This window comes from Lynx canadensis, chromosome C2 (assembly GCF_007474595.2).
Source record: "Lynx canadensis isolate LIC74 chromosome C2, mLynCan4.pri.v2, whole genome shotgun sequence".
NCBI lineage: Eukaryota > Metazoa > Chordata > Mammalia > Carnivora > Felidae > Lynx > Lynx canadensis.
Window position 1 is genome coordinate 40,271,205 of NC_044311.2, and position 72,089 is coordinate 40,343,293.

The following is a 72,089-nucleotide window of genomic DNA, read 5'->3' on the forward strand; positions in this document are numbered from 1 at the left end:
ATTATTATTACAGTTTTATGTCTGCTGTATTGGAAGTATGTTGATATAAGTAACTGGGAGAATTATCAAAAAAACCAAGCAGCACATTTTAGCAAAGAGATAAAAATATTTGTTAGGAATAAAATTGGACTGTAAAATAAACTAGACTTTGGTGTTATAGCCAAACAATGTTTAGCTCCTATGATGGGAGTGGAGACGCTTGCCAAGAAGGATGATAGGATAATGGAAGGAAGGATAAAAAGATTGTGGGTTTTTTTTAATTAAAAATATAATAATGTTTGTATATTTTTGAGAGACAGGGAAAGCTATAGCATGAGCAGGGGGGGCAGAGAAAGATGGAGATGCAGGAATCCAAAGTAGGTTCCGGGCTCTGAACTGTCAGCACAGATCCCAACACGGGGCTCAAACCCATGAACCGTGAGATCATGACCTGAGCCAACGTCAGATGCCCAATGACTGAGCCACCTAGACACCCCGAGAAGATTGTGTTTTTAACTTTAAAAAGTACTCTTATTTAAGATAATTCTTATATTGGCTATTAGAGGAAAAGTTCAATCACTGAAGAAGGCCAAAAATTTTTTTTTTTTTTAATTTTTGACCAGATTAAGAGAAGAACCATGAAAACAAAATGTAAATAAAATAAAATTGAAATAATTTCAACGAGGAAGAATTTTATGGCCAAATGGTATAGATACTGTACTTCAAAATGCTGAAAAATAATCTGGTGTTACAAAATTCCTTCCAACTAATGGAAACATGTTAACAGGTTTGACTTGATTTTTTAAGAAAATCCACTGGTGTACATGTTAAGTTAAAATGCTATGTATTATTTATTATTATCAATAATAGAGGTTCTTTGCATTACTTATACCTTATTTAATCTGTATATTCCTTTATCTTTGCTATTATAATCTCAGACCCTCAAAGCTCGTTTATTATTTACTACATGCAATGCAGAATTTCTGCAAATGTACCTGTGGGGAATTGGCTTTCAAAAAAAAAAAAAAAAGTATAGAATCTCTGCAGTGTCTAAATGCCATTCTTCCATTTTAAAGTACAAAATTCATGAAACACAGATAGTTACATTTTTAATAAATGTGAAACTTTAATGTCTTTCTTTTTAAGCAATTAAAATATGCTCTTGTGATTATTTTTCTCTCTGGGAATAAAATCAAGATTGTTTCAGCATGTGTTTGCAATCATGCTAACTGGGAAAACTGATGTTAATTATTTTATAAATATTGGTAACTTGTTATTTTTGTATAAATCTCTTAGATACAAATTCACCAAGTTAAGTATTGTATTAAGCATAGGGAACATGGAGAAAATGTAAGTTATTTGTGAAGAATTATTCATCCTGATTTTTTTGTTTTTGGTTTTATGAAAGGTATGAAAACTTGAGTTTCACCATCTGCTTCAGTTTCTGTTTCTTATGTTGTATTTTATGGTTTACAATAATTTAGAGGAGTATTTTTTAATAGTCAAAATATTATTTTCAGTAAGAAGAAAGCACATGTGCACACTGAAATTACTTCTGAATATGCTCTGATTGCTGGATTCTTCTATGAAGGCGTATGGGTTTGAATGGAAAGAAAGGCAGAATTAAAACATACTTGAAAATTCTTTGTGAAGTCCCTGGTTTAACCACTTTGTCACAAACATACCGCAACTAATGGGAGTCAGCTACAGTCCAGTATCGTGCTAGGACTTTGTTCAGTACAATATCTAATTTTAGCAGAGTGGAGTCTTGGCATGGGGAAAGACCTGTATTCATGCAAAATTATTCCATGACTTCTTACTCCCGGGTCTCACTTGACCACTGGAAACTTTCACAGTCTTATCTATAAAACAGAAGTAACAATCATGCTTGCTTTGTGGGTTTGTTGTAGAATTAACAAGAAAATAAACAAAAGGTACTTAGTAGAGCCATGCTTAGCCAGTCTTCTAGTACATCCTCGGTGATAAACGGGATCTTACAGCTGTGGTGTGGCAATAAGAACCTAAAATCCAAGTATGAACAGTTGTATTTTTAATGTGTGACCTCACATAAGTCAGTGTGTAATCTCATATTCTTTTTTTCTGAAATGGAGAATTGTATTGCTAATGTCACTAGGTCAATATGGTTGGGAATACTAGTGATTTGCATGGAGAGAAGGTCATGGAAAAGGATGTTTAAAAGTATGCCATGGGATTCAGGCCAGAAATGTAAAAGAGAAAAAAAACTGGAGAGAACAGCCTATATTTTGGGTCACCAGACTGGAGCCAAGGAGTAGATTTTTCTTTTTCTCCTATAACTCATCTAGACACCAATGACCTGAAGTCTCGAGTGAATGCATTACCATATCATCACTCTAAATGTGTAACATTTAAGAATTCTCTGAGCCTGTTCCCTGGACATTATAGTGCTTTCTGGTTAGGTAGGAAGCGACTTAGAACCCCAGAGCATCAGAGTGCCCTGTAGCACATAACAGGGTGTACCAAACATGGAAGGCTCATTAGATATCCAACATCCATGAGGTGGTATCAGCATTGCCAAGCTTCCCTGAGCATGCAAAACGTGTTTGCAAATCGCTCAGAAGTAGAACTTGGGACCCTGTGGAAAATTAGCAGAGGTCCTACATAGAAGTTAAGGACATTGAAACATGCGTGGATATAAATGGTAGTGTGGATTCATGTACATTCACTTATACCCTCCAAAATAGGGAGTTTGGGAGCTTTTAAATTAAACTGTTCTGTACTTGGTGTTTTAGTGCACATTTTCTCTAGAAACAGGAAAATAACGCTGCAGATAGGTGTTATAATTTTTTTTTTTTCCAATTGAGGAAAATTAAACCTCACAAGTATAAGTAATACACCCAGTGTCGCAGAGCTAATAAGTAATAGATCTACAACTCACATTCAGAGCCGCCCAACTCCAAAAGCTATTTACTTTTCATTACACTGCTCTGAGCTTATGAAAATACTTTGTAAAGTGGAAGTATGATGCAACAAGTAAAAATTATGTTATTTTATCCATCACATTTTAATCTTTCATGGAAATGATTGACTAATATTTTTAGCCCTAATCCCAACTCATGTTCATTAGACTTTCAAAAATTTACTCCTAAACACCAAGTACCTTGTCTCATTCTCAAATAAAGTACATTGTGAATAATTCATACAATGGTCATTAGGGTTTTATATAACATGAGACTTTATAGCTGTAACTAAGTATAGTACCATAGGTTTATACTCCAGGAGAGAGTCATTTTTTTATTGAAAACACTACATCACTTTAGGGAACTTGTTATCACAATTTAATGAAAGTAATCTATATAGTTACCAAACATTTGGACATATCTGTCTGGTGATCTGATTCTCAAACTAGAGGTTGGAAGGTTTAAAAGGTACTTTTTTGGAAGGGGTAAAATTAAGACAATTTCTTCATGAGAATATAAAAGGTTATTATTCTTTCTTTCCCCCTCTGAGAATGTGTACACTTGTTCCACTTTTAGAAGATTGGTATGTAGAACTGAAGTCACAGACTTACATATTTTATACAAAGTGAGAATTAAGTAAATATTCACTCATACTACTTACTTTTGAGAAGCAGTATCAAACAGTGGACATAATGCTTGCTCTGGAGCTACAACTGGCTTAAATTCTGAGTCTGAATGAGACTATGAAAATTAGTTTTTCTTTCTAGGTTTCGATTTTCTCCTCTACTGGCAGACAAATGAAATCAGAACTGTCCCATAAGATGCTAAATATTAGGTTCACTTAATGAAATATATGTTGAGCAGAGGTTAATGTTTGAGCTTTCAGTTGACATTCAGTAGCTGTTGGCCACCGCTGACCTTGTTTAGGGAAGCTCAATGAGTGGCAAATGCTTTAGCAAATATATTTACAGAAGCCACAATTTTTATGTACATCAATATGAATTTTTCCCCAAATCTTAGCTATCTTGGAAGCCATAAACAATCATGTGACTACTCATTTTTTGTATAGTCAAACCATAGTTGCGACTTGGACAGTTTTCTGTCTAGTTATGGTTGTTGTTCACTGATCTTCCTCCATAATCAGTGATCTCTGCTGGTTTTCCTTAATAGTCCTCAATCTTTCTATATTCCTCTTTTCTGATTTAAAGCCAGTGAAATTTCTTTAAGTTAGAATTGAAATAATGTCTGGTATCCCCATGTAGCCCCTTAATTCTCTCTTAACAACAAAAAGAGTAAAATGCAAGGAAACTTAAAAATACATCTGTTTCATATATGGCAGTTAAATAACCCATACTTTTAATATATGGAAATAACTAAAAAATCAAGTATAAAATGATGGATGCTTTCCCCCAAAGTGAGTAAACATCTTGAAAAGATAATCTTCAAGTAATAAAACCAACATGATATGAAAGTATATCAAGTATCATTACCAATAAAAAATCATAAAAATAATGGGATTGCATTTCTATTCCATTGGGTTCAATTAAAAGTAATAAATATATGTTGACTTGCGTCAAGAACAGCAGTGTGTATGATGGGTATTAGATTGTCTAACATACTACCTAGATTTAAAAATAGGTCCTATCACGGGGAAATGAGTTAGCTTTTTTTCCAACCTGTTAACCTCGTTTTTCTCACCTGTTAAATGTGTGAAATACTAGTATTTATTTCATTGGACTATTGTAGTAAACGAGTTAATATTTTGAACAAGTTTATAATGGTGATTGTCGTTCAAGTCTACAAAATGTTAATTTTCCCTTCTTCCTTCTCTTCTTACTCCTTATGGGAGAATAAATTGTCCAAACCTTATGAATAACAATTATAGAAGCCTTAAATAGGTTTATATCTTGAACTTCAATATCTAGGATGTCATCTTTAGTAACCCTGATAATGATAATGATCATACTGATGAAAGTAATGCTGTAGTAATAATTCCTATCATTGGTTGAGCACTTAGTAAATATCATACATAAACACTATCTAATTTTCCTTTTCAATAGCCCTACGGAGGCTCATCATCATTATTAAGTGAGGAAACTAAGACTTAGCTGATAAAAACCTTGCCTGAGTTTACAGAGCTAACATCTGAAAGAGACATTTCAGTCAAGTCTGTTGACCTCAAAGTGTGTGCTCTTCATTTTTAACTACTGCACACATTTGCGTGTGTTCAAGACTGTTCACTGCGATGTTCTTAACATAAGCAAACATGGAAAAAATTGAAATGTCCCAGAACATATTTAAATAAAAGCAATACTTAGAAGAATTACAGTTGGTAGGCAAGATATTCAGAATTAGGAAAACTAGGTTTCAAAGAGCATAGTATATAATAATGTTTTAAAGGGAAGAAATAAGAAAAACCAGGAGAAAATATTCATATTTATTAACACTATTTCTTCTTATTTATAATTTTCCTTTGTTGTTCTAAGCTTGTCAAAACTTCTGCCTTGGCCATTTATTATGTTTGTGCTTAGGGAGAAAAAGATCTATTAAAATTTTGAGAGATATACTTCTCAAATTAAATGAAATACATATTATAGATACGTCCCAAGTCTTCTACGGTGAAATTATTTCTTTTTCTCATATAATTTCAATAATTATAGATCATGTATTTTTTATGTCAGATTTTTTAAACTTTTTTTTCCTTTTACCCTAAGTTGTTCTTACATATTTTTTAAAATTTTTATTAAGCTTTTAATTTTTTTTATATATATGAAATTTATTGACAAATTGGTTTCCATACAACACCCAGTGCTCATCCCAAAAGGTGCCCTCCTCAATACCCATCACCCCCCCTCCCCCCCCTCCCACCCCCCATCAACCCTCAGTTTGTTCTCAGTTTTTAACAGTCTCTTATGCTTTGGCTCTCTCCCACTCTAACCTCTTTTTTTTTTTTTCCTTCCCCTCCCCCATGGGTTCCTGTTAAGTTTCTCAGGATCCACATAAGAGTGAAACCATATGGTATCTGTCTTTCTCTGTAATGCTAAGTGAAATAAGCCTTTAATTTTAATTCCAGTATAAACATACAACGTTATGTCAGTTTTAGGTGTAAAATATAGTAATTCAATAATTCTATGTATTATTCAGTGTTCATCATGATTAAAGATCCCTATCACCTATTTCACCCATCCCCACACCCACCTCCCCTCTGGTAACCATCAGTTTGTTCTCTTTGGTTAAGTGTCTGTGTCTTGGTTTCTCTCTATATATATTTTTTCTTTTGTTCGTCTGTTTTGTTTCTTAAATTCCACATATGAGTGAAATTATATGACATTTGTTGTTCTCTGACTGATTTCACTTAGCATTATAGTCTCTAGCTCCATATATGTTGTTGCAAACAGCAAGATTTCATTCTTTTTTTTGGGCTGAATATTATATATATATTATATATATGTACACACACACACTATATATATATATATGTACACACATACACACACACACACATACACACACACATATAATCTTCTATATCCATTCATCTATTGATGGACCCTTGGGATGCTTCCATAATTTGGCTATTGTAATTAATGCTGCAGTACACATAGGGGTGCATATATCCTTTCAAATTAGTGTTTTTATATTCTTTGGGTAAATACCCAATAGTGTGATTAATGGATCATAAAGCAGTTCTATTTTTAATGTTTTGAGGAAACTCTGTACTGTTTTCCACAGTGGTTGCACCAGTTTGCATTCCCAACAACAGTGCGTGAGGGTTCCTTTTTCTCCACATTGTCACCAACACTTTTCTTGTGTTTTTTATTTTAGTCATTCTGATAGTGATACCTTATTGTAGTTTTTGTTTTGTTATTTTTTTTATTTCTCTGGCAAGGAGTTATGTGGAGCATTCTTTCATGGGTCTTAGTCATCTGTATGTCTTTGGAGAAATGTCTGTTCTGTCTTATGCTCATTTTTTAATTGGATTATTTGTTTTTTAGGTGTCAAGTTGTATCATTTATATATTTTGGATACTAACAATTTGTCAGATATGTTATTTGCAAATATCTTCTCCCGTTCAGTAGTTTGTCCTTTAGTTTTGTTGATTGTTTCCTTCGCTGTGCAGAAGCTTTTATTTTGATGTCATCTCAGTAGTTTATTTTTGCTTTTATTTCCCTTCTTTCAGGAGACTTATCAAGAAAAATGTTGCTATGGAGGATGCCAGAGAAATTACTGTCTGTGCTCTCTTCTAGGATTTTGATGGTTTCCTGTCTCACATTTAGGTCCTTGATCCATTTTGAGTTTATTATTGTGTATGGTGTAAGAAAGTGTTCCAGTTTCATTCTTTTGCATGTGGCTTTCCAGTTTTCCCAGCACCATTTATTGAAGAGACTGTCTTTTTCTCAATGCATATTCTTGCCTGTTTTTTGAGAATTAATTGACCATATAACCTAGGTTTGTTTCTGGGCTTTCTATCCTGTTCCATTGATCCATGTGCCCATTTTTGTGCCAGTCCCATACTGTTTTGATTACTAGAGCTTTGTAGTATAACTTGAAAATCTGGATTTCTGATACCTCTGGCTGCTTTGTTTCTCTTTCTCAAGATTGCTTTGGCTATTTGGGGTTTTTCCATGTGAATTTTAGGATTATTTGTTTTAGTTCTGTGAAAATCCTACTAGTATTTTTATAAAGATTGTATTAAATCTGTAGATTAATTTAGATGGTATGGAGAGTTTAAAAATGTGTCTTCTTTCAATCTATGAACATGGGATATCTTTCTTTCATCAATGTTTTATAGTTTTCAGAGAACAGGTGTTTCACCTCCTTTTGTAAAAGTTTATTCCTAGGTATTTTAATGATTTTTAGTGCAATTGTAAATGGAATTGCTTTCTTATTTTCTCTTTCTGTTGCTTTTTTATTGCATAGAAATGAAATGGATTTCTGTACATTGATTTACAGTGATTTTTATAGTGACTTAGGTGCTTTTATTTCATATATTAAATAAAATATTTAGGATTATTAATTGAAATATTAATATCTAGCCTATTGTGAAATAATGTGGAACACTACATAATGCAAAACTGCTTAAGAAAATGGTGTGTTATTTTTGAAAAACTTAAAACAGATAATTATGTAGATTATTTTCTCAAAGGAGAAGAATATTTTTGTTGATAAATTTAAAATTTATACATATATCTATGTACTGCGTATATTGTGTGTGTGTCTATGTATTTATAGGTATGCTGGTAAAGTTGAATAAGATAATTTTATAAAATATAAGAGCTAAAAGTTGGCATTCTAGAATGGCAGAGTAATGAGATGTATGGATCTTCTCTCTACCAAAACTATAATTTAACTGCTGAAAACTATTTTAAAATAATTAAATCCTCTGCAGTCTGTCCTAGAAGCATACAACAAATGGAGAAGTACTATTTTAAGAAAAATCTACTAAATTTTGGTAGGAGTAATAAGAACGACCTGCTCTCTCACCCAGATCCATATTACAGGAGCTCTAGCCCAGATATTTTTCTCCTGGCAGGTGTAGCCAAGAAGAGAGGATTCCCTCTCCTTATAGCTCTCACTGAGACTGCAGTTTCACCCGAGAAGGGGTGGGCAGCTGGTGTTTCTTATTCCCCAGCCCTACATTGGAAAAGTTCCGTTTTAGGTAGGGCCAAGAGGACTGGGTCTCTCTTCTCATAGCCAGCCCCAAACATAGATTAGAAACTGTACTCCAGGTAAAAATCAGGGTGAAAATCAGGTCCCAATGAAGCCAAGAAGACTGGAGGCTGACACCTGCCAACACCAGAGCTCATTATGTCTAAGGGTATCATTGAAATAATGGAATTCTTGGTGGGAAACAATCCAGAGGAAACTGGTAGTTCCAGGGATGTAAGAAAAATCTAAGAGCAGTCACAAGTTTAACGGAGAGAACCAGGGAAAGTGACAGTCAGTTAAGAAAAGTCTTCTACGTCACAATCAACTCTCTGAAGTCTAAATGCTGTTTAAGTGTCCTACTAGGCTGTTAAGAGCAATATAAGAGCAATCAGAGTACATGGGACTGACTTTAGAGCATTCCCAAGCCACACGGACTCCTCATTTGAAGGCAGCTTCCTTACTGGTACAGGGGGCTTAAAAGCAACCTTTGACCAAACCTACAGGAAGGTAAGACAAGGGAAACAGAAGAATGAGAAAATAAGAAACAAGACGAACACAATATGGCAGATTTGAGCCTTACCATATCACTTACTTTAAATACATTGTTTTATTTTTTTTTTAATTTTTTTAATGTTTATTTATTTTTGAGACAGGGAGAGACAGAGCATGAACGGGGGAGGGTCAGAGAGAGAGGGAGACAGAATCTGAAACAGGCTCCAAACTCTGAGCAGTCAGCACAGAGCCCGACGCAGGGCTCGAACTCAGACCGCGAGATCGTGACCCGAGCTGAAGTCGGATGCTTAACCGACTGAGCCACCCAGGCGCCCCTAAATACACTATTTTAAAGATAAGAAATTGACATATTGATCAGGATGAAAAAATAAAAACAGGTTAAAAAAAACAACTATTGTCCATTTACAAGTAACTTTAAAAACAGTGACGAAGATAAGCTGAAAGCAAAGGAGTGAACAAATATTCCATGAAAATGTTAAAAACAAAACTACGACTGGCTATGTTTCGTCAGAAAAAAATAGACTTTAGATAAGAGAAATTTACTAAACACAGTGACGTTACAGAAAAATTAAATCATCCATCCCCCCAGATGTCCTAGAGATCTTAACTGTATATGTACTAAATAGAACTCCAAACACATGAAGCAAACACTGATAGACCTGAAAATACAAATAAACCATTTAGGGGTGCCTGTGTGGCTCAGTTGTTTAACTGTCCAACTTTGGCCCAGGTCATGTTCTCATGGTTCACGAGTTTGAGCCCCACTTTGGGCTCTGGGCTGACAGCTCAGAGCCTGGAGCCTGCTTCAGATTTTGTATCTCCCTCTCTCTCTCTCTACCCCTTTCCTACTCATTCATTCTCTCTCTCTCTCTCTCTCTCTCTCTCTCTCTCTCTTTCTCTCTCAAAAATAAATGCAACTGTTTATATTTGGGTACTTCACCAGCCCACTTTCAACCAATAGAAAATCATCAAGGAATAGAGGATATGACAAACACAAGCAAGCAACATTTTCTTTTTTTTTCTTGTTTTAAAGTTTCTGTATTTTACTTTTTGTATATATATATTTTTAAATTTTTTAGAGAGCGCCCAAGTGGGGGAGAGGAGAGGAGAGGAGAGGAGAGGAGAGGAGAGGAGAGGAGAGGAGAGGAGAGAGAGAGAGAGAGAGAGAGAGAGAGAGAGAGAATCCTAAGCAGGCTCTGTGCCCAGCTCAGAGCCAGAGGTCGGGCTCAGTCTCACAAATCATGAGATCATGACCTAAGCTGAAATCAAGTCAGATGCTCCATCAACTGAGCCACCCAATTGCCACAACCAAGTTTCCAATTAACCTATGTAAACTCTCCATGAAACAATAAGAATACATATTTTTTGAAGCACGCTTGGAACATTCTTCAAATGTCGAAAGTAAAAAATGGAGACGCGTTCAATGGTGGTCAGAGGTAAGGGGGTTGAGGAGTGGTGCAAGGGAGGTAGGTGTGGCTCTAAAAGGGTTACACAAGGATCCTTGTGATAATGGAACTGATCAGTATTTGTCAATGTTCTGGTTATGATATTGTACTATATAGTTTCGCAATATGTTACGATTGGGCAGTCTGGATAAAGGGTATATGAGGCCTCTTTTTATCTTCTTACAACTGCCTATGAATCTACAATAGTTTCAAAATGAAAAGTTTAAGTTAAACGTGTAAATTTGGCTACTAAATAAAAGAGAGACTTTTCATTCAAGAAGAGTCTTCAGGAACTGAAATTAGGTTACGGAAGCCTCTGTTGGGTTGAGGTTATGTAGCATGTACATTTGTATATGCATGCTTAGGACATGGTAAATATTTTTCTCTTATAGGGATTTAGATTCTCAATAAAATGTGATTGGTGTTGCAAGAATTGTGCGTAAAATTATTACAGGGACACATGTAAAGGGCATCAGAATTTTTTCCTGGAATGGAGGTGAGGCAGCAATCATTCACTGAGTTTGAAAAAGAAACATTTTAAGACAGTAATGAAAGGAAAAATTTTCCCCTAATTCTTAAAAAAATGTAGAAATCCTTGGAAGTCTAAAAATCATTTTGATTTTGAAAAGTAATGATTTGTTTTTGGAAATTTTGGTGCCGTGCTTTATTAAACATAGAATATTATTAATATGAGAGATAGCATATAGTGGAAATAGTGGGGTAGACCTCAATGACAGGTAGCATTGTTAGGTTTGTAGTTTTTTAATATGTGGTCTTGAACATGTAATTTAACTGCCCTAAATCTCAGTTTCACAGGGACAATGAAACATCACTAACACGGTTGTTGTAACCTGCATCTATTATTTAGTTACTGGCAAAAGAACTAGCTACTTAGCCTCATTCTCATTTTAAGCTAAAATATTTTATTTGGAACCATTGTTTTCATCATTTAAGTGGGACACTAACTGACATTCAAACATCAGTATCACATTCAACACGTTAAGTTGCAGTGGTTGTCAACGTGTCTGTGCACGAGAGTCACCTAGGGAGCATGTTAAATGCACTGAGCCAGTGACCCATCCGCAAAGGTTCTGATTAACTCTTGGATGGATAGAACTCTGACATTAGAATTTCATTGTTAACGCTTGTCACTTGATGTTAGTGATCATCCAGGGTTGAGAAATATTACATTAACTTCCCCAGCTACGTGTGGTTATGTTATGCCATTGACTCTGGCTTGTAAGTCCATGTGAAGGCAATACTAATGAACATAAAATATGCTTACAATCAGTCTTTATGAAGGACATAGTTTTGTGGGACAATATTTTTTTAGTGTAAGATGTTTATTAACTAGTTTAGAGAGTTCTTATTTCTTTTATGTTGTTTAATAAAGAAAATGAGGTCTCGATTGGGCAAATGTTTGAGGAAATTAAGTATATGACTGAGGATTTTACCTAAAACTACTCCTCTAGTCTAATCTTTACTGGCGTGTAGTGATGTTGTATCCTCAGTAGAAGTTATTATCAGATTCCCAAGGTTTAGTGACAGCATAGCAAGTTTCTAATGTATGTAGTGTCCAAAACAAAAAGTTTTCATTTTAGCCAACAAAATCTGCAGTATATGGTTTTAATTAGCAACTCAAACTCAGTGCCTCTGAGGCAGTGCTTGGCCAGCCTCAACTAAAAGATCTGACATCTCCCAGAGCAGTCTGCCAGAAATGTATATATGTCATTTAGCCATGCTTAGAAGTCACATATTTTCCCTTGGATAACTAAAGTGTCACAATGACAATCACATTTTTAAAAAGCCTACTCTATTACAATGTGGTCTAAATTTATAGAGGACAGATAGAAGAAGCACTCATTTTCTTGTTCTTCTAAAACTACATTTGAAGATACTCTGTGTTTGCTAATGTTCCTTTGATGAGAAACAGGATGATCAGTATCATAAATTTTGTTTGGGAGTAGAAAATGTTTTCCAAAATAATTAATTTCTGTTCTGTATCAGTCAAATAAGTTGATCTATTTTTCATTTCCACCATAGATACCAGGAAGCTCAAATTACATCACAGATATTAAAGTTAGGAAATCTCTGCTGCTTGCCTCTATATGTACTTCTCTGTCTCCCCTTTCTTCTTCCAACTTGTGCCTCCCTCCCTTTTCTTCCTTCTTCTCTCCTTCCTTTATTCTTAACTGATATTGTGCTCCTCTACCTATAATTTGACAAGTATTATTGGTCTCATGATTTGTTCAGATTTCTCATTATTATGTTGTAAAATGTTAGGTAAAAGGCATGATATTGCATAAGCAGCTGTGTATTGCTTGTATAAGCTAAATCATTACAGCTAAAGCTGATGGCCCTGTTGAACCAACATCCAACCCTTAACTTCCCTACTTCCTTTCCCCTATCACATTGTCTAGGAGTTATCAGATTGCTCGGCATTATTCCAGATTTATATTCCATCTACATTTATATATGCTCCAAAAGAAAATAGTGTCTGGTGGGTATTTTTAAACGTGAATGGCATACCATACATAACATTATGTGACTTTTTAAAAGTTCAGCAGTGCATAGGTCTTGCCATAAGCTATATAACTATAAATTATATATACATAATTATATACAAATATACACACATACCAGCTCATATGAAATTACTCATTTACCATAATCCCATGAACCTTGGAGTTAATTTTTTTTTTAATTTTCCAGTCCAATAAAAACAATTTATCTAATCTAGAAATACAGAGAAAGATCTTCATCATCTGTCGGAATGAGCTTCTTTTCATATTTCATTGACTATTTGTATTTTATGATTTGTGGGTTGCCTATACACATCCTTTCACTATGGATTGTTATTTTCATAACTTTTAGCAACTTTAAATCAAGATACTGGTCATTAGTCTGGGATATAAATATATTGAACATTCTTTTGATTTTCAAATATCCTTTGCCTGTCTATCATGTTACAGATATTTAAGTGGCTTAACATGATCAAGATTTCAAATTTTTTTGTTACATGCTTCGTTGTTTTGTTGGGGAATATTTTCTGTTCACCATGAACATAAACATATTATGTATATTTCTGATAATATTTTTGGCATGTAGAATTTTTCACATTTTCACTTTAGCACATCAATGTATCTGTTTTTATCCTGCATAGTAAATATAAGGAATCTAATTCTACTCTTTTTAAGTACTTCATTTTGTTTCTTTTTTAATTTTTTTAATGTTTATTTATTTTTAGAGAGACAGAGAGGGAGAATGAGTGGGAGAGGGGCAGAAAGAGAGGGAGACACAGAATACGAAGCTGGCTCCAGGCTCTGAGGTGTCAGCACAGAGTCTGATGTGGGGCTTGAACCCATGAACCACAAGACCATGACTTGAGCCGAAGTCAGACGCTAAACAGACTGAGACACCCAGGCACCCCCTGAATTTATTTTGTTTCTGAAATGCAAACTCTCTCCTTCATTGGAGATAAAACGTGAATATATATATATATATATATATATATATATATATATATATATACACACATATATATATACATATACACACACATACATATATGTACATATGTGTGTGTATATACACACACATATATATACATTCCTAATTATATTCATTTATTTTTATATCCTTATTACCACTCTTCAAGCACATACTAAATAAATATCAATTCATTATACAGTGCATTCCAAGGATAGTGTCCAATATCATTACCCTATAAATTTCTACCTAATGCAGTGTTATTTGGGAAGTGTGAAAAGTTTAATTCATGTTTGCATTATGTTCTGCCTGACTTGTAGATACATTTAAAATGAACTACTATAGTACAGCTTGAGTTTTTCCTTTTGCTTTGAGCTGACTCATCCTGTACATGTCCTAGAATTAATAGTTCTCTGGGAGTTGAAAGAAGCTGGGATAAAGAGCAGCTGATTTTGAAGATTTAGTTTCCTGTTTGATAACCTTATCAGTACACTACCAGATGTTACAGTAATCATTTTCTCCACTGAAGCAGCTGCGATTTTTATGTGGAATACCTAATTGGTCATCATGAGGGCTGTATTACTGTCAAATGCAGGAAAAGTCATTGAAATTGGATTAAAGTAAGAACTAGATTATTGCTACATGGAGCCCTAGGAAGCTTTGAGCACTTTTGACTGACTTGGAACCAACAAAGAAGAAAATAGCTAGATAAATCCAAATTTGTGTCTGTTCATACTTAGGGTTATAAGAACAGGAAAACCTAGTGAGTCTTCAAGTGTAAAAGTAAATAAATTACTATTAAAAGTCTTTTCCAAGCTTGTATAAAAATGATGGCTTAAATAAACCTAAAAGGGGGGCATCTGGGTGGCTCACTCAATTAAGCTTCAGACTCGGTTTTGGCTCAGGTCAGGATCTCAGGGTCATGGGATTGAGCCCCACATCAGGCTCTGGCTTGAGCATGGAGCCTGCTTGGTATTCTCTCCCTCCCTCCCTGCCCCTCCCTTGCTCCTGCTCGTTCTCTTTCTCTCTCCCTCTCTCAAAATAAACATTTAAAGTAAATGTATAAACCTAAAAAAATAATGAAACTTACAGAAAGATAACTAAAACTTACTAGCACAATAGCAAGGAAGTGAAAATAAATTAACCTATTTTAATATATTTAATGTTTATTTTTGAGAGACAGAGTGCACGAAGGGGAGGGGCTGAGAGAGAGGGAGAACAGAATCTGAAGCAGGTCCAGGCTCTGTGCTGACAGCTCAGCTCTGAGCTGTCATGGGGCTGACATGGGGCTTGAACTCACGAACCATGAGATCATGACCTGAGCCAAAGTCGGAAAGTTAAACCACTTGAGCCACCCAAGCACCCAAATTAAACTAGTTTTTAACACAAATTATCATCAAGCTCCAACTTGTCCAAAGTTCAGAAATACCAGAAGCAAAACCAGTGAATCACCTAAGTAGTGATTAAAAAGTTTATTGTGCACACACCAAAAAGACAGTTTGCAAACTTAGAGCGCTACCACCCAATATAGAATGGAGCTCAGGGGTTTATTACTGTAAAGCAGCTTATATAGTAAGAAAGCAGTAACAGTTTATTCTGCCCAGTGATTCACTATAGTATTAGAATTTTCTTAAATTTTAGGCATTGGTCAGTGGTTACCTCATATCAACCTTGAAGAACAGTTTAAGTTTTGCTTATGATTTCCATGACAGAAGCAAGAAATGGCCTAGATCAAGTTAGTCTTGCCAAATAAGGCAAAGTAAAGTTTGAATGACTACACTGGTTTTGTCTGCTCAGAAAATTTTCAAGGTTGGTCTCTGTTTTTTGTTTGTTTATTTGTTTTCATTTTTATTTTAACACCCATGCTAGACACTTTGAGGTCAATATTTTATGCTCAGAGGAATCAAAGTAAAAGAAGATTCTTGATTGTGTGAGGCAACATCTCCTCAAAACTTTCTCTCCAATTTTTCTGGAATGCCTTATAAGAATCGGGCGCAACATAAATAGATTTTTCTCTACTACAAAACAGTTTGTAAACATATTTTTGCCTATATAAAGATCTGGTGTCTCTAATACTAGGCTACATTTATGGTGTTCCAAAATGCATTCACTTTGTAAAAGTGAATAAATGGAACAGTGAACTAAGTTTTCAAAGTTCTTCTAAATTACTTATGCATAAAATTTATGCCTATGTGTTCTCTTTGTAAATAGGGGTCACATGTGTACATTCTGTGCCTGGTTTGGAGAAACAGACCCAATAAAGATGTCAGATTTTCTTTTAAAATAAAACATAATGCTTTTTCAGCATTGGACCCCAAACAACATTTCCTATATAAGTATCCTTCAATATTCCCGGTTACTACAAAAATCATCTATGGTTTAGGTTGAAAGATGGATAACAAAATAAAATTTAGATAGAAAACAAAAAAAAAAAAACAAACAACTTAATCTTTATCTACACATTCATGAAAAAGTGATCCCAGTTTTCTGCTTCAGTGATGAGCAGAATCATCTGATCAAGTCACTGTAAAGGTTCCCCTAAGAGCTCTTGGTAAGGGTATTTATTTGGTCATTATACTTTTCAGTTGATTACATTGCTTGTAAATATGTCATTTGTGTGACCTTAAGAATGAAGACTAATTTTTAAAAATACTTAAGAAATTTGCAACGGACTTTCATTTCAATTTTCCCCCAAATTTTGAAGAGATTATTCTTTTGTGAAAGGTCATTTCTACTCTAGTGACTTTTGGATAGATACTGGTGAAATGGATTAGCAGTGAGGGATTTCTGAAGGGTCAATAGCCAAAGCAGAACACTTCTCCCTCTCTACCTTCTTGTATTCTCTTCCAAATAATGAAATCCTTTTCACCAAGTGGGTTCAGAAACTTGGATGTGACAGTAATGATTCTCCCCACTCCTTCATCTTCCCACCCAATCAGGAAGAGCTATCTCTGTGTATCCTGTTACTTCCTCCTCCACAATGTCTAGTACTGTATGTTTTTTTTCCCATCTGACGTACAACTGTAGTATCCCAAAATACTGATGTCCCCAGTAGCTTCCAGCTCCGAATCTGGTCTTACAATTTTTTAAAGCACAGGTCGCTCCTAGCCCTTTTATATTTGCTTACAAGCACTGGTGATACAAAACGGTGTCTACCTAATAAAGCCACAAACACCATTTAAATGTCATTTAAATTATTCCAATATTTTCCTAGTCTAGCTTTCTGTACATAATTCGCTTTATCCTTCTGCATGCCCCTAGTGCATTCACATTAAGACCATATGTTTCCTAAATATGTCATTTCCTTTTGACCCCCTCATGGTTTTGTTTATTCTCTTCTTTCAACTTACAATTGCCTTGCATTCCAATTTCTACCTTTCAAAATTCCATTTCCTCTCCATTGACTTATTTTAAGTGACATGTCTACAGGACACCCCCAACACACATACAGATAAAACCAGTCTTTATTTTTGATTGCTCCCAAACCATTTTGTTAAGAATTTTGGTAGAGTCGAAAAGAAAAAGGATTATGAGATAAATACCTCTTTGTTTTTTTTTTTTATATGAAATTTATTGACAAATTGGTTTCCATACAACACCCAGTGCTCATCCCAAAAGGTGCCCTCCTCAATACCCATCACCCACCCTCCCCCCCCTCCCACCCCCCATCAACCCTCAGTTTGTTCTCAGTTTTTTAACAGTCTCTTATGCTTTGGCTCTCTCCCACTCTAACGTCCTTTTTTTTTTTTTTTTTTTTTTTTTTTTTTTCCTTCCCCTCCACCATGGGTTCCTGTTAAGTTTCTCAGGATCCACATAAGAGTGAAACCATATGGTATCTGTCTTTCTCTGTATGGCTTATTTCACTTAGCATCACACTCTCCAGTTCCATCCACGTTGCTACAAAGGCCATATTTCATTTTTTCTCATTGCCACATAGTATTCCATTGTGTATATAAACCACAATTTCTTTATCCATTCATCAGTTGATGGACATTTAGGCTCTTTCCATAATTTGGCTATTGTTGAGAGTGCTGCTATGAACATTGGGGGACAAGTGCCCCTATGCATCCGTACTCCTGTATCCCTTGGGTAAATTCCTAGCAGTGCTATTGCTGGGTCATAGGGTAGGTCTATTTTTAATTTTCTGAGGAACCTCCACACTGCTTTCCAGAGCGGCTGCACCAATTTGCATTCCCACCAACAGTGCAAGAGGGTTCCCGTTTCTCCACATCCTCTCCAGCATCTATAGTCTCCTGATTTGTTCATTTTGGCCACTCTGACTGGCGTGAGGTGATACCTGAGTGTGGTTTTGATTTGTATTTCCCTGATAAGGAGCGACGCTGAACATCTTTTCATGTGCCTGTTGGCCATCTGGATGTCTTCTTTAGAGAAGTGTCTATTCATGTTTTCTGCCCATTTCTTCACTGGGTTATTTGTTTTTCGAGTGTGGAGTTTGGTGAGCTCTTTATAGATTTTAGATACTAGCCCTTTGTCCGATATGTCATTTGCAAATATCTTTTCCCATTCCGTTGGTTGCCTTTTAGTTTTGTTGGTTGTTTCCTTTGCTGTGCAGAAGCTTTTTATCTTCATAAGGTCCCAGTAATTCACTTTTGCTTTTAATTCCCTTGCCTTTGGGGATGTGTCGAGTAAGAGATTGCTACGGCTGAGGTCAGAGAGGTCTTTTCCTGCTTTCTCCTCTAAGGTTTTGATGGTTTCCTGTCTCACATTTAGGTCCTTTATCCATTTTGAGTTTATTTTTGTAAATGGTGTGAGAAAGTGGTCTAGTTTCAACCTTCTGCATGTTGCTGTCCAGTTCTCCCAGCACCATTTGTTAAAGAGGCTGTCTTTTTTCCACTGGATGTTCTTTCCTGCTTTGTCAAAGATGAGTTGGCCATACGTTTGTGGGTCTAGTTCTGGGGTTTCTATTCTATTCCATTGGTCTGTGTGTCTGTTTTTGTGCCAATACCATGCTGTCTTGATGATGACAGCTTTGTAGTAGAGGCTAAAGTCTGGGATTGTGATGCCTCCTGCTTTGGTCTTCTTCTTCAAAATTCCTTTGGCTCTTCGGGGCCTTTTGTGGTTCCATATGAATTTTAGGATTGCTTGTTCTAGTTTTGAGAAGAATGCTGGTGCAATTTTGATTGGGATTGCATTGAATGTGTAGATAGCTTTGGGTAGTATTGACATTTTGACAATATTTATTTTTCCAATCCATGAGCAGGGAATGTCTTTCCATTTCTTTAAATCTTCTTCAATTACCTTCATAAGCTTTCTATAGTTTTCAGCATACAGATCCTTTACATCTTTGGTTAGATTATTCCTAGGTATTTTATGCTTCTTGGTGCAATTGTGAATGGGATCAGTTTCTTTATTTGTCTTTCTGTTGCTTCATTGTTAGTGTATAAGAATGCAACTGATTTCTGGACATTGATTTTGTATCCTGCAACTTTGCTGAATTCATGTATCAGTTCTAGCAGACTTTTGGTGGAGTCTATCGGATTTTCCATGTATAATATCATGTCATCTGCAAAAAGCGAAAGCTTGACTTCATCTTTGCCAATTTGGATGCCTTTGATTTCCTTTTGTTGTCTGATTGCTGATGCTAGAACTTCCAGCACTATGTTAAACAACAGCGGTGAGAGTGGGCATCCCTGTCGTGTTCCTGATCTCAGGGAAAAAGCTCTCAGTTTTTCCCCGTTGAGGATGATGTTAGCTGTGGGCTTTTCATAAATGGCTTTTATGATCTTTAAGTATGTTCCTTCTATCCCGACTTTCTCAAGGGTTTTTATTAAGAAAGGGTGCTGGATTTTGTCAAAGGCCTTTTCTGCATCGATTGACAGGATCATATGGTTCTTCTCTTTTTTTTTGTTAATGTGATGTATCACGTTGATTGATTTGCGAATGTTGAACCAGCCCTGCATCCCAGGAATGAATCCCACTTGATCATGGTGAATAATTCTTTTTATATGCTGTTGAATTCGATTTGCTAGTATCTTATTGAGAATTTTTGCATCCATATTCATCAGGGATATTGGCCTGTAGTTCTCTTTTTTACTGGGTCTCTGTCTGGTTTAGGAATCAAAGTAATACTGGCTTCATAGAATGAGTCTGGAAGTTTTCCTTCCCTTTCTATTTCTTGGAATAGCTTGAGAAGGATAGGTATTATCTCTGCTTTAAACGTCTGGTAGAACTCCCCTGGGAAGCCATCTGGTCCTGGACTCTTATTTGTTGGGAGATTTTTGATAACCGATTCAATTTCTTCGCTGGTTATGGGTCTGTTCAAGCTTTCTATTTCCTCCTGATTGAGTTTTGGAAGAGTGTGGGTGTTCAGGAATGTGTCCATTTCTTCCAGGTTGTCCAATTTGTTGGCATATAATTTTTCATAGTATTCCCTGATAATTGTTTGTATCTCTGAGGGATTGGTTGTAATCATTCCATTTTCATTCATGATTTTATCTATTTGGGTCATCTCCCTTTTCTTTTTGAGAAGCCTGGCTAGAGGTTTGTCAATTTTGTTTATTTTTTCAAAAAACCAACTCTTGGTTTCGTTGATCTGCTCTACAGTTTTTTTAGATTCTATATTGTTTATTTCTGCTCTGATCTTTATTATTTCTCTTCTTGTGCTGGGTTTAGGCTGCCTTTGCTGTTCTGCTTCTATTTCCTTTAGGTGTGCTGTTAGATTTTGTATTTGGGATTTTTCTTGTTTCTTGAGATAGGCCTGGATTGCAATGTATTTTCCTCTCAGGACTGCCTTCGCTGCGTCCCAAAGCGTTTGGATTGTTGTATTTTCATTTTCGTTTGTTTCCATATATTTTTTGATTTCTTCTCTAATTGCCTGGTTGACCCACTCATTCGTTAGTAGGGTGTTCTTTAACCTCCATGCTTTTGGAGGCTTTCCAGACTTTTTCCTGTGGTTGATTTCAAGCTTCATAGCATTGTGGTCTGAAAGTATGCATGGTATAATTTCAATTCTTGTAAACTTATGAAGGGCTGTTTTGTGACCCAGTATATGATCTATCTTGGAGAATGTTCCATGTGCACTCGAGAAGAAAGTATATTCTGTTGCTTTGGGATGCAGAGTTCTAAATAGATCTGTCAAGTCCATCTGATGCAATGTCTCATTCAGGGCCCTTGTTTCTTTATTGACTGTGTGTCTAGATGATTTATCCATTTCTGTAAGTGGGGTGTTAAAGTCCCCAGCAATTACCACATTCTTATCAATAAGGTTGCTTCTGTTTATGAGTAATTGTTTTATATATTTGGGGGCTCCGGTATTCGGCGCAGAGACATTTATAATTGTTAGCTCTTCCTGATGGATAGACCCTGTAACTATTATATAATGTCCTTCTTCATCTCTCGTTACAGCCTTTAATTTAAAGTCTAGTTTGTCTGATATAAGTATGGCTACTCCAGCTTTCTTTTGGCTTCCAGTAGCATGATAAATAGTTCTCCATCCCCTCACTCTGAATCTAAAGGTGTCCTCAGGTCTAAAATGAGTCTCTTGTAGACAGCAAATAGATGGGTCTTGTTTTTTTATCCATTCTGATACCCTATGTCTTTTGGTTGGCGCATTTAATCCATTTACATTCAGTGTTATTATAGAAAGATACGGGTTTAGAGTCATTGTGATGTCTGTATGTTTTATGCTTGTAGTGATGTCTCTGGTACTTTGTCTCACAGGGTCCCCCTTAGGATCTCTTGTAGGGCTGGTTTAGTGGTGACAAATTCCTTCAGTTTTTGTTTGTTTGGGAAGACCTTTATCTCTCCTTCTATTCTAAATGACAGACTTGCTGGATAAAGGATTCTCGGCTGCATATTTTTTCTGTCTAGCACCCTGAAAATCTCGTGCCAATTCTTTCTGGCCTGCCAAGTTTCAAAAGAGAGATCAGTCACGAGTCTTATAGGTCTCCCTTTATATGTGAGGGCACGTTTACCCCTTGCTGCTTTCAGAATTTTCTCTTTATCCTTGTATTTTGCCAGTTTCACTATGATATGTCGTGCAGAAGATCGATTCAAGTTACGTCTGAAGGGAGTTCTCTGTGCCTCTTGGATTTCAATGCCTTTTTCCTTCCCCAGTTCAGGGAAGTTCTCAGCTATTATTTCTTCAAGTACCCCTTCAGCACCTTTCCCTCTCTCTTCCTCCTCTGGGATACCAATTATGCGTATATTATTTCTTTTTAGTGTATCACTTAGTTCTCTAATTTTCCCCTCATACTCCTGGATTTTTATATCTCTCTTTTTCTCAGCTTCCTCTTTTTCCATAACTTTATCTTCTAGTTCACCTATTCTCTCCTCTACCTCTTCCATCCGAGCCGTGGTGGTTTGCATTTTGTTTTGCATTTCCTTTAAAGCGTTTTTCAGCTCCTCGTGACTGTTCCTTAGTCCCTTGATCTCTGTAGCAAGAGATTCTCTGCTGTCCTGTATGCTGTTTTCCAGCCCAGCGATTAATTTTATGACTATTATTCTAAATTCACTTTCTGTTATATTATTTAAATCCTTTTTGATCAGCTCACTAGCTGTTGTTATTTCCTGGAGATTCTTCTGAGGGGAATTCTTCCGCTTGGTCATTTTGGATAGTCCCTGGTGTGGTGAGGGCCTGCAGGGCACTTCCCCTGTGCTGTGGTGTATAACTGGAGTTGGTGGGCGGGGCCGCAGTCCGACCTGATGTCTGCCCCCAGCCCACCGCTGGGGCCACAGTCAGACTGGTGTGTGCCTTCTCTTCCCCTCTCCTAGGGGCGGGATTCACTGTGGGGTGGCGTGGCCCATCTGGGCTACTTGCACACTGCCAGGCTTGTGATGCTGGGGATCTGGCGTATTAGCTGGGGTGGGAAGGCAAGGTGCACGGCGGCAGGGGGGGCAGGCTTAGCTCGCTTCTCCTTAGGTGATCCACTTCAGGAGGGGCCCTGTGGCAGCCGGAGGGAGTCAGATCCGCTGCCGGAGGTTTGGCTCCGCAGAAGCACAGAGTTGGGTGTTTGCGCGGAGGGAGCAATTTCCCTGGCCGGAACCGGTTCCCTTTGGGATTTTGGCTGGGGGATGGGCAGGGGAATGGCGCTGGCGAGCGCCTTTGTTCCCCGCCAAACTGAGCTCTGTAGTCCGGGTGCTCCGCAGCTCACCCTCCCTTTGTCCTCCGGCCTTCCCGCTTTCTGAGCAGAGCTGTTAACTTATGACCTCCCAGACGCTAAGTCGCGCTTGCTGTCAGAACACAGTCCGTCAGGCCCCTCCGCTTTTGCAAGCCGGACTCAGGGGCTCTGCTTGGCCGGCGAGCCACCCCTCTGCCCCGGCTCCCTCCCGCCCGTCAGTGGAGCGCGCACAGCCTCGCCGCCCTTCCTACCCTCTTCCGTGGGCCTCTCGTCTGCACTTGGGTCCAGTGACTCCGTTTTGCTAATCCTCTGGCGGTTTTCTGGGTTATTTAGGCAGGTGTAGGTGGAATCTAAGTGATCAGCAGGATGCGCGGTGAGCCCAGCGTCCTCCTACGCAGCCATCTTCCCAGAATCTACCTCTTTGTTTTAAACCTTGAATTCTCTACTTGCAAACTGTAAGCATAGCTGCCGTAATCAAATACTTGCTGAAAGAGTGATTCAGTGGTAGATGATTAATAAAATTGAACTATTTAATTATGAAGATGTGAGTAAATGTGATGAAAGATTTGTACACTTAATTTATAAGAAATAATTACCATTTGTTGTGGTGAACACTGGGTGTTACATTAAGTGATGAATCACTAAATTCTCCTGAAACCAATATTACACTATATGTTAATTAATTAGAATTTAAATAAAATGTTGAAACAATAAAAAATATATACATTTCTTAAAAAAGAATAACTTTATGGGGCACTTGGGTGACTCAGTCGGTTAAGCCTCCGACTTCAGGTCATGATCTTGCAGTTCGTGAATTCGAGCCCCAGGTCCGGCTCTCTGCTGACAGCTCAGAGCCTGCTTCGGATTCTGTATCTCCCTCTTTCTCTCTGTCCCTCCCCCACTCATGCTCTCTCAAAAATAAATAAACATTAACTTTTTTTTTAAATAATTACAATTATAAAATATAAGCTCTAGCCTACCCAAAAGAAAAGCAAAGAGGCCATACACAAAAGAAAAACATGTTATGAATAAGAAAAGGTTTAACTTCAATACCAGTGAAAGAAACAGACTTTTGAATCAATGAGATACTGCATTTTATTTATTATGTCAACTCTTAGAACTGTAACATTCAAGCTTAGGTTGATAAGACTGACAGAAGTAAGCACTTTCTGATGCTGCCATTGGGTTGGGTAACTTGGTACAATCTCTTTGAAAGTTATTTGGGAAGATGGACGGCATCTCACAAGTGGAAATTTTCCTTGTGTCACTGGAAGAATCCAGTCTTTGTAATCTGCATAGGTGCTATCAAGTATTTGTACATAAAGTGTTCAATGTAGTTCTGAAACAAAATGGAAGTTTAACAATGGTTACAGGGATGCCTGGAGGCTCAGTTGGTTAAGCGTCTGACTCTTGATCTTGGCTCAGGTCACGATCTCAAGGTTCATGAGATGGAGCTCCGTGTTGGGCTCTGTGCTGAGTGGAGCCTGCTTGGGATTCTCTCTCCTTCTTTCTCTCCCTCTCTCCCACTAGCTCTCTCTCTCTCTCTCTCTCTCACTTTCTCTCTCTCTTTCAAAATAAATAAACATTAAAAAAAGAAAACAATGGGGGCACGTGGGTGGCTCAGTCGGGTGGGCATCCGACTTCAGCTCAGGTCATGATCTCACGGTCTGTGGGTTCAAGACCCGTGTTGGGCTCTGGGCAGACAGCTCAGAGCCTGGAGCCTGCTTCAGATTCTGTGTCTCCCTCTTTCTCTGCCCCTCCCCCCCTCAAGCTCTCTGTCTCTCTCAAAAAGAAATAAACATTAAAAAAAATTAAAAAAAAGAAAACAATGGTTATATCTTAGCCTTAGAACTAGAGATAATGTTTAATCTTTAAACTTTTTGTATTTTCCATAATCGATCATTTAAATTTTTTATTCTGAAAATAAATGTTAAAAGACAACTGAGAGTTTGCTTCATCCTTTATTTTTACTTAGATGAATAATAAAAAAAAATAGAAAAAAGTGTAGAAAAAAGAGGAAAATAGGCCAACCCATCACAGTTTGAGGTCCATTTAACATGGAAAATAAGGAAAAAGTTATTAATTCAACATAAAAGTCCTCATTTTTTTCATTAAAAAAAAAGTTTATTGTTCTGAGACAGAGCTCATGTGTGAGCAGGGGAGGGGCAGAAAGAGAGGAAGAAAGAAAATTTTAAACAGGCTCCTGTGTCCCCAGCACAGAGCCTGATGCAGGGTTTGAACCCACAACTGCGAGATCATGACCTGAGTCAAAGTTGAGTCAGATTTCCAACCAGCTGAGCCACCTAGGCACCCCAAAAATTCTTACTTTAAAGGACTCTTTCCTCAAGTACATATATTCAATTATTTTGTGTGAAAATTAAGTCTATATTTTTTGTTTAATGCATTTTTATGTGATACACATGAAATTTTTATTAGGTTTGAATATAAGTCTAAAATATTCTAATAATGTTTAGTCGGCTATAAAATTATATTTCCAGTATTTCCATTTTTATTAGACACTGGCATTTTGCAGATACATATGCTATATCAGAGACTCTGTGACTTAAATAAAAATAGCATAATATTGAAGAGTATTTTCCATTTTCTACCTGGCTATAAATCCAGAGAATATCTTTTGCTAACAGCTACTATTCTCTTATAATATAAACCTGGTTATAAATTTCCTTTCCAATGATGTAATTTCAGTTGAAAATTTAAATGAAAATTTAAATAGTTGCTAAACATTGAATTTAGGTCTTGCTGAGTAATAGGATTTGGAAAACATACAGCTCTATAAATGTAGTCTGTTTTATCAACATTGCTTTTCTCTTTTTCTATGAAATATATTTAGATACCACCATACTTCACAATGGAGTTAAAATAATATTTAAAGTTCAAAAGGAGTGTTGATTTTCATACTGACAGAAGAGATCGAGTTGAAATGTCAGGGATATTCATAAAGACATTTAATAACTCACATTGATTGAAATAAAAGTCCATTGGCTGTAATGGCCATCTGTAAAAATAGGCTAAGCCAGAATGCATGTTTGGCCATGTCTACAGTTAGTATTTTTGTTGGATGATTAATTTACGTGCGGATCTTATATTTTTTTCCAGAAAACACTAGAATCAAAGCTTGCATATTAATTAGTTTTCAGAAAGCTCTCGAATGACCCGCTAAACGCATCCCTGACAATTAACACATTCAAATACCACCATGCATTGTATGTTTTAGCAGAGCAGTAAAGCAAAGACATAATCGATTTAAAAAGAAAAAAAAGCAAAAAGGACAGGGTAGGATGAGGAGAGGAGCCGTTCTCAGCCCTTTAGATTGTGGGATCTTTTATGGGGGTCCCAAAGGAAATATCCTTATTGTGATCCTGATGGAAGCCCATCCTTTCAGAGAGCCTACAGGAAGCGAAGTAGCTGTTCAGTATTGTTGGCCTTCTTTCTGAGGTTCAGAGTGAGCAGTGACATGCTTTCCCGTAGAGACCATACAGTAAAACACTATAAAGATGAATGAAGAGTACTGGATTTTAACAATGTCTGAAATATAATAGAAGTCCATTAAATTCCTACTCATGGATAAATAAAAGTTCTTTTATCCAGTAAAATAAAGTTTGTCTTTGTTTCTTAAGTACTGGCAAACCAATTCAAACCGAGTTAGGCAATTTTTATCTTCCTTACAATATCACGTTTCTAGAAGAAACATATACCTTTGATATAATAGTAAAACAATACTTCTGGTCTTCAGTGACTATACTATGAATGTGCTTTAGAAGCTTCATTAACTTATTATAATATTTAAATATCTATTTGCAGAAATGCAGTGCAGGGATAATTGTGAAAACTTTCCTGAAACAGGTTATTTCAGTACAGTCTATTGTAATCTCCCCAATCAATAAACATGTATGGGCTGAAGTAAACCCTTGACACAGACATTTAAATATATGAGGCCTTGTCCTTCTATTCTTATTCACATTTCCTGAGTTCTTTTAGAGATTCTACAGAGTTCCGGATGTTGCATTATAAAATTCATTTTTCTTCCTTAAAAGACTTGTGACACAAAGAAAAGTTTCAAGTATTTTTATATATGCAGGTAAGCCTATAGTACACCCTGGGAAGTAAAACTCTACAAATTTGATAAACGCAATTTTCCCCCAATAATTACCTGACCTTGTACTATGATTTAAACGTGTCATTAATTCCACATTTTCTCACCATGTTGTTTTGAACTAGTTGTGAATCAATGTGACTATTACATATTAGAAGTGATATTTATTCTGGCCAGTCTGATAAGTTATAACGTTGCCTCTAATTTTTCTTATATATTTCTTTCACAGTTTCTTAATACTGATTTTAGGATTTAAAGGCTCTCATTAATCGTATTAACATAAGTGTTGTCTATTCCACCGAAATATTTCATTTTCATAATGCTCTGCAGTGCCCTTTACCTCCCAAATCCTAATATAGATATGTGACTCCTTTCATTTTTTGTCTCCAGACATACACAATTTTGTAAAATAATTCTTATCCCCTCCACAGATAAGATTATCATATGCAAACATCATAAACTATTTGATACTCCTTTTTTCCCCAGAATTGATGAGTAAAATACTCAGTTTGTATACTTGCTTAGTGTTACTATACTAGTAAAAGCACTGTGATTTTCTTTAAGTGACTATCATTTAAAAGTAAATGTTTTTAAATGAGTATTAATTTGTTATTACAACCACAGTCACCAATAGACTAAATTCCTGGGGCTTCCTTTTACAAAGAACAAAAAATCCAATTCTCATTAACAAAACTATTTAACTTGCATGAATAGTATTGCAGTAGCTTGACTTCTTTATTTGTAAAATCAACGCCATTTCTTTATTTTTCTTCCTTAATGTATTCATGGATTTTTTTTTCTCATTAACATTTACTTTGCTAGATTTCTTCTTCTCTTCACACTCTCTCTCCATATTAGAAAATGTATTGTTCTTGTCAAGAGAAGCCTGTACCTAATCCTGTCCACACGTTTCTCCATATGAATGCTTTTATGAAAAATTATTCAGTTGGTTATATTCGTAATTGTGAAAGTTATCATTTCAAACTTGAAATGAAAAATGAATATGCCAACTGGTATTCCTTTTGGTGACCCTTTTTTCAAAGAAAGAATATGAAAAATCTTCCATACCATGTCTTTTCATCTTCCAAATATGTCCTAAAGTGAACTTATCAAAGAAAATTAGAAATTAAATGGTCCTGATTTCTCAAGGCTCTTATTAGTCATATTTTCTCTCTATACAGGATTTGGAGTCAGATAAGCTTTCTCTGATTTGAAACTGAACTACCAGACCATGCTCAGGTGTTAAGCGTGCTGATATGCAAACTTTCACATAAATATTTGCACCATGAGCGGTTCTGAAAATCCAACAGAAAACTGACAAGGGTGCTCTTGCAGTATGGGAAGCAAAATTTTCTTTTTTTCTTTTTTTCTGTTCAAATTGAATCACCCTGAGCAGCTTAACTCTCTGTTGCATTTCTGCTTTTCTACTAGGCAGAACTGATAGAATACCTAGTTTTAGATCATCTAGTTCAAGTACCTTCATTTGGCACATAAAATATTCCATAAACTGCACCGTCCCCAAAATACTCAAAAACACTATGGGTCATGTTAATGAACAACACTCACCAAACCAAGATGGCAGCTCACCTTTAATAAAAGATTATTTTTTTTAATTTTTTATTTTTTTACATTTATTCATTTTTGAGAGAGAGAGAGACAGAGCACAAGTGGGGGAGGGAGGGAGGGAGGGAGGGAGGGAGAGAGAGAGAGAGAGAGAGAGAGAGACAGACAGACAGACACTGACTCCGAAGCAGGCTCCAGGCTCCGAGCTGTCAGCACAAAGCCCGACGCGGAGCTCGAATCCACAAACCGCGAGATCATGACAGGAGCCTAAGGCAGACGCTTAACCAACTGAGCCACCCAGGCGCCCCAAATTAATTTCAAACTCAGACGCATGGTACGTTTTGACCACACCATCCACATCACTCTCTGTTAGAATCCCAAGAGCATTCTCTACTGAACAATCATTAGTCGAATTTCTGAATCACATTCTACTGATTGATCTCCTACAAGATGTTATTAAAGTATAATGTCCAAACTGTCCTTGTCCAGCTGGCTGATGCCTACTCACACTTAGAGATTCAGCACAGAAGGGTGTTACCTTAGAAAAATTTTCCTTATCTTACAAAGATATAGTATTCTGTGCTGATAGACGGATGGATGGTTAGCTAGCTAGCTAGAGCACATGGTATGTGTATATATATACATATATATCTACATATATATACGTACACACACATATACACATAATACTCTAAACATGACATATATGTACATATATACATACTCTAGATATGGTATATATCATATGCATGTCATATATATCATATATGATAACATCACATAATATATATATTCTATCTTTAATATAAGAGCACTTTTAAATGAATAGAATCCTTGGTTTTCTCATTAAATAGGTAACTGATAGACAATGAAAAATGAATTGTTCTTCTTTGTACATACAGAAAGTAGCTTAGACCTTGATATGAATGCTTAATAGAAGAAAAATATATTTGATTTTCAATGTAATATCGTTTATATCGTACCATTTTTGTGTCTAAATCTCCCTAGCAAGTAGTTGCAAACTTTCAATGCATATAATAATCTACCTTCTAACCTCTGCCCTTAGCTTTTAGCCTTGCAGTCTAAACAGGCAATACAAATAGGATTTCCACTCTGGTGAAAAGACGTATGTCCAGCTTCTTCCTATATAGTCACTGCTACACACACACACACACACACACACACACACACACACACACACACATTTTCTTGTTTAATTGTGATAAGCTTTATTCTGCATACAGGTATCTAGAAAATAAATCTTCCTTCCTTCCTTTCCTCTAGAAAGTCCTGAGCTTGTGTTTGTCCCCTGTGCATGCAGGAATCCCAAATCTTTACATAGGGTGTTACACTCTCACTGTATGGAATCACTGATTTACATTCAGTTGGGAGAGGTGGCATTAAGGCAACCAATTCCTTGTTTGGGGTTGCCTTTTCAAGTGTGTAGGAACATTGCAAGGAGCAGCAGCTCTTTGTTTGGATGATTTGCTTCTTCTGACTTTTCTTCACCAACAGGCCTACTTGATATACAACAGGAAACCTCGGGCAGATTTTCCTAATGATGCCTTCAAGTGATTAACTTACATTTTACTGGGATAACTGTAGACTTCTTTGTTTTACCTGCTCTGCCCATAAGTTTAATCCAATCTTTCTCTGAAAGATAAAGCGACTTGTTCAAAGGCACTAATAGTTTTAGTGAAAGATGAGTTTGGGGAGTCAGGTGTTCCTATTTCCCGGTATATTGACTTTCTGAACTTAATGCCCTGGGCACTTTTGTTCATACTGAGAAATCTGAGGTGTTTTTCCCTAATATGCGTCAGAAAAGGGTGTTGGGGGATGCTAGTTCAGCAAGAGGAAGCAGTTATGATTTATGTTCACAATAATAAATAACTCCCCTCTGAATCATGAATTACATTCATAGCAGTTATCAAATTTTCATGCTTTTTTTTGACAGATGGGGAACAGATGGTTATTAGTTTCATGAAAATAAGAAGTGTTAGAATTAAGGATTAAAATATTTATTGGGCTTTATACCAAAATTCCAGTAGTGAAAATTTTATTGGTAGAGCTTGTGTGTTGCAAATACCGCAAAGCGCCTCGGTCTCTGCAGACACGTGGTGCCTCTGGCTGAGCAGTATAGATGTAATTTATTTCCTTTAAGATATTCTGGACTCGACTATAAACGCGAAGCTATTAAAGTCTCACAGACTCCTACCTGTGGGAAGAAATACTAAATTTGTTTCCCTGGCATGTACAGATTTGCAAAATCACCTTCATTGTATCATTCAACAACACAGATTTAACAATTATACTTAGTCACAGTGCTTGAAGACTTTTTACCAGAAACATAATCTAGCTGGTGAATGATATGTACAGAGACTGTGTTTTCTATTCCCACTGACGGTTTTTCTTTCTAAGCGGTAGTTAATTTTTGGCAATTTATCTCCCCCCGATAATCCAGACCATTTCTGTCTTTGAGAAATTCTTAACCAGCTAACTTTTTGGCAAATCTTCTTATCGTATATTCCAGATTATTTATATATTTGAAAGATGCTTCAGTTTTTGGCTCACTTTATCTGTGAAGTCTTTCAATTGGGTTACAATGGGAAGACTGCAAATACAAGGATCATTTGACACACAACTTTCTACATATTGGAACAAAACCATTCAAAAAGATGTGTTTTTTTTTTTTTTTTTCCTGTAGATCTCTACTCTCCATAGAATCAGATATCAAATATTTAAGGCTGATCTTGCCTGAGTCCAACCAAATGCAAGTTTTAAATGTCCAGTTTCCTCTAATTCATGAGAAAGTCTACTGCAGGGTTGTGTGCTGGGTCTGAAGTGAAGTCATATGCATGTGTTATCCCAGTGTTAATTCAACTCATTCCCTTGACCTCTGAAGGCTACAGTTTATTCATCGGTAAAATTAGAACCATTTTACTCTAAGTTTTCACTTGCTTTGCCAAAATATGATTGTAATGTATTATAAATGAGGTAAGATAATGATTCTCTTGCAAATGTGAGGTAAGTAACGAGAATCACTTGGCGTGTCACCGACATGTCATATATATCATAGTGGATTCAATACATGTAAAGTGATGTCAGAACTGTCTTAAGTTCTGTAGATCTTAGTTCATAATATGAGAAGTAATTAAAAATTGTAGGAGAAAATCTAATATTTCTTTATTCTTTTAGCTAAAATAGAGCAAGCCTTAGTAAATAGAAAATTTAAATATCTTTGATTTTTGTTTGAAGTGACATAATTTACATTAATTTTTAAAAATCAATCAGTGTACTGAAATATATGTGTATATGTATATAGCATTATTTTGGTTAAAAAGTACTTATTTACTAGTACTTTAACTAGTAATACTTTTAAATATAAAACCATTTTGTCTTCTATTTGAAAAAGCATTCTGATTCCCTGAAATTTTCTTACAAAAAATCTTGCCTAAATAAGACTGTTTTTCATTATTTCATTTGAATATTCTTAGAAGAATAACGTTGATGAGTTGATATTGACAATGACAGTGATGATGATTATAAAAATTAACATTTATTGAAAATACACTAGATACCAGGCAATGTCCAAAATGTTCATGTTCCCTTACTTAATCTACCAATCTCATAAGACTTATGCTAATATTAACCCAATTTTAAAATTACGATACTCAGATACTGACAGTTAAGTGTGTTGCCAAAGGTCAGCTTATAGAATATTGTGGAATTAGTCTGCCCCTTAGCTCCTTACTCTGGGGGCTTTCATCAAACTGTTTTTTTTTTTTTTTTTTAATTCAACCATTATCACATAAATGGCCAATACTCAGGTAAAAAATGATTCCCAACATCATTAGTTATTAGGGAAATAAAATTAAAACCATAATGAGATATGACTTCACATACCCTAGGATAACTATAATAAAATAGACAATAACAAAGAGTTGGTAAAAATGTTGGAAAATCAGAGCCCTCGTGCATTGCTGGCGGCAATGTGTAATAGTATAGCAGCTTTGGAAAAACTATTTGGTAGTTCCTCGAAATGTTTAATAGTTCCACGTTACTTAGTCATTCCTTCCCACAGGTATATAGCCAAGAGAAATGAGAATATGCATCCGCACACAAACTTGTATACAAATATTTATAGCAGCATTCTTCACCATAGCCAAAAAGTGAAAACAACTCAGATATTCATGAATCAATGCAAAACAAAATGTGTGGCTTATCCCGTCAATTTACTATTACTCAATAAGAAAAAGAAGTGAAGGATTGATACATGCTACACCATGGATGCAGTTTGAAAATCTGTATGCTAATCAAAAGTAGCCAGTCACAAAAGTCCATGCATTGCATGACTCCATTAAATATGAAATGTACAGAATCGGCACATTTATAGTAACAGAAAGTAGGTGAGCGGTTGCTTAATGCTTCAGGGAAGGAAGAATGGGGATTGATTGTTAGTGACGACAGTGTCCTTTTTGGTAGAGAATATAGATATTCCAAAATTAGATTATGGAGATGGATGCATCAACTGTGAATATACTAAAAAAGCGTTGAATTGTACATTTGGAAAGGGTAAATTTTGTGATATGCGCATTATATGTCAATAAACTTTTAAAAGTAAATAAATTATAAAACATAGAGCTTGAAAAAAAAAGAGAGAAAGTTCATGGGGAAAAGCATATTTTTAAATTTCTAACTGTGTATTTTTTCTCTTTTTCAAAATTAAGAAACTATAATATCAAACAAACGTATAAAAATTGGAATTTCGTCTGCCAAATACTTAATTCTTAGGAAAGATGGTGAATATTGAGACGATTACCAAAAATAGATGTATACTTTTACTTCCTAATCCCTCAGTAATAATGATCAATAATTTTATTTTTAGGTAAAAATACTCCTTTCCCTCTATTCAGTCCTTTTGTTTTTAAAAAGAAAATTAGTCCAAAAGCAATAGAGAAGTTGGTCACAGAATCCTTTAATTGGATTTTTATGTCTTATTATATATAACCCTTTATCTACTCTAAGCCATTTACAGAAGAAAATCTCTAATGTACTATTCTAAGTAATCAATATTTTAGCTATAGAATATTGAATGACAATATAAAAATCAGCAAAAAAAATTTCCTTGTAAAATATAACTGAATTTATTTTTATATCAAGCTATAAATTTAAGTGGTTGAGACAACTTAATGTCATAAAATTGAAAAGCAAAATCAAGTGTGTAAGTGAATATGATAGTCACAGCAAATATTTCCAAGGAGGAGACTATGCATTAAATTTTTAATGTACTTTTTGGGGGCACCTGGGTGGCTCAATCAGCTGAACGTCCAAATTCCAGGTCATAATCTCATGGTTTGTGCATTCAAGCCACGTGTCGGTCTCTGTGCTGTCGGCGCGAAGCCTGCTTTGGATCCTCTGTCTCCCTCTCCCTCTGCTCCTCACCAGATCACACTCTTTCTCTCGAAAATAAACAAACGTTTTTTAAAAATGAACTCTTTGATAGCCACAATCTTCTTACCTGTTACTCTAAACACAATCTGATATTTTTGAATTTTGTAAACTATTTTGTGATCAAAGAAAAATTCACATTATAAGATAATACATTTGCAGACAAAATTTTTGGAATCCTAAACTATTTTCAGTTTAAAATATAAATTAAGGTCAACTAAAATAAATTAATCTGAGATGTCAGAATGTATCCACATCTACCAAGTTTTATCTAGAATTAACTTGAGTCACTGCTAAAGATGAGGACAAGGAACATATAAATGAGTGACTCTTTGTTCTTGTTGCCACACCCTTTTAATTGCATGATAATGTACATATTAATGTAATCTTTTGCTGAGTAAATATAGAAATCATGTGATTTTCTAGCTTTTAAATCAGTTCCTTTGTATTTAGTCATTATTTTCAATTAATTCTGTAATGGTTCATATTCTTTCTTTCTTTCTCCATTAAATCTCTAAGGCATAGATTTTCCCAGCAGGAACTCACTGCTGGGTGTAGAGTGTATATTTGAAATGAGGCTTACATGAGTTTTAGTACTGTTCTGGTATCTTTAAGCCTTCAAATCAATTTTAAAACATAGGTCTTATTTTTTTTTTCCCTTGTACCATTTAAAAGGAAATCGCAGCATTAGAAAAAATTCATCCACTTTGCAATCTCTTATCTCATCACTTTCCCCCCCTTCTATTATAACCCCTCTTTAGTCTTGATTATACCTATTATACTTCCCATCTAGGGGAAAAATAGCAAGCTACTGAAAAGAGTGCTTCCGTTACAAAACGGAGAAGCATTACATTAAAAACAGTTTTGAGGGGGAAAAACAGGAAAAATAGAGAACAGCTGCATTTTCATTATTACTCTAATTTATTCTTCCATTATTCACTCTGAGCTTAAGTGTCAGGCATGGACTGTTGTTTCTATATGTATTTTATTCTGTGTTTGTCACTCTTGCTAATTTAGTCCAAGTTTAGAATTAAGTCAACCAGAAGACAAAGTCTGCCCTGAAGGGTTGATGTAATCGAGATGGCCCAATTTGTTTCTAACTACATGTTTCTTGGGTTTTTGTAATTGTATGAGACATCAGCAGTTTTTGACAGCAAATTATTAAATTCTAATTATATAGAATATTAAGTAAAGCTGAATTGGTGATTATATAATCATATATATAAAGAAAAAGAAAAGTTTGCAATGGGTTCGTGAAGGAAAAACATGTTGAAAATAATTCTAGACAATATGTTGAATTCAATTCATAGTCTAATAAACAGAAATACATAACTTATTAGGAATTTTTAGATGGCACGATGTGTTCTTAGAATTATGAAATACTTAATACTTTAAAAACTTTTGTGACTTTGACATCTGAAGAGGAATTCATAAAAGTAAGATAAATAAGATAGTAATTTTGTTTATCATAATTGTTAGCATGTTCATCTTTTTTTTTTTTTAAGTTTTATTTATTTTTGAGACAGAGAGACAGAGCATGAACGGGGGAGGGGCAGAGAGAGAGGGAGAAACAGAATCGGAAGCAGTCTCCAGGCTCTGAACCATCAGCCCAGAGCCCGATGCGGGGCTCAAATTCACGGACCCCGAGATCGTGACCTGAGCTGAAGTCGGACACTTAACCGACTGAGCCACCCAGGCGCCCCTAGCATGTTCATCTTTAAAAAAACATAAATTTTCTGTCTTTAGCAGTGTTGCCTATGTGGTATTATTTACATGTTCATCTCATTTCTTTCTTTCCCCCCCAAAAAAAGGGCTATGAATTATATAAAAAAGGGACAATGACTATTTTAGAATGTGAAGTGTATCATCTTCAGTTGTGTTCACATATGAACTGAAATAAGCAATTAACCAATTGAAACGGTTCTTTTTTAGTGTAACACTCTATCCATTTACCTCAAATCTTCCCACCTCAAAAGTTATCAATCTTCTACAGGTTTTTTTTTTTTTTAACGTTTATTTTTGAGACAGAGAGAGAGCATGAACAGGGGAGGGGCAGAGAAAGAGGGAGAAACAGAATCTGAAACGGGCTCCAGGCTCTGAGCTGTCAGCACAGAGCCCGACGTGGGGCTCGAACTCCTGGACCGTGAAATCATGACCTGAGCCGAAGTCGGACGCTTAACCGACCAAGCCACCCAGGCGCCCCTATCTTCTACAGTTTTCATATAAACTCTCCTCGATACCCTATAGCACCACATAAATGGGCCCTGTAGTGAAACCCATTTCCGTTAAGTCTTAATTTAAGAAAGCAGGACTTACGGAAAAGAAGTCATTGTTCAGATTTCTTCCTTTTGCTATATCATAATTCTCCCATGAAGCCAGTATGATGTTCACCACAGCTATTTGTAGTAGTTATTATGGAATTTCACCAAATATTTGTTCTCTGCTCTCGCGATTCATTGAACAGTAGCACCTCTTGCTTGACTCCCTTGTGGTTGAGTTGGGCCTTGAGGCAAGTCCATTAATTGCTTGCGTGAGGAGTATCTGGGGTGTTCTCTTTCTCTGTTCTTACAACCAGCAACATTAGTGATGACGTCTGCTCTGTCAACCTGGGTCTTAAGAGTGAAGACAAGAGTTGATAGACTACTTAAACAATCAGTGATAGATATATATGTAGAATGACTGAGACATAAATGTCTTGTTTGTTTCTTACAAGCTACTAAGATTTTGAGTTTGTAATTTCAGCAACTCTAAGTAATAGAAACTAATAAATAATTATTAGGGTCAGTTTTGGATTGTTATTTTAAATACTTTTCAGTTAAGGGGGCGCCTGGGTGGCTCAGTCGGTTAAGCATCCTGCATTGGCTCAGGTCATGATCTCGCGTTTCATGAGCTCAAGCCCCGCATTGGGCTCTGTGCTGACAGCTCAGAGCCTGGAACCTGCTTCGGATTCTGTGTCTCCCCCTCTCTCTGCCCCTCCCCTGCTTGTGCTCTCTCTCCATTTCTCACAAAATGAATAAATGTTAAAAAAAAAGTTTTTAATATTTTCCAGTTACGTAAGCTCAAAAGCACACTGGGAAAGATTTATCAAATGTATTAATTTTCAGCTAGCACACAGAATGAAATCTCAAACTTTTACAAACTCAGTAGGAGCTATGAAAGCCATTCTAATCACATTATGCATTTAATGTCTTAATGGCCTTTAAACATATCCAGGTATTTCACAGAATAATTTTAATTCCCTCACAGATCAGGAAACTTCTCATCATTGATGCCATTGCTCCCAGTGTAGATAATTTTCACTGGTATCAGAGAGTTTCCTTTAATATATCCCAAACTTCTTCCTGGCAGTTTCTACTCACTTTTCCTCACTTTATTTATTCTCGCTATGAAAATGCAATCCTACTTACTTATATAAAACACTACAAATGTCAAATATTTGAAGAGAACCAAATAACTTTAAATAACTCTCTTAAACTGTTGAATACATTCTATTTTTCTCTACTCGTTTTCAAATGTATGCTAACTAGAATTACTCTTGAGTTCTTTTTGAAGTCCTATGCTTCTTGAGACATTGTTTTAAATAAGACAACATAAATTTCATAAATCGTTTTGGCAAACACTTAAAAAATAAGGTATCTTAAATTGCTAACTTTAATTGTGCTTACCGTGGTCTAAATATCCTTAACATTTTTTAAATTCCTCTATTAAGTCTCACCTCCCCGACCTTCTCCTTAGGAATTTTATATTTGGTTCTAAGGTTCATATTCAAATTAAATATCATATTTTAGATTTGATCTGCAATTTACTATTCTTATTTGAGTTTTTTGGATCCCGAATTTATCAGAGATTATAGTAGCAATATGTGTTACCACTCCAATTATTATCTGTCCTTTATCTTCAGAATTTGCATTAATGCCATTTATACAAATGTGGAAAACAACAGACAGGACCTGTAACAAGTTCCCTCCGGAGTGGCACCAGTTGATTTATGGAAATTCATTAATTCTGAACATTATTAGTAGTCCACATACATATCCTGATTTCCACCCTATTTTGTGGCATTTGGTTCTCTAAATCTACAGAGGAGTTTTGTCACAAAGGAGTTCCAAGGAAATGGAAATAGATTTCGTGAATTTGTCTAGGCACTTCTAGGATAAAAAGCAAATGCTATGCTTGGGGCTTGTTTAAAGTAATCAGAAATAGTACTTGCTGTGTCTGGGACGTAGGAGATGTTAAGAATCATTTCTTGCTTGAGTACCCAACAGATAAAAATAAAAAAAAAAATCAGAGAAAATGGGATGCATAAAAGGAGATAGAGATATCTAAAGAATGGGTGGAAAGCACCCAAACAAGTAACAGAGAGACAACAAAAATTATCTGGCAGCTCAGAGGTGCCCATAAACATTGTTCAGACAGAGGCTGGATGAATGAAGTAAATGTTCTTTAACTCTCTCATAAAGCCTAGAAAGTCTTTTTCAGTGGACATTCAGTATTCCAGGTCAGGTAGAGGACAGCTCTCTGGCTGTGTAGGTCTCAGTACCACCTAAAGTATTTCTACTTAACGATAAAGGTAAAATCTTACCAGTTGGGCATCTTCTCTCAGTTCAAAATGAACAGCAGTGTTGTAACATTCATTATTGATCTGTACCTATTTTTAATATATTTTGCCTGAAAAGTTGTTTTCCCTTAAAATTTTGAACCATCTTACTAGTAACACTTACTGAATGATTAATGTAGATCCGGATCAGATTTCTGAAGAAGTACCAATTCATCCAATTTGGAATAAACATTTATAAGAAAAATCCACCATAATTCTGTTGCACAATTAGCACATTTGCTGTCCACACTAGCTACTCCACCGCAACAATATGGATTTGGTATTTTTTTTTATCCCATAGTCCTTGATGACCTTGTCTCTAAAATTGTTTTCTTTTTAAAAATTGCAACCTTTGTAACAAAATGGAATTGTTATATCAAAAAAAAATGATCAATGTAAGTCCTGAGGGATTTATATTCATGGATCTAGTTTGAATAAGGTAAAGAATTCATGCAAAACCATGAGCTATTCAAGCCACTTAAAGTAAATATTTTTTCAAGGACGCTTACTAGTTTCACTAGTTTTAATTCTTTGCATGTCACATGGTCATTGACTTGTACGTGATATCAGGATGGACACAGTAAGAGTAAATGAAAATTTCGAGGGAAAATTGCCTTTTTTGGAGCATATGCTTCCCTTATAAAGGGTGGTATCAGTTTATGAGAGTAAAAATGTTCATTTTGTTCTTAGAACGTTCTTATGGAGAAAACTGATAAAGTGGTAGTGTTTGCCATAAAAGCCTTTTCATCTGAGATGCTAAATGGAATATCAAAGAGAAAGCCTTGTGGAAAAATCATAGAGGAGCCATTTAGCATTTAACATCGGCACATTCTTTGCGATCCAAGGCTATGCAATTTTCTGCAAAAAGGAGGAAAGGAAATTTAATACATCTTATATACCTTACAATGCTGCTCTCTAAATGAATCTAATATGTATAACTGAATCTATTCAAAATTTAAAATTGACAGAGTAAGACTAATAGTAGCCAAAAATTCATTGTGTTCTTGTTTTGCCTGTTTTTTATTAATGCCTTGCAGCAAATTGTAAGTATTTAATTTTAAGTTCAACTCACCTTATTGGTAGAGGATGGGAGGGAGGGAATCAAAATGAGAATGTCAATGCCATTTTATGGCCAGTAAATTTAATATAAGCATGACTCTCATCATTATAGGAAAAAACAAAATAAAACAAAACATGAGCTAGCGACAATACTCACTTAAGAAAGACTTTTAATAGTAATAAGGAAATAAATGCTGAGTGAGGTCCACGTTCTAATAGGTGGAAAGTAAAAATGACTAAATCTTATTCAAATTCTTTTCTAAATTGTTTTTCTTTTTATGTGAACTTTCACATGTATCCCAAATAAGTTGCATGTCTGTGCAGGAAAAACACTCAGGTCAGTTCCACTCTTTACTCCTATGCTGCATCCACTTGTAGAGTTCCAATATCTCTGACACAGAACGACATGTCACTTAGCCAATTCTACAATCCATAGCCTATCACAGGGGAAGGAAAAACATGGTGCAAGGCAATCATTTCTATTCAGATCTAATGAAATTAAGAATTTCTATTTATTAGAATTCATGCATTTTTCTTTATTTATTTTGTGAGAGAGAGAGAGAGAAAAAGAGAGAGATTCCCAAGAACGTTCTGCACTGTCATCACAGAGCCCAATGCAGGGCTCAATCCCACAAACTGTGAGATCATGACCTGAGCTGAGATCAAAAATCGGACTCTTAACCCATTGAGCCCCTCAAGCGCCCAGAATTCCTGCATTTTTCAAAGCCAATGATTCCGTGCTGAAGAAAACATGCTGAAAGTCCCTGTTACTAGTAGAACCAAAAGAAGAGAAGCCACTGTTTAAAATTAGAATCAGTATTAACAGTAAAACTTCTTAGAGGGAGGATGATAAAATACATTGAGAGAGGTTTCACCTCTTTAGATATCAACCCTTAAATTATAAATTTTTACCTCCCTGACAATACCTGCCTTCAAATGATTTTTTTCCATATAGGGGACATGTAATTTAATTCACTTTGTCCCATAAAGAACCTATATTTCTATCTGACTCTGGAATGCCCTTAGAATTCTGAGAAAATAATTTTTGTGAAGTCCAGATTTCTGGAGCTCCAGCTGATTCCTAACCATCCTATTGGGAGGTGGAGGGAACTGAAGGAGTGAAGGTGATTAGGAAGAAATAGAAAAGAAAGTTCCAAACCTAGTCTTTCTATTTCAAGGTGTACACTTCTAGGAGTCAAGCCATAGGAGAAGGTCTTGAATTCTAGAGAAGTTTCTGCAGCTGGCAGCAGAATTAGCTGGCAAATATTTTGTTGTCTCTTGAGGATTTTTATTTCTGGGATCTCAGGACAAAAATCATTGTGTGGGGATTCCTGGGGGGCTCTGTCGGTTAAGCCTCTGACTCCGGATGTTGGCTCAGGTCATGATCTCAGGGTTCGTGGGATTGAATCCTGCATCTGGCTCTGTGCTGGCAGTGTGTAGCCTGCTTGGGATCCTTCCTCTCTTTCTCTTTCTCTGCCCCTCACCTACTCACTCTCTCTCTCTCTCTCTCTCTCTCTCTTCCTCAAAATAAATAAAAACTTTTTAAAATTTTTAAAAATCATTATCTGGGTAAAATTTCTCTATTTCATCTCAATTACTTGGGCTGGTAGAACAAGCAATAAATCCATTTAACTGAAGGGTCATCTTCATCTATCCAGAAACCTCCTATGTATTGATTAGAGCCATGAGGTTTGCGTGATTTTAGTTCTCAAATTTCCCCTATGAAATCTCCTAGGGTAGCAATTTGCATTTAATAGGGGTTCCTTACCCTTGAAGGGTCAACTGCTGACAGTCGGTGGGGGGGGGGGGTTGGATAGGGAGGAATTCTCTGGCAACTGTAATTCTGATGGGTCATTTGTAAGTTAATCAACAGAGCATTAAGCGTCCTATCTTTGCCATGAAAAGTGTAACTCTAATGAGTCGCCTTCCACGGGATGTATGGCTTACTTTGTTTTCTGAAATACGTGATGGATAGGCACCACCTCTATTTCTTTATTTGTACTCATTGTTAATAGAGACTGACAGGGAGTGAACCTGGGTTAGGATTATTAATCACAAAGTTTCTGAAAGGCTACAGTGCAGTTGTCATCATGGCCATGACCTCTTTTTCATAATGCCCTAACTAATCACGTAATGACACTGTATATGAAACACGTTAAGTATATCAAGTAGATATCAGCAGAGACAGGAGGTTCCAGGTCATTTTTAAAAAGATTAATGCTTGAGTCAAGGTTATACTGTGTTTGGCTGGGAATCTGGAGTATAGTGGGTTGGGCTAAGAGTTGAAGTCTTCCCTAAGCTCTAAATTGGGAGAAGGGATGAAATGAATATCTTCTAGAAAGGACAGCTGGAGTTTACTTCAAAGATGTTTCCAAGAGATACACTTACCAACTTAGAAACAAAAGTTCATATTTGGTCTTCTTTGTCTGGCTCAATAGAGGATCCTATGATAGGGGCACAAAACATACAGACTAGAAAGAGTAAGACTGATTTTAGGAATGCTGTAGAGCTGTCTGAATACCCATGGAAGAATAGGGTATAGAACTGCTTCAGTGTGCTACTTCAAATGTTGAGATTGCACAGTGGTATCCAACACTGCCTGGAAAGTTAATATCATTTGGAAAGATATTAGGCATAAGTAATATTGTGGGCTTAAGTATGTAATTACCTCAGTGATCCACATCCTGAGTATATCCCAGATAAGCTTTGCAGAAGATAACTGCTGTTGGAAGTATCAAGTTTCTCATTCCAAATCTTGCTCTATTTTAAGTACTTAAGGGTAGAGGAGAAAAATGTGTATAGGAGAATGGTCCCTAACAAGAATCCCTACCTGGAGAAAATCTGACTATATATGATCTAAATTATCTAAAATGTATATTAATCTTAAAGTTATTTTGAATACTGAACCTCTAGCAGTAATGAATCTAACAGAAGCTATTTCTATTGTCATGAAAATAATATTTATTATAATGGTAGAAACTATAGTAAATTACAAAGAATTAGGAAATGGCCAATAACTTTGATGCCTGAGGATCAGGCTGTGTATACATTAGCATTTTTCCTTGCAGTAGTTTCCCTGTGTGTAGATTTGAAGAAAAGGATTGTGCTGATTATGTAATAGAATAAGAAGATGGGGCGCCTGGGTGGCTCAATCAGTTGAGCTTCTGACTTCAGCTCAGGTCATCATCTCACAGTTTGTGGGTTCGAGCCCTGCATCGGGCCCTGGGCTGACAGCTCAGAGCCTGGAGCCTGCTTCAGATTCTGTGTCTCCCTCTCTCTCTCTGCCCTTCTCCGCTTGCACTGTCTCTCTGTTTCTCAAAAATTAATAAACATGAAAAAAAATGTAAGAGAATAAAAAGAAATGGAATGATCTCCGTAAATGGCAATAGGGTAGTTTGCAAGAACACACTCTTTTTTAAAAAAAAAATTTAATGTTTATTTATTTTTTTTTTTTTTTTTGAAAGAGACAGAGTGTGAGTGAGTGAGGAGCAGAGAGAGTGAGACACAGAATCCGAAGCAGGCTCCAGGTTCTGAGCTGTCAGCACAGAGCCCAGTGTGGGGCTCGAACCCACAAATGGTGAGATCATGACCTGAGCTGAAGTCGAACACTTAACCGATTGAGCCAGCTAGGTGCCCCCACAAGAACACACTCTTGACATCAAAAACCAAAAGAAGTTGAAGAACATTACATATTATAATATCATCACGATACCATTTACAAATGTTACAAAACACCTATAAGAGGGGCACTTGGGTGGCTCATTTGGTTAAGTGTCAGACTTTGGCTCAGGTCATGATCCTGCTGTCCATTGGTTTGAGCTCCTGATCAGACACTGTTCTGACAGCTAAAAGCCTGGAGCCTGCTTCAGCTTCTGTGTGTGACTCTCTCCCTCTTTCCCTCCCCTGCTCACACTCTGTCTCTGTCTCTCTCTCTCTTTCTCTCAAAAATAAATAAACACTGGGGCGCCTGGGTGGCTCAGTTGGTTGAGCGTCCAACTTTGGCTCAGGTCATGATCTCACGGTCCGTGAGTTCGAGCCCCGCGTCGGGCTCTGTGCTGACAGCTCAGAGCCTGGGGCCTGCTTTGGATTCTTTGTTTCCCTCTCTCTCTGACCCTCCCCCATTCATGCTCTGTCTCTCTCTGTCTCAAAAATAAATAAACATTAAAAAAATTAAAAATAAATAAATAAACATTAAAACACCTATACGATTAATGTATAACATATTTACATATGCATATTTATGGATGTATACACACATATAAAAGAATATAATACTCGATTATTTATAATCTTATTCATAAAATAGTGTGTATAAATTTTGCACAGGTTCGTTATCTGTCTCTATCTTTTAAAAGGCTAACGAACATTTCTGTGCGTTCTGATTTTTGTATCTAGAACTTTCATGTCTCTGAACTTTATTGCCAACCAAGGAAAGCATGTTTTGGGACAAATGAGCTGCAGCGGAGGTCTAGTGACGCCCCTACACAAGAGTCACAAGAGTCACAGCGCAAAAACTTAATATGATTTTCATTCTCTTTTGCCTCCTGTTACAAACATGTTATTAAATCCTAAGATCTTAGTATTAATAACTCCCCAGAAAAACAACCATAATAAATATTTTTACTTCTTGAATTCCTCCTAGAGAAGAAGGTAGGAGTAAAAGAGGATGGTTTGAGGTGTAAGGCTCTATTCTCAAGTGAAATTCCGTGAAATTGATGCCTGTTAAGAGATTTCCTTTCTCTTATCATTTTACTTCATTTGAACATAATTTCCCTGTTATGCTTGCCTGTTCTTATTTTCTGCTCTCAGCTCTTCCTTCCTTCTCTGTTTTACTCTCTTTTTTAGATGTCCAAGAGTTCGGGAGGAAAAACGTTTAAGAATGGTCTGTGTCAGTGGGATGAAAAATTGGAGAAGGATGCCCTTTTACTTTACAGTTTGAGAATAGCTGCAAATGTTAGATAAAGTTTTAATAAAAAGAAAATGAAAGGCTCAATCTAAGACCAATAACTTTGCTAGAAATAAATCACAGAGATGACAAGTTGGACTTTAAAATTAAAGGAAATTGTCAGAAAATTCTTTTTTTTTTTACCTGTGTGATTAGTAGGACCATTGTAAAAATTCACTGATTCTTTCAAAAAAATGAAAGCTATTTAAAAGGTATAGGGCCTTATCTTCTAACACAAAGAACTACTCAGGTCTTTCCACAATAAAATGATGACATTTCACCCATTTTCTCTGTTCTTTCATTTTTTTCAAAGTGGCTAGAAGAACAAAAATTAAAATTAAAGGAAAAAGATTTCTATAGGCGTGTCAGGTGAAATTTCATCGAAGGAGGCAGCTAGCTATGTTCTTTCCATTAGAAGGAGTTTGTTAAATGTCAGCATTACCTTTGAATCCTGAAACAGAAGTACGTGTTTTGTTTTGTTTTTTTTTTTTTTACTTACATAAGTTGTCCTGATCAGTATAAAGTCATTCCAGCAGAATATAATGATTCTTATTTACTCAATTTAGTTGATAAACTGAAATATTTTTAGGCAGGTTACATGCCTATTTTTTCTCTTTTAGAAAATATTCCTCAAATTCACTAGTGAATTAAAAACAGAGCAGCAGTTGAGAGGTATTTATTTATTGTGTGCCTATGCTCTGACTACTGGGTTCCATGACACAGAGTTCTTTGCAAGGGGAGCTAAAAGCAAAATTTGACTAGCCTTTACAAATAGACACTGTATGCATTCTTTGATGAGCTATATTTGTGTTGTTATCTAGTTACAAAACTGTAGGACTGGGTATGGACTTAGCAGCAAGTCTAAGACATCTAAAGGAGTGTTCATGGGGAAGAAAACCCTTCAATGTCTATTATAATTAACCCAGCACATGAAATGTTTTATTATTGCAATTTTGCATAAAGCAAACAACTGAGAAGAATAAATTTTACTAAAAGGTAAGGAATTTAAATTTAGGGACTCTCAAGGCGTTAATTTTCTGATTGCATTCCCAATCTAGCTCAACAAGTTCATACTAGACATCTATTAAAGATGTACCTTTTTGAGAACATACTTCTTTATATCTGAACAATGATAATGAAAAATAAAGGTTAGGGACCTGTTTCAATCCTTGCAGCCTTTAGGGTGCAATGTTCAAAATCGTTTTAATTACCTTCTATTAATATGATGTGAGTATAATATGTATAGAGCAGTTATTTTGCTACTGGCATTTAATGAAAAAGAGCAAGAAAACTGTAGGAATATCACATACAGATATGGTATATGTACACATGTCCTTTTATCACTCTACATTCACTTCAAATAATTGTACTCACAAAAGTACTTCTTGACATACAGAAAACTCTTTCTCTAAATCCATCCTGTTCTGACTTAATCAATCATTCATGGCAAGGATACTGCCATACTTGGTGAAAATCCATAAGTCTCTCACTCCCCTCTCACAGGACAGCCTAACGAAGCTGGATAACACACGCCTCTCAGGAATAGAATGTAGGCGGAATCTTGTAAATCTAAAGTAATGTCAGATGGTAACTCCCTTTCTGATTCACGGGGGCTCTGTTCTTCGTGTATCTCCAAATACAAAGAGAAATATTCAGTGATGATGGTAACCTAAAGAAAATCGGTGATGTCTTTTCAGATTTATCTTTAGTGATTTTCTTTATTTCCCAGTCTGGTCTCCTCATATCTAGCTAAAAATGAACCATAGCAGTGCTATTCATGGTCTACTCAAGATCCCTTCTTCTTCTTCTTCTTCTTCTTCTTCTTCCTTCTTCCTTCTTCCTTCTTCCTTCTTCTTCCTTCTTCTTCCTTCTTCTTCCTTCTTCCTTCTTCTTCCTTCTTCTTCCTTCTTCTTCCTTCTTCTTCTTTTTTTAATTCAAAAAACTTCCTGTTTTATTTCTCCCTCATATTAGCTGGCAGTTCCTTCGCAATTTCCTGCTTGACGCATTTACTTGAGTGGCACCTTAATAGGCAGCACAGTGTTCTTAGGAGTCTACACAAGGTCCCTTCCTGTTTCAATGTTCTGGAAAATGTAAACTCATTTAGCTAAAACGTGCAGATGACTAGTTGTCTTCCTAGACTAATTCATCTCACAAGCTCCAAAGTTGTAACAGAATATTCCTCTAGACATAGCTGCTTAGAAATTACTTAGGCACTTCCAAATTTTCCCAAGTGAAATAATTTTGTGTGCGAAACTCACTTCTCACCAGAGGCTTACATTTCTTTATCATATAAAAAGCCTGTGTTCTTTATTTTCCAGACACATAGCTAGGTTATATTTCCCATTGGATGTAGCTGTGCAATTTCCAGTTGGATATGTCTGTGCAGTTACTAAATAAATGGTATTAAAGGTGATGGGAGCTATGATCTGTACCACCCACATAAACCACTCTCCGTGAGTAATCTTTTATTCCCTCTGTTTGCTTTCTAATAGTTGATTGGAGAGGACCCATAAGCACCTAGGTAGTCGAACTTGAAATTTAAATGACCTCACAGAATGCCCCTCAACCAAGAATACTCACATTGAGCTATGGTATAAACTAGAAATATTATATATTAGTATTTATTGTGTTTAGTCACTGAGAAGTCAACATCTATTACATTAACTAGTGTTTCTTAAATTACATCAAGGCTCTTATTTTCCCTGGAAATAAATTCAATATGTCCAAGTATATACTATATATATACATATTTTTTTACTACCTGGCCCCTGATTGCTTTTCCATGTCAATTTTTGCCTCCTGAAAACCTATTCCATAAACAGAATATATTACCCCTCTTCATCTTGCATATTTCCATAGTCCCTTTAGCAGGGACTCAAGATGTCATTTCCTTGAATGTTCAGACCTCTTGCAAATCTAGGGCAAATGGCCTTTGGGGAATATTATAGTATGGGGTACATACCTCCGTCTTAGTCTCATAGTTTGCTTTAATCTTCCACTAGTCTGTAAATTTCCTAAGAGCAGGGACTCTATTTCCCATTATTATATGTCTAATACTTAGCAGAGTACCTGGGATAAAACTGATGTATAGAGTGTGTTTATTAAAAAAATAATAAAGTTAGAATGTATAATTATAAGCCTAAAAATATAATTAATTAAATAATTAAGTGTAACTCAAAATATGGTGAGCAGACACTATGATCTGCTACACTTGGAATATAACGTGAAAAATCCTAAACCTGAGTTCCTATCTTGGCTCTAATACTTTTCAGGAATGTTACAATATTCTAAGCCATGGTTTCCTCCTAGTAATGCAGAGCTGGTATTACCAAACTCATTCCCTACCTGAAGATTGAATATTAAAATGCAACTATGTGTGGTAGATTATTAATTTAAGTTAGATATCCGCCACTGCTAATATGTAATCAGTTACTAAATCTTACGTGATTTGACACAGACAAACTCTAGAAGCATTATATATATTGGTATAAGCACTAGGATAGCAGATAGGGTTCTCATTTTTTCTGTTATCAAGCATGCTAAAACAACATTAGATGTATAGCAGTAAGTAAGATCCTTAGACTTTTGAGGTCCCAATTTTACTATTATTAACAATATTTAGTAACCCAAATATTAAGTACTTACTGGATATACTTTATATCTGTAAACTAGTCACTGTATTAGGTGTTGGGGGCAAAGTAGGTATGTAAGATAGACAAATTCCTGACATTAAAGGTCTTAGACACTGGTAGGGAATAGAGAAAAGGAAATACAATATATTGTCATAAGTACAATGGAGAGCAAGCACAGGGAATCACATGAAAGGGGCCTCTTCACCTATACTTGAAAGATAATTTTCAAGAAGAAAGGGCACATCAGGTGAACCATTGAGAATCAGTAACCTGATATTATGCAATAACCAATTTCATGGTCCTGAATAATACTGGGATGAGATCAGGAAGACCATAGCAGTTACAAGGTGCATCATGAGGAGACATCCCCAGAAAACAGACATGATACAGAGCATAAAAATAGACACATCTGGGAAGCTAGTGTGGAGACAAGCCTACAGAAGTAGGCAGGAGCCCAGTGACAAGGGATTGTGAGCCATTTTATGAATCATATGAAAATATTTGATGCTTTGAACAGAAGATGGCACATTCGGATGTGTGTTTTTGAAAAACCATTCTGCAAAGAATGGATTGAATTCAGGTAACCTTAGGCAGAAAGACCAGTTAGGAAGCACTTGTAATAATAATTAACAAGAGATATAGTGGTGGCCTAAGTTTAGGTAATAATTTTGGTAACAGAGAGACACTTTTAATGTCTAATTCTTAAAATGTTACCACATGGCTTTCATACTAATAAAGAAGGAACACGTGACAGATTTTTATTCATTTAATTTATGGGGAAAGCATGAAGATGATAAAGCAAGCACACACACAAAAAGAAACTACATTTTGAGGAATTGGCTATTTTTCCTTTTTTAAGAGGAATGCAAAAATAAGATTCAAGTAAGATGCAAAGCCAGTTAATGTCTGGTAGGGTGATAAAACCACAGTTTTTGCCATCATTTTTTTCCCCCAGACAGGTGTCTTCAAATTGCACAGTTCATTGTGTCTGGGCTTCAAATGCAGGTGCTTTCTCCTAGATAATTAAATGCCTTGGTTAAGTTTGTCAAAAAATGCCCATTGAAAGTTCATGCTACTCTTATGTACATTTTTAAGTTTTGGATACATTATCTACAGTTACACAAATATTTTAGATACTCTAAGATTAGTGTATAGAAATTGGTAATTGCATGTTAGGGTAATGGAGATAGAGATTAAAAATGTTATGTAGTCTTCAACGTTGAACAACTGATTGGATGGGTGAGTCATTCACACATAGAACACAGACGGTGGAATAAGTATTTTGGGGAAGGAGGGTGTACTAGTTTGGGAAAGAAGAGAGAAATAAGAATGCATAAGTTTAAAAAAAAGGCTTCAGTTTAATGCCCAAACAGAAGATAGTTTATAGTCAATACAGAAATGAAAACAGGGGTACCTGAGTGGCTCAGCCAGTTGAGCATCCAACTCTTGATTTGGGCTCAAGTCAATGATGTGTAGGATCAAGCCCTGTGTCAGGCTCTGTGATGAAAATGGAGCCTGCTTAGACTTCTCTCTCTGTCTCTCCCTCTGCCCCTCTCCAACACTTGTGTGCACTTTCTCACTCTAAAATTTTAAAAAAAAAGAAAGAAATGAACACGAATTGGGGGTGTGGAAGATGTGGGTGCAGATAAAACTTTCCGAGCACTTGATAGCGACATGGAAGAGATGGGAGAGAGAAAGCGGTGGTTTGAAGAAGGTAGGGCTAGTGCACATGTGTGTGAGCCTATTAAGATGAGAGAGATCTGGGGCGCCTGGGTGGCTCAGTGGATTAAGCGTCCGACTTCCACTCGGGTCGTGATCTTGTAGTTCATGAGTTTGAGCCCCACATTGGGCTCTGTGCTGACAGCTCAGCCTGGAGCCTAAGATTCTGTGCCTCTCTCTCTCTCTCTCTGCCCTTCCTCTACTTGTGTGTTCTCTCTCTCTCTCAAAATGAATAAACATTAAAAAAAAAAGATGAGAGAGATCAAAATCATTTAACATATCAATGGAAAGAAGACATGAGAGGCAGGATAGAAGGTAGATACAGCGAAGAGAGGGTACCATCTACCAGCAGACAGAAGATACATCTGAATCGCAAGTAGAGAGATTAGCCTTAAGTAACAAAAGGACACACCACATGAAGGGGCAGAGGAGATAAAGAGAAAACGTATACGTGAACGCTTGCAGGTTTTATTGTGCATGGCATTCTCACTCTGAGAAATTAAAAGTGATGCCATTTGCTGAGAATGAAGACATTGGTGGTGACAAGTAGAGAATAGGTACAGTGAGTGAACATATGACTTCGGCGTAGCACTCATAGACCACTTCATGTTAAAAAAGAAAAAAAAAGTACAAGTGTACTCATCTATTTTTGTAATTCTCCAAAAATTATTCCACTGAAATTCTAGTAATAATTCATTTCTTGCCTTTTTCTTTTTTTTTACCTTTATGTGCATTCCTTCCGTCACACAACATGATTAGGTGTTTTTGTAAGAGAACTCTGTCCACTGGTCACATCAGTTTGGAGATGAGCAATATGATGGCAGCATTTTATGAGAACACATAATATTCTGATAATAAGATCCTAAAACTGTGCTGGTTTCTATACTTCTAATGGCCTGGTCGTTTCCCTTAATTCTGTGATTTATCTTATATTTAAAATTTACTTATTGTTTAATGTGGTTTTGACTGTTTAATTTAGAATAGACAGTTTCTTTGCTCATAGTCAAATAATTATAAGGAAGATAAGAATATATTCCTTAAAGGTGGTTGTTACAAGTGACAGATAATAAAATGTGAAATGGGAGGGGGTCGAATATAGTAATGGTAATGAGGATCCACCTGATCTCTACCCCTGATTCATAATTTGACACACCTTGTTATTATTGAAACAGCTCAAAATCGTTTTGTTTCTTAGATATCAAGGCTATAGATTTAACAGAGCCATGACTTTAGGATGCTTACCAGAAAGTCAGAATGTTGGTATGTGTAGGCCATTTTTTTGCGTGTGAGTTACAATAAAATCTTGTACTATTTGCTTGTCAAGAAAGCTTAACTAAATTAGAAAGAGAATAATATATAGCTTTGTTAAAGGAAAGTCTTTCAATCTGTGCCCAGCAATACAAAACAGAAGAGATCAGATAATCATGATCTTGAATTAAAAATTCTACATCCAATCCTCCATGTTCAAGTTAGTAGGCAAACAAAGAAGAAACCACAAGAGGAAAAAAAAAAAAAGAAACTTGAAATCAAAGAGGAGCCAAAAGAAAGAAGCAGCAGATCCTAGTGTGCCTCCCAATGTTTACAATATGTGACATATTTACAATATGTGACATATTTACAATATGGTGAAAATAAATATCCTCTTTGTAATACACTATCTGCTTGGACACAACTTTGGGGGAAGATGTATATCACCTTTAGATTTATAATATTCTTGGTTGATGTTTACAATAGTCTTGATCTTCCAAGTGCCAAGAGAGACACAAATTTAATAGAACATGTGGATTGACCTCTAAGTACATATAATCTATTAGAATACAAGTTTGGAAGGAAATAACAGGTCAAAAATTGTAGAGGGCACCTAATAATACAAGGTAGAATGGCGTAAGTGTGCCATTAAAACAATGCAAAGCATTCTGATATCCGTACCTGGTTCTTATATAGAGAGAGGAAAGATTACATGAAAGGGCTGACATTTTTTAGAGATTGGAAGTTTGGCTACAATTTCCTGCATTGAAATAGGAGTAGAATTTTAAGTATTTGAGAAGTATCACATTGTCCCAGCCAGTGAGAACAGAAGATTGATAAATATATATTCAATATCCTACTTCAGATAGGAATACTACAGTTTTCAAAGTATTTTTTCAGTGTTACAAAGTATTTGAAAGTCTCTGTATTCTGTAAAGCAAGATAATGTGGAATGCAGTATTGATTTTTTAGCTTATCTAAAAATAAAGGTTTTGTCATTTAAGTTTGTAAGGATATCAGAATTAGCATATATAGTATTCCTTTTTTTTTTAACTATATGATTTGTAGTGGTAAAACTGAAGTTTTTCTTTATTTTCTATTATCCATCGTTTTATCTATTATCATTATTTTCATGATAATCATCCCCATACATAGCAACAGCAACACACATTTTTTTAAGTTTAATAATTTATTTTGGGAGAGACCGAGAGAGAGCGTACAGGAGGGGCAGAGAGATTGAGAGAGAGAGAGAGAGAGAGAGAGAGAGAGAGAGAGAATCCCAAGCAGGCTCCATACTGTCAGAATGGAGCCCAACACAGGGATTCATGCAATGAACCATGAGTTCATGACCTGAGCCTAAGTCAAGAGTCAGACCCTTAACCAACAGAGTCACCAACTCTGTGCCCGGCCACACACATTTTTAAAGCACTTGTATGTTTTCATTATCCTGCTTTCCCTCAAAGCTGCACACGAGTCTGAACTAGTTCGTGCTCTCAGTGGCTTTTACGTTATGATCTAAGTTAAAGAGACATAAAGATGATCTTTAGAGGTTTACCAGGTACACATCTTTTTTCCCCTTAATGCTTAACAATGTATCTGAAATATACAACAAAAGACCAAAAATACATGTTGAATTATGGGAAGAATTACATCCAGACAATAGGATATCACTCAGTGCTAGAAAGAAATGAGCTATTAAGCTATGAAACAAATGGAGGATTTGAAAATGCATTTATTAAAAGAAAGAAGCCAATCTACAAAGAATGCATTCTGCATATTCCAAGTATGTGACAAAAGCAAAACTGGAAACAGGAAAAAGACCACTGGCTACCAGTGGGTGGGAGGAGGAGATGGGTGAATACGTAGAGGACGCAATAGTTTAAAAGATACCTCATATGATATTATAATGATGGATTATACATTCTGATACATTCGTCACAACCCACAGATGTATAACGTCGGGTGATTACGATGTTTCATTGTACATCCATCATTTGTAACAAATATACCCCCCTGGAGGGAGATGTTGATAACGGGGTTGGTTATGCATGTATGGGGGCAGAAGGTATATGAACCTTCTGTACCTTCCTTCCATTTTGTGAGAAACCTAGAAATGATCTAAAATTGTTTTTTTTAAGTCACAAATATTAAGGAAATATTTAGTAAATAAAGGTCAACGGTATTTTTGAATTAGTGAATCAATAGATGAGCGAATGACTAGAGGATGTTCAAGCTTCAAGCTATGTTATCAAACACCTTGACAGTCTGTTCATGGAGTGTATTTGATAGAAGTTCTGTACATGGAAGCAAATAAGAAAGCAAATCAATTGCTATAAAAAGGAAATTTAACCTGAAAGCAATGTAGACAATGGAGTAGAGAGAGGGAGCTTGGAAGCAGACAGTCCAAGTTACAAGATTTTTGCAATTATCCATTAATTATTGTGTTTTCTACTGCCACATAAAGTAGTTTGGCATGATAATTTAGTTATCTTTGCTGACAGCAGGTTCATTCTGTAAGATGAAGATTCCATGAGTTGTCATTTAAAATACTTGAGAGGCGCCTAGGTGGCTCAGTCAGTTAAGTGTCTGATTTTATCTGAGGTTGTGATCTCATGGTGTGTGGGTTCAAGCCCCGTGTTGGGCTCTGTGCTGACAGCTCAGAGCCTGGAGCCTGCTTCGGATTCTGTCTCTCCCTCTCTCTGCTCTCCCCTCACTCATGTGCTCTCTCTCTCTCTCTCTCTCTCTCTCTCTCTCTCTCTCTCTCCACCCCTCTCTCAAATAAATAAACATTAAAAATTTTATAAATAAAATTAAATACTTGAGAAAAAATAATATAATCTATGCCTTATCCCCGTAATATAAAGGGTATTATTGTACATAGGTAAAATTCTAGAATACTAGTAGATTCTAGTATTAAGTAAGCAGGGATATTAATTTCAAAGTTCATATTTGCATAGCGTTTGTTCAATTATCTTTTTTTGAACTTTAGGATATTAAAGTAAAACGTTGTTTAAACACAGTTTTGTCCTGGCTTCAGTGAACACAAAGAAAATAGCAGAGTAATTTGACAAATAGATTGGAGTTATAAAGCAATCTAAAACCATTTTTAAGAATTGGATGAGCCAAGTGTAATTGATTCTTGTATGTGAGCAGCGTATTGAAGAGACATCCACGAGCAATCAAACACTCTGTTCTTTTCTAAATTAACCTTAATGAGAAAGGAAAAATCATAATTTGCTTAGTGAAAAACGCTAGAATAGAAATTAGTTCACATGAGAGTAAAGTGCTTTCTGTCTTTGATTTGTTCCGAGGAAACTTATTCAAGACACTTAATAGCTCTTCTCTAATTGAATATGCATGGTGTGTGTGTGTGTGTGTGTGTGTGTGTGTGTGTGTGTGTGTGTAAGAGAGAGGGGGGGTAGTCTGAGAGAGATTTTTACACATATTCTTGTAAAATTATCATTATGGAGAGTTTATGTATGTCATACTTGATTTTCTTAGTGATTCTTAGCCAACCATTTGAGTTACTTCTGTTGAAAAACATCTTTACGTAGCATTAAGATAAACCTTTTCTTTATTGCAGAAATATGCCTTCCCTACTTTTCTCACTCTGCATATCCTACCCTTTCCTCACAAACATACTTAGAGATCATGTGTACCTACAGATTACATTGTTAAATTTAAGAAAGTTAAAATTATTATAATTACAAAGTACCATTTACTGAGCAAGCACGTACAGAGTACTAATTCAACATTGCAGGGAAATTTATTAAAAGAGAAGAAGAGTCAGGTCTGGAGGGTTTTTTTTGCTGTGATTTCATATAATTTTTGACAAGAGTAGAATACTCTCCTGTCAACAGGAAATGGGCTTTATCCAGTGGCGTTTAGACCAGCTTGTACCAGTTGCAAGAGTTGATAGGACCCATAATCCCTGCCCCGCAGGAAGCGTTTTCAGTCATCTGAAATCAGCTGCAGCAGAAGTATTTTCATTAGTCAGTAAACAGTGTACATCAGCACTTCGTCCCACCCCCATCTTGTTTTTACATCTTTGCCAGTGCATCACAGATTTTCTTTTCATTTTAATAACAATAACCCAACCACCCCTCTTATCCAAGCTCCGCTAAGATTCATGAATGAGTTTAAGTTTGCACATTGTGGTTGTCAAAGGGGTTTGTTTCTCTGTGAGCACAGTAAGCTGTGTTGGTAATCTCCAAACTTTTTGAACATGCCCTCTCCCTAATATATATATATATATATATATATATATATATATATATATATATATATATTTGCTTAATTATAATTTGGTGAATATATATGCACTACTCTATTGATAAATTATTTATAGCAGTCAAAAGAGTAAAAATAAGGATGCATCATGATGTGTCAAAATAAAACAAGGTACATTTTGAATTAATAATTTTATTTTTATGTGCTAACTTTATAAAAACCTCTAGGCCTTTACTATAGTTATTGCAGCAAAGTGAACAAACCTTTTAGAATTTCCAAAACAACAAAACAAACAAAAAAAAAGGAAGACAAATTTTATTCAAGTCCGAAGGAGGACAGCTGCCCAGATACACAGTCTTCACAAAGAAGAAGAAAGCCCTGGAGAAGGAATGTTTAACCAGGGTTATACATGATTTTTGTTCCATCAAGAGTTACAAATCATCATGAAGAAGGCCATTTCAGGAAACTACAGATTTTATTCTATGTTTTGAGTAAGTACAAACCTAGCAGGCTTTGGAAGTATGAGAACAGAACTTAGGGAGACTTTTACTCTTAGTTTGAAATATTTCTTTTAGGTTATTTGCTAACAAAACAGATAGATGTACAATGTGTGCTCCGGGCAGAAACAGAGCCCACACTTTTTGAAGTTTGATGATGTCACTCTCACCCTAGTCAAAGTACAGCTTCCCTGGGAGCCCACAAACATTAAAAGTCGAAAAGTTCCTTTATCACGGTGCTATAGATAATTTAATATTTTACACAGCATTGCACTTGTATACACTCTATTATTTCTGAATATTCATGTTTAGCATTTTGAAAAAGTAACCTGAAACTTTTTTTTTAAGTTCAGTTTATTTTGATACTTGGTTGTATTAGCTGTGATATCTGAAAATGAGGCACCCAAAGGTACATAACATACCAAAATATATACCAATAGAATAATAGTAATGGCTAAACTTCACAGTATTACTTTTTCAATCTGTGTGTATAAGTATGTGAAAGCATTTCTTAAAATTGAGAGGTTAAAATCCTATCTTCTAAAAACTTACATGTTCTTATTAACTACTATGAAAATATGTGTTTTGTATGAATAAATGGCTCAAAGTTTATTGAAGATACTGATTTTGAAATATTTTAAATGAATTGGAATATGTTTGAACATTTTTAAATGTTTTATTTTTGAGAGAGTGCGAGCGGGGAGGGATAGAGAGAGGGGGACAGAAGATTGGAATGGGCTCCATGCTGACAGCAGCAAGCCCGACGTGGGGCTCCAACTCAGGAACCGTGAGATCATAACATGAGACAAAGTCGGATGCTCAACTCACTGAGCCACCCAGGTGCCCCTAGAATATGTTTCAATTTTTTAAGCATACAGATTAAACATATTATTTTAAGTCATACAAATTACTTTAGGTAAAAAAATCATGAAGTTGTGGAAAATATTCACATATTCGTATTTCAAAACTGTTTCTTACAGAAATTTCTTTCAGAAAATATTGTTTTCTCACTCATTTTAAAATCATGACCTTGACATTTTTGGGATGGATCATGTTTATCTTTTCAGAAATATCTATCAAGGAGTATACTACTAACAGACATTTATCATCAAAAAGGAATCAACACATTTGGAATTCTTAATATTTGTAGGTAAAAAAAAAAGGTGCCATTCATTTTTAAGCTCATACAGCTATTCTCCATATACTTATAAAATATGTATAAGTCTATACATTCCAAAACTCTCATATTTTGAAATTGATGATCTGGATGTTGTCATGTATAATTTGTGCACCTCTGATTTCTACCTATGTAAAGAGACAATAGCCTTTCTCTGAAAAATACTGTGAATGCAATCTATGCATGATATGATCTTTGTACCTTGATATTAGAACACTTAGCTTGTTCTCAAAATGTTTTTAAGGTATCACTTACTTTAAAAGACATACATTTTCCAGTGCACCTTTCCTTGAGCAGCTTAAAAAAGCACTTCTTGATATATGAGTTGGTGAAACAAAATCTAGGAAACAAAATGAGGCACATTAAAAATATTGGACTGTCATGTAAGTCTACAGTAAACCTCCCACAGTGCATAATTTTCCTACAGTTTGTTTCTTTAAGTCATCAATAATATATTCTCGTACCTATCAACAGTGTATACTGACAAAAGAAAGTGTTTCTATTTGTTTCCATTTTGTTTTCTGTGTACTATTCTAGATAATTTTCGTAGAATGTTTCAGCAATGGTATATGCTCTTTGTCTCCCATTATTAAGAAACATGAAAAAAATCATTATTTCTCTGAGATACTGACATTGGGTTTTTGTCTTCTCTTATAATGCGGTCGTCCAATAAGAAACACTGGCCCTGCCATTTATTTTAATAGGTAACATGTTCTGAAATATTTATCATTCTTTCTTACTGGTTGTTTTTTGTAGAAAGATTGTCAAGTCAGTTTTCCATTTTCTAAATCTTGCTTCAGGTAAGACTACAGAACATAATCTGTAAAATAACTGGATACAAGACGACTGTCTTCTAATGAAACTTACAGAAAAGTGAGGGAAGACAGCCCTTACAACTCCTTGCCTTGTGGAAACCCAACACTTCCTTAAGGCTATTCCACATACCAACAGGTCACCTAAGGGAGACTAGTTCTCTTCTATACATTAATGTTACTAACATCTAAGTTCTACCTTATTTTTTTTTTCAGTTAAAAACAGAATAATAGAAGGCCTATTTACCCCCTAGACCACAATGGTTTGTTTGGTGCCTTGAAAAAAAAAAACTCTTTTATGTAAGAAAATGAATTTACTGGTAGTTCAATGGCTTTCAAATGTCAGTGTACCTAAGAAATACTCTGGGGTGCTTTATTTGTTTTTTATCTTTAAAAAAATTGGTGTTTATTTATTTTTTGAGAAAGAGAGAGATAGAGAGTGTGAGCAGGGGAGGGGCAGAGGGAGAGGGAGACACAGACTCTGAAACAAACTCCAGGCTCTTAGCTGTCAGCACAGAGCCCGACGTGGGGCTCGAACTCACGAACCATGAGATATGACCTGAGCTGAAGTCAGATGCTTAACCAACTGAGCAACCCAGGTGCCCCTACTTTTTAAAAATTTTTCAGTGTATTTATTTATCTTGAGAGAGACAAAGACAGTGTGAGTGGGGGAGGGCCAGAGAGAGAGGGAAAGAGAATCCCAAGCAGGTTCTGTGCTGTCAGCATGGAGCCTGAGGGAGCGATCAATCCCACGAGCCATGACATCATGACCTGAGCCGAATTCAAGAGTCAGACGCTCAGCTCTACCAACTAAGCCATCCAAATATGCTTTAGAATGCAGATTTGCAAGCCCTACTCTAGACCTACTGAATCAGAATCATTGGGAGGTGTTGTTTAAACTGGATAGCTAAATTTAGAAAACTCCCCAGGTGATTTTTTACAAATGCACTATAAATTACATACTGATAGCTATTGATTTAGAGTATGGAAAGTTAAATCAGTGGAGTATAGCATATAAGGATGAGGACACATGACTCACCTGAAATGCTTAGGGCCAAACAGAGATAGGTTGTTTTCCCATTATATATTTGCATCATGCTATTCTGAAGGGGTACCATAGGGAGACAATATAAAGAGGCAATATAAAGAGCCCCAATCATGCTTTATGTAAAGTAGGGAGATAGTTTATAGAGCCTAGCATCGCAGGTTCCTTTGCAGGTGAAAAGAATCATGAGATACAAAATTGTTACTTAAACAGAATCATTAAGTAGTTTTTTTTGTTTGTTTTGTTTTGCTGTTTTAGTGGTTTGTGTCTGTGTATTTGCCATGGTACATTTCAAATTTAGTTTTAAGAAATTTGCTTTTTTTCTCCCTCTTTTAATGTTTCATCCACTAGTAATAGTGAAGCTTTCACAATATTTTCCTTTCCTGTGATTGTGCTAAGAGATAGCAAATTTAATTCAATTTAGATGACTGTAAGATAATTAGTCTTGGGATATGGGGACTGGGACATTGATCAGTCCTACAGCACTGATGAGGAAAAATGAGAGAGAAGTGATTGTAGCAAAATACTTGTCAACATCAGACCCAGGGCACAGCTTCAGAAAAGGAAACAAGTTAAAGTAAAGGAGGCACGGAGGATGAGAGATAAAGCATGTTTTTAAGATGAGATTGGACATACTGCAGACATAATGACGTTGAAAGTTAGGCAGACGACAAGATAACAGGGCTCCCCAAAGACCAGGTGAGAGGTCAAAAAGTAAAATGGATTTAGAGCTACTAAGAAAGGAGATGACTGATGTTAAAAACAGGAATAAAAATCAGTCATGCCATGACATCACAATCAGCTCAACATCTAAGGCAGATGTCTGATCTTAAGGAATACAAATTAAAGACTGTAAATTAAGGCGAAGTCAATTCAACATTTTTAAAAGGCTATATTATCATAGGTTTAGAAATTAGGCACTATATATGCAGATTCTTCAAATTTCTGAACTAAGCCTTCAACCTAGGTACATTTTCAATTTTTAATTCTTACCTTATCTACTTCCAATAGCAAAGAGTAGGAGATATATTTATGAAAAATGTGTAGTGATATAAAATAATTGAAATAACATGCACATCTACATTATGAACAAAATAGTCTTAAAAATTTTAAGGCAAAGAATTTTGACACTCCTCATGGAACCAGCCTAGCTTAATATCCAGAACTTTAGAAAAGGTCACATGCGCTTTTTAAAACACAATACTCATTTCATACTTCTTGAAATCTCAGCTAGGGAAAGTTATCACTGGATAATATTCCTGGGTTCTCAGATTCTTAAAGTACGATGTCAAGAAAAAAAAATGAAGTTCAAGGTAAAAATAATTCAGCTCTGTCAAGAAAAATTGTTTATATTGTCAACAGAAATGTTCTACAATGAAATTATGTATTCATAAAGGTTAAATATGACTTATGATCTAACTTCTAAATATATGTCTGATATCTCCTTCCTATTAAAAAAAAAAGGTAGGAGAAAGAAATATAAGGGAAATATTACTGATCTTAGACTTATCCCCTAGCAGTTTGATTAATTTGAACTTCATCTTTCTGGTCAGCCCTAAAGATAAGAGCCATAAAGTAGCAATTTAGCTTAATTTTATCCTCCAACTCTTCACAGATTCCAAGTAATGAAAATTCTCCGGAAGTGACGTCTCCTTCTCCTGTTTTATCTCCTATATTCTGTCTAAGTCAAGACGCTAGTAATTTACTCGTAGACAGTACAAATTGCCCTCTCTTTCAACCTAGACTAGTCATAAAATTAAGGGATTAATTTTAGAAATAAATTAGGAATAATACTAGCATTGACCAACCTTTCATACATTCGTTGGTCAATTGTTACTCTTGAATAAAATGTCATTTACCTGCAGGAATTTTCTTCTTTGCTTCTCTGCTTTTGTTTCCTTTACTTTTGTTTCAGTTTCCGTTTATAGTAACATTCCCATATTGTAGATAAGATCTTTTAACTGTAGCATACGCTGTAAATATTTTCTCCCATTCTGTCACTTGTTCTTTGTGTTTGCGACATCTTTTATCTTACAAGTGTATTGAATTTGTTGGCTTTTTATGTATAATTTTATGGTTTTGTTTCCAAAATAATTAGGTTGCTGTGTGCTCCATTATTCAGAATCGTTTTAATCTCTTGAAAGGAACACACATTTTTCTGAAATTTCATCTCACCCTTTATTCATTTTATGCTTTTCGCCTTGGATCTTTTTTGGTCATATTGCCATTTTGAACAATTATTGATACTAGCATTACTGGTAGAAGTGGCCAGTTGTTTACAAAAGCCCTTTTCTGCTCAAGTACATTATCTGGGAGAGTCCTGCTCTATAGCCTCACCTATCTTCCTCTTCCTCAAGCGTCCACATACTGAGATAAAGTGCTTGTTTGGCTATTTTAATGCGTGTATCATTTTACTATTGCTGCTGTAACAAATCACCACAAATCAGTGCTTCAAAACCACGCAAATTTATTAGCAGCTAACAAAGTCAGAAATGTGAAATAGGAATCACTGGGCTAAAATCAAGTTGTCAGCATGGACTGTATTTTTTCTGGAGGTTCAGGGAAAATTCTACCCCATGCTTTTTCTAGCTTCTAAAAGCTTTCTTCTTTCCTTGAGTCTGGAAAGCATCTTCAAAACCAGCAATCTTTTCACTTTCACTTCCATGTAAGTAGTCACGTCTCAATATATTATTTTCTTTCTGCTTCTTTCTTGCCTACCTGTCTCACTTATAAGAGTACTTGTGTTTATCCTGGACCAATCCAGGATAATCTCTCTAGCTCAAGATTCTTAATTTAATGACTTCTACAAAATTTCGTTTCCATTTAGGTTTCATATTCAGTTTCCGGTGATTAGGACACGGAATTATTTGGGCATCCATTTTTTTCTGCCTACCATAGTATGTGAATCCTTGAGTTCAAAAACTGTCTTCTCATTTATTACTGAAGACACAGCACATAAAGCAGTATGTATAAGAGTAATACTTCCAAATTTTCTTAAAGTTTCAAATATTTTTAAGCCAGAGTGAAAACTACACAAAGTCATAAGAAGAAAAAATTTCATAGAAGTATACTTCATAAATAAAAACAACCAAGGCTTTTTGCCCTTTCCCTGTAAATAACTTTTGGTATAATAAAATGCCTTACAAACAATTAAAAGACAAATTACAATGTCGGTGAAAATATTTACAACATACACAATGTAGAAGAGATCTTTTTTTTTTCTTCGTGAATATAAAAAAGATCTCTGGAAACAATAAGAAATAATGATGTTCAATATCAGTAGTGGTCAGGGAGATATCCATTAAAATAAAAAGGTTTATATAAAAACATGTTATCTAGTACTTAGGGAGGCTGTAATGTAATTCACTTTCACACCCTTCGTGGAAATAAAATGTGTACAGCATTTGGAAGGAAAGTATCTTTTGGAGATTAAAAGTACTTCTACATTTAAATAAATATTCTAGAGACATAAATAAGCACAAAAGAATCATGTACAAGCATGTTTCTGAAACATCATTTGAAATAAGCAATATTGGGGGCGCCCGAGAGGCTCAGTCAGTTAAGCGCCCAACTCTTGATTTTAGCTCAGATCATGATCTGGTGGTTCGTGAGATCGAGCCCCACATTGGGCTCTGACTAACAGTATGGAGCCTGCTTGGGATTCTCCCCCTCCCTTTGCTCTGCCCCTCCCCTACTCACACTTGCTCCCTCTCTCAAGATAAATAAACTAAAATAAATAAAAAAAATAAAATAAAATAAAATAAAATAAGCAATATTGGAGGAGAATAAAATTGCACTGCAGTAAGGAAATGGTTAAATTAATCTAGTTACAGGGGTACAAGTCTTCAGAATTAAAAATGATGAGATAAACTGTGTTTCAACATATGAAACTCTTTACCTAGTTGTGTCCACCAAGGAAACAGGCCCCACCTGCGTAGACCACTGGGGATGGTCCTTTAGTTCTTAAGGCTCTGGCTGCTTATCTGCCAGGATGACGCAGAAAATGGGGTTCATAATGAATCCAGAAAATAGCTGTCGCCCAATGATGTAGAACCTGGGGAAACCTACTACCTCAGACACTGACCAAATCAACAGTTAGTATTTGTGTGATTCTTAGTCAAGGAAACTTTTACAATTATTGGTTTAGCATAATATTTCTCAGGTAACAGATATATTCCACTCTAGGACATCTAATAAAATATATGAAAACCCAGATGTAGAAAGAAGATGTTTGATGATTTTGAAAAAGCAGCATTTGCCATAAATGAACATAAAGGGCCTCTGATTTCATAGTGCGTAAAAGCTATTATTTAATGAAATTGAACTTTACCAATAAATGTGTAAGAAATATAGTTTATCATCAAAGGTTCGTTTATTGCATACAGCAAGGAGAGCTGCATTTTAAGAGCCTCTTCTCTTTTCCCCATGTTTACGGGGAACGCGTCGTTTACAAGTTCATCTAATAGTTTTTGACTTTAAAGAATCACAAGGGAGCGGAGCATTGGAGGAACTTTGAGATCCAATTGAGTTTGGCTGTTTTTTTGAGACTCAAATGAGTTTGAGCATTAAAGCCAGCCATGCAGTCCAATGTACCCTTCAGTTCCTTTGCAGTGGGAATCAACAGCTACACATACAAGAGAGGGGAACCAGATCAGCACGGTATTTTAATCTGTTGGCCCATGCCCATATATAACTGTATGTGACTTGATTTATTAAAACTTTGAAGGATGCTTGTGACCTTAGATGATAGCGAGGAGGAGGGTTTGCATTGAAGTCCCCTCACTTTCTGCTCTAAACCATTAATTGTTTATTATACACATCATCTCCTTTCCCCAACAGACTTTTTTCTCAGCAGGTCTTCATCCAAGTTCTTCAAAAGTCTGAATTTAGAATATTTTTTGAAAACTTTTCCTCAACAAGCTGCTTTTCCAGTCTTTTTATCTGTTCCATCTGTCTACCGAGCCCTCCTGAGACATCCTTTCATCTTGTTCTCGTCTTCCCATGCCTAATGGCCAACACCTTTGATGAGTGTTCATTTTTTTCTCTCACTTGTAAATCCATCTCTATTTTTGTAGTATTTGTTGTAGAGCAGCAGACGCTTCAATCCTCTCTGGTCAGTCTTGCATCTCTACATCTCATTTCTCTCTCGCTCTCTCCCTCCCTCCTTCTCTTTTCCCCCTCTCAGCAGAAGGATGAATTCTTCAATAAATCATTATTTGCATGTGAGGAATACTCAGTTTATCTTCCAGTGTCACTTATTTCAACAATCTCTTATGTGGTTGGTTTCCATATCTTGCCATTTATTTGGTGGTGGTGGTTTTCATTTGTTCTTAACATTCTTATCCTCTCTTCCTATTTTTACATTGTAATTATCTTTATCGTTTTTTTCTAGTGTGAACCTCTTATCTGTGTAACTCTAGGGCCGTACCAGAATGCACTCATATTTGGGAAAATTATTTGTGATTTCTATCTTCATTTTAAGAAATTTGTCATTTGGTTTTTTTTTAATTTTCCCTGCTTCTAACAATACGCACATCATTGTATCTCCTAAATAACATTTGTAATATGATTAATAAATCCTAGTTGCATTTAAGTAAATATTTTGATGTATATAATTTCATAGTTCATGGGATGTTTTTCATGTGAACTAATAGCAGTATATGGCTTAGAAAATATTATTATAGGGGCACCTGGGTGGCTCAGTCGGTTAAGCTTCCGACTTCGGCTCAGATCATGATCTCACAGTTTATGGGTTCGAGCCCCACATTAGGCTCTGTGCTGACAGCTCAGGGCCTGGAGCCTGCTTAGGATTTTGTGTCTCCCTCTCTCTCTGCCCTTCCCCTGCTCATGCTCTGTCTCTTAAAAATAAACATTAAGATTTTTTAAGCATTATTATAGAATATATTATCTTTTAAATTATTTTGTTTTTATTTTCATAGTGAATATAGTCTAAGAAGTTGAATCTTCATTAAAACTTTATAATAGTCATTAACGATGTGAAATTACTCTTAGATTCTACAATATCTTTAGGGTCAAAAAGCTCCAGGCGCTTTGCCAGAAGATTCATAGATATAATTTAATAATTAGAGTAATCCTAAAGCATGATCTTAGAGCCTCATTTTTTCTTTTTTTTTTTTTATAACCTTAATTTGTAAAAACTGAATCACAGAAAACTTAGTTAAGACTTTTCTTGAAAGACCTACATATAGTAAATGTTAAAGCTCAGATCCGGGTGCCCAGAAACTTTATTTTTATGATTTCCTTTTCTACTGCTCCGGTTCACTTACTTTCAGTTTCTTATCAGTGAAGCCCTACTGTTTACAGTGAAGGTCACAATTTTCTGATCCGCACATACCTCAACTTCCCACTTATTATTTTCATGCCATTCTTATTTCTATCTGTATCCTTGGAGGAAACCTCAAAGGTAACCTCTACAGGAATCACTGCATTTTCCTCTTTATTTAGTTTGACTTTAACTGCCTTGGGTGTGTACTTTTCATCTTTTCTCTTTAGGCATATATCACTACCCGTTGTCATTCCATCTTACGAAAACTTGCACTACTCCATTTTTAAAATTCCATATGGCTGGGTGTCTGGGTGGCTCAGTCAGTTAAGCATCCGACTTCAGCTCAGGTCATGATCTCAGGGTTTGTGAGTTTGAGCCCCATGTAAGACTCTGTGCTGACAGCTCAGAGCCTGGAGCCTGCTTTGGATTCTGTCTTTCTCTCTGCCCCTCCCCTGCTCATTCTCTCTTTTTTCTCTCTTTCTCTCTCTCTCTCTCTCTCTCTCTCTCTCTCTTTCTCTGAAAACTAAAATAAAATTTCATATGGCTGATATGTTTTTTAAATAAACTACATCAGGAATTAATTTTTAGAAAATAAAATACACCCATTTATAGCATATAGTTTAATGCACTCTGGCAAATAACATACACCGATGTAACCATCCTCACAATCAAGGTATTGAATGTTTTGACCATTTCTATCAGTTCCCACATGACCCCATATACAGCAGTCCTTCTTCAACCTGGGCTCTAAACAAATTAGATCTGCTTTCTGACACTATAGTTGATTTTTTTTTTTTTTACCTCATCTGGTATTTCTTATAAATTCAACAACAGAACGTGCACCCTTTTGACAGTGGCTTTCACTGTTCAGTGTTTTTAGCATTTCACTCATGTCAAATGTAGCATTAGTTTGCTCTTGTTCATTGTTCAGTAGTGGTCCATTATATGAGTGTGCCACACTTTGCTTATCCATTCTCTAGCTGGTGGACCCAGGGATGGTTGTCCAATTTTGGTTATAATAAATAAAGCTATCAGGGTGCCTGGGTGGCTCAGCTGGTTGAGTGTCTGATTCTTGATTTCAGCCCAGGTCATGATCCCAGCGTCATGGGATCAAGCCCCATATCTGGCTCCATGCTGAGCATGGAGCCTGCTTAAGATTCTCTCTTTCTCTCTCTCTCTCTCTCTCTCTCTCTCTGTTTCTATTTCTTTATCCCTCTCTACTCCCCTCCCCCACTTGCACATTCTCTCTCTAAACTGAAAAGTAAATTAAAATAAAAATAAACACAGCTAGTATAAACTTGCATGTAAGTCTTTATACGGATGTATGTTGTCATCTTTATTCAATAAAAATCTAGAAGTAGAATTACTGTTTCATCTAATGAATATAGGGTTATTTCTATAAGAATTTGCCAAACCATTTTCCAAAGTGTTTGTCAAAATTAATATCTCTCTTCAATAATTTATGAGAGCTCCAGTTCCACATCTTATCAACACTTGGTTTTGGTGATCTTTTAAATTTAAGCTTTTCTAGGGGTGCCTGGGTGGCGCAGTCGGTTAAGCGTCCGACTTCAGCCAGGTCACGATCTCGCGGTCCGGGAGTTCGAGCCCCGCGTCAGGCTCTGGGCTGATGGCTCGGAGCCTGGAGCCTGTTTCCGATTCTGTGTCTCCCTCTCTCTCTGCCCCTCCCCCGTTCATGCTCTGTCTCTCTCTGTCCCAAAAATAAATAAACGTTGAAAAAAAAAATTTAAAAAAAAAATTTAAGCTTTTCTAGAAAGTTTGTTATACCATTTCGATGTGATTTTGACATTTCTCTAATGACGAACAATGTTAAACATATCTCATGTGCTTATTTTACATTTGTATATATTCTTTTATAAGTATCTGTTCAAATGCTTCACCTGTTTTTATCATGGTGTTTGTACTGCTGTTATTTATTAGCAGGTGTATGATAAAACACCAGTTCTTAACTGAGTATGATAAAAAAAAAAAAAAAAAAACAGTTCATCATTTTATGAACCAAAAAAAAAAAAAAATGGAACAAGTAAGTCAACAGTAAATGTTTGTTTGTTTACTGTTGTTCTATTCTCAAATTTCCTAGCACAATTGAAGATAGTATCATTTCACTTTATTACCTCAATTAGATTTTTTTTAATTTAATGATATATTTAAATAATCTTAAGTGGGTAGCAGGAGGCTCAAAAATTACTCAAACTGTTTTGAAACCTTGACAATGCTGTCTACTGATCCTTCGTAGCAATTTATTTCACCTCTCTGAAAATTAATTACCTCATTTTAAAATGTGAATCTAAACTCTGGGGTTGTTTTAAAGATTTAAATGTGATTGTTGTCTGTCTGTATGGGGAAAGGAGCCAGGGAGTTCTTCATTTCTGGTACAGAAGTACTCAGTAAGGTTAGTTTCCCTTTCTCCAGCCCTTGCTATTGAAAGGCTAAAGTAAGTAATAAAGGCTAATATAAACCCACTTTAAATCACAGGCAGAATGAATAAATAAATGAATGATCCATACTTTTCTATGAGAAATAGTAAATTCCTTAGCCATTTCAGTTAGTAGCATTTGATGATAATTGAAGATACTAGAGGTCAAAGAAAATTCAAAGTCAATTAAGATTCTAATCACATTTGCTAAGCAAGCCATACATGTTCTTTGAATTTTGAACTTTTCTTAGTAAACAAAACAAATCTGTGGAAGAAAATCTATAATTATATTACCATAGACTTCACCTACATAAAGTAATACCATATAATTTTATTTTGAAATGCACTTAAATATATTCACCCAGGCATTTTAAATTATTCATACTTAATTATGTAATTGGTCTATAATCTTAAAGACTGTTGATTTAACAAAAAATGAATAACTTCTAGGGGCGCCTGGGTGGCTCAGTCAGTTAAGCATACGACTCTTGGTTTTGGCTCAGGTCATGATCTCACAATTTGTCAGTTCAAGCCCCACCTCAGGCTATTTGCTGACAGTGCAGAGCCTGCTTGAGATTCTCTCTCTCCCTCTGTCTCTGCCCCTCCCCCACTCACTCTGTCTCTCTCTCAAAAATAAATAAACTTAAAAATTTTTTTTAATTAAATAATTTTTAGACTCACAGTTTGCAGAGATAAAAACAAGACTATCAGGTTTGAATATAAATTTTGCATTTTTGACAAAAAATAATAAAATTTACATCTATTTTCATTTTTATTAAATACCTGTTCTTTGGTGATAAATTGGAAAAAAAAACCTTAGAAATAATAAAAAGCTCACAGAACTAGCAATACTCAGAATAGTATGCATCTATTGAGTGTAAAACATAAAACAATGAAACTTTTACCAGAAAACATAGGAGGCAATGTGTGTGACTCAATATTAGGAGAAGCATTCTTAGACATACCACCAAAGATAAGATCCATAGAATAAGAAAATGAATAAGTTGGACTTCATCAAAATCAATACCTGTGTCTCTGTAACTGACTGTGACACAGACGAAATACAAGCCACAGACTAAGAAGAAATATTTGCGAGCAAGATAGCCAACACAGTACCTTGATCTAATCTGACATATAGAAAGAACTCTCTAAATTCAATAGTAATTAAAACTACAAATCCAGCAGGGAAATAAGCAAAAGATTTGAAAAGCCTCTTCACAGCAGAGAGTATATAGATGGAAAACAAGCACATAAAAAAATGTTCAACAAGATAAACCATTAAGGAAATACGAATTAAGGCTTCCATGACCTACCATTACAATACCTATTAGAATGGCTGAAATAAAAATTACTGACAACCAAGCCCTGGTGAAGATGTGAAACAAGTGGCCCTTGCATGTGTTGCTGGTGGGAAGAACAGAAAGGTACGACCCTTTAAGAAAACGGTGTGTCAGTTTCTTAAAATGTTAAATATACTTGCCATAACACCTAGTAATTGCCCACCTTGATCTTTTCTAGACGTGTAAGCTTACATTCATACACAAAACTATGTGAATCTTTACAGCAGTCTTATTTGTAATAGTACCACATTGGAAACAAACTAAGTGTGCTTCAGTGGGTGAATGGATAAACTCTATTACATCCGTAACATGAAATACTATCTTTCAATACTATCACGGAATTAGCTACTGCTGTATGCAACAATTTGGATGAAACTCACAGGCATCAGTGTGTTGAAGGAAATAATGTTGATCTCAAAGGGTTCTATATTGGACAGTTCCACACACGTAATGTCCTCAAAGTGACAAAGGACAGTGGTAGAAGATAGATTATTGCTTGTTAGGGGTTTGCGTTGGGAAAGACTATTACAATTAAGGAGTTACCTAAGAAACCTTATTAGTGGTAATGGGACAACCTTATTTTGATCGTGGTGGTGGTTACTCAAAACTACATGTGAAACATTTTCATAGAAGTAAACATTTAAAAAGTGCATGCAAAAATTGGTGAAATCTGAATAAGATCTATACTTATGTTCCTCGTAATTAATAGTCAATATCCTGGTTTTGACAACCTTCTGTGGCCGTGTGGAGCTTTGGGGACAGCTAGATGAAGGGCACGTGAGAACGGTGTACTGTTTTTCGAACTTCTTGTAACCTAAACTAAGATGAAAGGCTAGAATACAGAGAAAAACAAGTTTTTGCCCTAGAAGAAGTGCTATCGATTGTGAGAGGAGCCTGGCATCATTATTTCGATGCACAGGCAGTACCACAGTCACATTCCAACTCATAATGCGTGCTTGGAAAGAGGAGACATGTGTGGGAGAGACGGTGATCTAGACACGTTCAAAAGAGGAAGGGGTTGGGGCGCCTGGGTGGCGCAGTCGGTTAAGCGTCTGACTTCAGCCAGGTCACGATCTCGCGGTCCGGGAGTTCAAGCCCCGCGTCAGGCTCTGGGCTGATGGCTCAGAGCCTGGAGCCTGTTTCCGATTCTGTGTCTCCCTCTCTCTCTGCCCCTCCCCCGTTCATGCTCTGTCTCTCTCTGTCCCAAAAATAAATAAACGTTGAAAAAAAAAAAAAAAAAAAAAGAGGAAGGGGCTGAGCAGGATGATGGCGGTAGCTGAGAAGCAGCAGTCCTAGAGTAATCTGGCAGCAGGCAACAGGAAGCGGGGTTGTAGCGTGGAGCCTGAAGTTCAGCCAGGATTCTGTCCCCACCAGTAGCTACATAAAGCAAAATATGTCTTGGTCAGATGTCAGGACAAACGCTAAAAGATGGATAAGGGCAGCATTCCGTTTTCTGCAGCTAAGGTCTTAATCGTTATATCTGACAGTGTTAATCAGATTTACTAATATCTGGCTTCTTAGTTGCCTCTACCTAGGGCTAAGACTAGCCCCAAAACCTGGATCACAAACCTGGAGGAAGAAACAAGTGACTTGCCCAGATTCACACAGTTTGTACGTTAGTTCAGAATACACCATAGTATAAAATAAACACATACCCCGTATTTTAAGTTTACGTGTAAATATCTCTGTAGAATCATAGAAAAATTTTCATGTCAAGCAAGAAGAGTATACGATGTGCAATTTTGTAATCAGTTATTTAGATGACTGCTTTTTCATTTTCCATTGTCTACTTTTTTTTTTTTTTTGGTACATTTGATCTGGCATTAGAATAACTGGACTGTAGCTTATTTAATCACTTAACCAACATTAATAATAATCTCTCCACATGTAATTCCATTTTATCTGCATGACATGTTCCTCTTACATGTAATATTTCTTTTTTGGTATAAAGTGGTTAAAGGTAATGAGAATAGAAACGAGGAAAAACATCATTTTTTAAAAAAAAATAATTTTACTGTCCCGATTTCCTAAACATTTTTAATGGGATGTCACATCTCATTATTAAACAATTAAGCAATGACAATTAACATTTACTTCAGAATTATAGGATGGCATATCTCAGTAACTGCAATAATCCTGTGATACCCAACTCAAGTAAACATTTGGAGTCTACTCAGCCTCAGACATGTGTAACTTAAATCCAACATAGTTTACAAGGAAAATGAGTCTGAGTGGTACTGTTTAGCCATTCAAATTACACGTCATCAAAAAGATGAATTGAGAATGTAGCTATTAAAGATAAGGAAAGGTAATTGGAAGCAAGAAAAAAAACATACATTCTTTCTAGCTATCAGTGTTAAATCAGTAGAGAAATGATAAATGGTCTCCAGTTTAAGGAAGATAATAAGCTTTTTAAAATACCTGAATCATCATTTTGTAACACTTATAGCAAAACACCATTTTAAGCATCTTGCCTGTCATGGGTACTAAGTGTGCTTTCAGTATCAGTTAGACGACTACTGGCTGTAGCAGAGACCCAATGGAGATACAGCCTTCCCTAAAAGTTCAGTTGGCATTGTGTTATTTCATGCAATTCTTGGGCTTTGAATACATTTAAATAGCTGGGAATGTAGTTAAAGGAGAATAAGTGGCCCAATTGGCAGTCATGGGCAGTTATTATTTTGTGGTATTATAAATACACAGTTTTCACTTCTCAGTTTAGTGACACATGTATTCAACCAATATTTTTTTTTTATTTTTTACTCTTTATTTTTGAGACAGAGAGAGAGAGATACAGAGTGTGAGTGGGGGAGGGACAGAGAGAGGGGGAGACACAGAATCCGAAGCAT